At 44.6% G+C, this 72,089-nt stretch overlaps 2 protein-coding genes and 1 pseudogene across 2 annotated transcripts; 1 reads left to right on the top strand and 2 right to left on the bottom strand.

Moving 5' to 3' along the window:
• Positions 1-1,562: 1,562 nt before the first annotated feature.
• Positions 1,563-2,083, bottom strand: LOC122645918 (dynein light chain 1, cytoplasmic-like). The gene is made up of 2 exons (XM_043839329.1): positions 1,891-2,083; positions 1,563-1,792 (listed from the first exon to the last, which is right to left on the bottom strand). Exons 1-2 carry the CDS (start codon positions 1,990-1,992, stop codon positions 1,601-1,603), a joined length of 294 nt encoding a protein of 97 aa, XP_043695264.1. The 5' UTR covers positions 1,993-2,083; the 3' UTR covers positions 1,563-1,600.
• A 21,726-nt stretch (positions 2,084-23,809) lies between these two features.
• LOC122652589 lies at positions 23,810-25,824 on the top strand (annotated as a pseudogene).
• A 3,095-nt stretch (positions 25,825-28,919) lies between these two features.
• On the bottom strand, positions 28,920-30,341 carry LOC122650269. The gene has a single exon (XM_043843641.1). The coding sequence runs from the start codon at positions 30,339-30,341 to the stop codon at positions 28,920-28,922; it is 1,422 nt and encodes a 473-aa protein (XP_043699576.1).
• Positions 30,342-72,089: the final 41,748 nt, after the last annotated feature.

Consider the following 72,089-nt stretch of genomic DNA (forward strand, 5'->3'; position numbering starts at 1 on the left):
GATTTCAGAGGGTGGACAAAATCCTTTGACTTGGACTCATTTGTCGAGGCCTTCTACTAGAAGTATTTTTCCATTAGTTTGAGGAAGAGGAAGGCAATAGAATTCCTCCAATTGACAGGTGTCATGAACCCTAGTTGAATATGAGTGGAAATTTGAGTTGTCTAGGTTTGGTACTCACCTAGTGGACACCGACGAGAAGAAGGCTCGTCAGTTTGAGCAAGGCTTCAGGCCACAGATTAGGGGTCTTGTGTCGGCCTTCCGATTGGGTACCTATGTAGAGGTGCTTGAGAGAGCATATGTTGAAACGCAATCGCATAAGATGGCCAAATATGGGATCGAAGAAAGCAACAAGCAAGACAATCGGAAACACAAATAGATTTATGTGGTTTGGTTTCGCGAGAAACCTATGTCCATGGGAAGAGCAGCGACAAACTTTTCACTAAACAAAACGAAGATACAAGTTATTTCGTCTTACCATAGAATGAGATAAAGTGCCTTATATATATGGCTATAAAAAAAAATTTCTCGGGGGCGTAGTCCTCGAACCCCCCAAAGAGATTTGTTCGCTTGCTACGGGTTAGGCCTATTGGCTCAACCCTCCGCATTATGAACTAAATATCAACTTTTTCTCCCTTTGAGTCTCACCCAAAATATGTCAGGTTAGGTCGGATCCGCATCGTACTCGGGTCCTTGGAATACAAGACATACTCAACAGCATAGATCATTGAGGAGAACAATAGTGTTACCCCTAGAGCAGTAGTAGAGATCTTGGGAAGAGGCCCATGTCCAACTAAGGTTTCAGGCAAGGGGGTCAGCAGAAGCAACAAAAGTCCCAGTAGGAGTAGAGGGCCCCACCTAGGTTCCAGAGATGTGGTAGACCTCACTGGGGGGGGGAGTGCTTGGTGGGTATTGATGCTTGTTACAGATGTGGGAGAGGTGATCACATAGCTAGGGGCTGCCCTAGTTTGACAGCACTAGCTAGACCATAGACCCAGACGTAGCAGGGTGGTCAGACCCTTCAGGGCTCCTGGGGACAGCCAGGTCAGCAACATAAACAACATCCATGTCAGGGTCAGCAACATGGACAACATCAAGGTCAGCAGCAGGAACAACGTCAGGGTCAGGAGCCTCCAAGAGTTGATGATAGTCATTGTTAAAGGAAGAATTTCACTACATTCTTCTCCATCAAAGCGTTGTTTGGAGATTGTTTCCTACCTTTATGAGTTCAGTGTCAGGAGCCTCCAAGAGTTGATGATAGTCATTGTTAAAGGAAGAATTTCACTACATTCTTCTCCATCAAAGCATTGTTTGGAGATTGTTTCCTACCTTTATGAGTTCAGTGTTCAGCTGTTGTGAATTGTTTGAGGTGCTTCGTTTGCGGCACTAAATCTGTATTGAGTTATTCTTTTAAATACCCCTATACTGCGTGAGGATCAATCAATTATTCATATCAGATCAGAGATGCGGAAATGTTTCATTTTGATACCAGTTTTTAGAAGAAAGAAATGGAACTGCCTTACTCGAAATCTATTAAATTTGCTATTTTTCTTCTTTATACTGAGGGTAAACCCAGAAAAATACAGAACAACGAAAAACAATTTCATTCCTTCACCGGCTCCAAAGCTGTGAAAAGTTCCTTCTCAGCCTCGGGACCCGTGGCACACTTGAAAAGCAAAATTGCAAGGCTACCGATGCAGAAGTGAATGAAGCAGCCACAGACATGAATCAAGAATGAACCAAAACCTATTCCCACGATGCATTGCCACCCAAGTCCATGAAGCCTGTCGAACTCCTACATGAAATGCGAAATCCAAATCAACAAAAGAAAGGTGTTTTAAGGTTTTGGGGGAGGACTTTTTTAGATCCCTGAGTGTTTAATTGGTAACTCACCTGCTTAATGAAGCGAGCAATCTGGGTGGAATCTGTGATATCAAAGACATCGAGTGCTTTGGCGGCAAGATAGAGTGCTTCATCTTGCATGGTTTGAAGCATGTTAGTGTCGCTAATGACTGCCTTGCCTTCTAATATGGCGAGGGTGTTGCAAGGGATCGTATAAAATGGTCGGGGAAGAGGGGAAGAACAACCTTGTTAGACGAGGGGACGAACGACCTTGTAGACGCAAAAGCTAGCTAGAGAGAGAAGATCATGAATGCGAGCTTTCTTTACTTAGTGGGAGTGAAGTTCGAGATGTACTTGGGGGATTATATTGAGGTGGAAACGTACTGAGTTAGGGGTGGGTGTTGGTGGGCAGCCACGTAAGCCATAGGTTGTGGTTGTTATCAAATAGTTTTCAGATAGGGACGACCCTTGTGAAACCAGCACGAGTGTAGGGTTGCCCGGTCCAGATAATATTTTGCTTTCTCTGTGGTGTATCATTGGAATTGCACCAAGTGTTTGTTGGTTCGAGTCTGGATCCCATCCTCACATGGGTGGATGGACCCACACCCTCAAGAGGGTGTGAGATCTGTCCGCACCCCTTATCCCCCACGTGGGGATGCGATCCAAACTCTCTTGGTCCTGAGGCACTATCCTTTTGTCTCCTGATCTATTCTCTCTATTCTAAGGAAAATTATGGAAAATTATCTCCAATTTTTTGCCCAGTCCAGTTCCCAATGCCTCTAATAAGGGAGGGTAGACCTCACCTGGGGCAGGGGTAAGGTATTCATTGCACCCCCCTATTAGGGGCACTGGGGAATTGGGCCGGCCAAGGAACTAGAGGGAATAATGATCAAAAAAATTATTTCCTCCTGTTCCCTGCTCGGCCCAGTTCCCCAGCCCCTTTAATAAGGGGGTGGACTTTACCCGGGCAGGGGTAGGGTGGTCATTGCAACCCCACCCCCCCTACAATGGTTAAGATAGGTAGATAGAAAAGGGTAGGTGAATGTTAATTTACCAAAAAAAATTTAAAGGGAGGTGAATGTTAGCTGTTGTTTCAAACAAAAAAAAATGTTAGTTGTTGCTATCTATTTCATCTTTTCTTAAAATTATGGGAGAAGAACGCTAATTGGGTGCGTGAGTTGAGCTGCCCTGCGCTTAGACACAGCGGCAGACAAAATGACCACCACATCCCTATCTAAAGGCAGAATTTCTTGGGGGCACGACAGTCCTTTTGTGCATCCCTATGTATGGGCACTTAGACAACGCACCTATCACCCAGTTAGCATTCTCTTTCCCTTAAATATAGCTGAAAACTTTGGTTTGATTGGTAACTCAGGATTTTGTAAAACCACTTGAATACGCATGCACACAGACCTCATGATCCCTAGTTTACTCTTCAAGCCTTAATAAACTTTTCCTTGTTGTTCTAGAAAGAAAATTATAGATCTTCATAATATATATGATTAATCTGCTTATAGAAGGTATACACGAACGAGATATGGATTGTATACCAATGGAAACACCATTCAATCTCATAAACAAAGGGGGGGGTTCAATCGTTACCTGAAGCTTCACAGATGCAAAGCCTCCATCTGATCTTAGTCTTTTTGCTATGAGTCCTTCTCACACGTATAGCTTTGCATTTCCTTGTAAAAGCACCTCCACACCAGTAGGATTTTCTCAAAGCCCCTATTCTTTTTACTCAATCACTGTGAGAAAGAGAGAAAGCGAGTTGTAGTCCGAGTAGGCGTCCATGAATGTCAACATGTTGTGGCCAGTGGTTGCATCTATCAGCTGGTCGTTCCTTGATAGGGGGTACATGTCCTTCAGGTAGGCTTTGTTGAGGTCGATTAGTCAATGCAAATTCTCCATTTGTCATTCGCCTTTGGGACCATAACAATATTGGCGAACCACTCCGGATAGGAAATCACTCAAATGAACCTTGCTTCGAGTAGCTTGTCACCTCTGGTTTGATCTTCACCTGCCTCTTTGGAGTGAAGTTTCTACTTCTTTGCTAAACAGGCTTTCTTGTCGGGTCGACACTCAACTTGTTTTCAATGATACTTCAGGGTATCCCAAGCATGCCCAAATCCGAATAGGCAAATACATCTGAGTTCACCTGTAAGAAGTTAATCATCTCGTCACGCCGTGTATCTTGTAGGTGAGACCCAATTTGGACCTATCTTCTATCATCCCCATCCTGGATATTGACTAGGGTGAGGTCCTTTATGGATTGACTTTGGGTGGCTCCTGATTTGCCTTTGGCCCAGAGGATGGTCGCATAGCAATTGCAGGATATCTACTGATTCCCTTTGCAATCACCAACAAGGTTCTAAAACTTGGGTTTCGACCAGCCAAAAACTGAGTTTGTCTTGGTTTCGATCATATCTCGGTCGAAACTTGGGATTTTCTGCAGGCCAACTCGAACCTTGGTTTCGAGATCCAAAAGTTGTTTTTTTGCCCTGATTCTTGTTGTGCTGCCTATTTTTTACATTTTAAAACGAATTCATGCATTACTTTCACATAGAGAACACTAAAATATTACTTGTGATTTTTATCCAAGTTTGATACTGTATATTGTTCTTGGACATGGTATCGAATAAGGTTTGATCAGAACATAACTCCATCAATATAAATGAGATTTAAGCAATCTTGGATTTGTTAGAAAGTTTTGTTTTGATAGCTTTCCAGCAGTCCCAGATTGCTTAAATCTAATTTAGATTGAAGAAGTTATGTATCGGTCAAACTTAATTTGGTGTACGCGAATGCTGTCGATCAAAATCGCTCTGAATGAAAATATTTTTTTGGACATCAAAACAAATGAATATTTTACAGCACTTTTGGTTTTTAGCAACGTTTTATCATTTTAAGATTTATGGAATTTTTAGATTTGAGAAAAACCCCAGTATTAGAAAGTTGAAAATTGCACCTACCGTAAAAAATCCAGTTTTGTTCTTGAACTGGGGGGTTGACCTTTTTTCCTTTTGAAATTTGATTTTTTAACTATTTTTATTGGATTCAAATAAGGGGTATTTGCTTATTTATGAATAATATCTTAAGTAAATGAAATACAAATACAAAACCATTTACTTAAATGATATTAGACAGAACTAAGTGTCTATCCTGGTTTCTGGCAGTTTCTGGTATAATATCTGTCTGTCCTAGTTTTGAGTAAAGTTTCCCCTAGTTTCGATGGGCATATGTGTTGAAACCACCGAAATATGGTCGAAACCATTGAAACCCGCGAAACCCAATCGAATCCAGGGATTTTATAAAATCCCCCTTCAACTAGTCTCGAAAACCTGCGAAACTAAGTTAACTCGGTGGTTTCAACAGGTTTCGATCGAGTTTTTCTTCCATGCTCACCGAGTCCTTCGCTTGTCGGGAACTTCATCTTTAAGTGGGGGCATGGACACAACTACTTTCAACGCGTTAAGCCCCACTCAGCTTAGTATAGCATTGTAGACTGAAGGGATATCTACTATTAAGAAGGTGATCACCACGGTTGTCTATTGATCCCCATTCCCACGATTAGAAGCAGCTCGATCGATCCCTTAACTTTGATTATCACCCCAGTGAACCCTTATAGGGGATGATAGTCCACTTTCTACAATCTTTCTCTGCTTAGCTTCATTTTGTAGTAAGCCTCCAATAAGAGGATGTCTACTGAGTTGTTGTTGTCGATGAGGATCCGCTTTACTTCAAAGTTCATGACCCTCATTATTACTACCAGGGTCTCATCATGCGGAGACTGAACCCCATCTAGGTCCTCGTTAAAGAACATGATTGTTTGACCTATTGTTGACTTCAAGGTCGGAATTTTGGTCAAATTGATCCTCCCAGCATATGCTTTTGCTTTCAGCGTTGAGTTCAAACTCTCCTCGATAGCTGGCCCTCCGTATATGGTTGAAATAACCCCGGCAGGGGCGTTGCTCTCTTTGCGGTCAGTCGATCTGGCTCGACCTTGATCATTTATGTATCTCCTGTTATGTTCTCCTTCTTTGCAACCGCTGCATTGATCGTCTCCTCGATTTTCCCAGCCATCACGGTCATTTAGACTGTCCAAGTCTCTTCGGTCGTGCACGTACCAATCGAAATAGCCTCTTTGGATGAGGCTCTCAATTTCTTTCTTGAGGTATTGACACTCGTTGGTGTCATGCCCAGTACCATCATGGAACTGGAAGATTTTATCTCAATTCCATCTTTTGGGATGGTTGCCCAGCTTCGAGGGCCATTTGATGAACTTCTCATTCTGAATCTGCATCAGAATCATAGACCGAGGATAATTGAGAGGAGTGTAACGCTCGAATTGCTTTGGTGGGATTTTACTGTGGCATCGGTCTGACTGTCGACTCTCATCCGGATTGGATTTCTGCTAAGTTGCTGGGAGGCTTTCTGCAGAGGTCCCAATTGAGTTCCTTGTCATTGATTCCAGCAAGGAGCGCGGTGTACTCAACCAATGGGTCTAGGTTGTCGATCTCTAGCTTCACTTGGTTGAAGCACGTCAGATAGTCTCTAAGTGACCCATCGATTCTATGCTTCACGGTAGTCAATCTAATAGGGGTCTTCTTATAGCTTCGAAAACTCATGAAGGTCGTGACAAATGTAGTGTTGAGCTGCCATATTGCCTTGATCGACTTTGGCTCGAGTCAGGTGAACTAGGTTCTTGCTTCCTTCCTCAAAGTGGTAGGAAAGGCACGGCACATGATCGTATTAAAAGCTCCTCAAAATTCCATTAGGGAGTTAAACCCTTCTAATGTTGTACACGGTCTTTGATATCGTCATAGTATTCAAATTTTGGTAGTTTGAACTCCTTCAGGAATGGGACATTCATATTTTCATCAAAGAGTGTCGTTTTTTCGGAGAAGACAATTTCTCGGACCCAGCTTGTCTTTGCATCACTTTCTAGAACTGTTCATGGAGTTCCTTTACCTTCCTGTTGGGGTCTTCCCTTCCTGACTCCTTTTTACAGGGGTCTTCGGGCTTGTGTTTGGAGTGTGCATCATTTTCCTCCTCAACCTGCATCCGACGGCCATCTCCTGTATAGTTGTGTGGGTTACGTCCCGAGTCGGTCGACCCAGGACTGATGTGCTTGCTTTCATTGTTCTGTGGGGCAGGAGGTGTCGGTCGATTCGGGTTCACCTATGATTGGATTCGTGCATTCTACTTGAGAGCATATGTCAGTTCACAGAACTATTGTTGTAAGGTAAGGAACTACGCTTGGGTGACCGAGGCCAGCAGGTTAGGGTGTTGTTCATCCTAGATGACCTGCTCATGTTGTTTGTCTACCCATCCAGATCCATAACTTTGGGACGTACCCGCACGGATGGAGCCGCGAGACGCGGGTGAACAAATTTGTTGGATTCGGTACACTTGGGTATGAGCGTGGAGTGTGTTAGCTTGGCTCAACACGATCTTTGTCCTTGTGTCCTTGATTGACATACATTTGCGGTTGGTGGATTTCTTGTTTTACTCTCTCTCTCTCTCTCTCTCTCTCCCTCCCTCCGGGCCCTATGGTGGATGCCCATTTGTTGCTGCTAAAAAGTCTCCTGGTAACGTGGACATCCTACAAGGCAGAAAAGACACCAAAGAGACCCGGAGTGGACTCGGAGAGGGGACTCTCCAATGCCTAAGTCAGCCTAGCGCATAGATAAAGTCATGTAAAAGGAGGTACAAAGAGAGCAGTAATAATCAATGAGTTGTCAGATCCCCATATTTGGATCCATCTGTTGCTATTTATAACTGGAGCAGTTATCGAGGTGGTTGGAATCTTCAGACATCGTGTCCTCTGGTACGTGGCAGAGTTGAGACGACTTGTTTCCTGGTTTAGGAAACGTGCTCCTTAGTTGGTGGATGGCATATTCCGTACCTAAGCCATGATTTGGCAGTTTACTCTAACCGCCACCTGATCGTGCGTTGAGGTGCTTCCTTGGCCTACAAGGAAATCATGGGTCATCAACTACTTCCATGTGTCACACTTTCCAACTGTTGACTTGTGTAGTGGGGCCACGCCACGTGTTCTATGTCTATTAACAGGTTATTTTTGGGTACATCATATATATATATATATATAAAGGCTGATATGATTAATAGGTTTTTTTTATTATGGTCAACTCGACTCTTTAGTAGGCTACTCCGATTGGGGGGAAAAATTTTGTGCTACTTGAGTTGCAGGAACTTTCATGCTACTACGGTTCACAACCAAAGAAATAGAACAATTCACTTCCCCTTTGATTGCGAGCTCGGGTAGTAGCAAAATTTCATCCCTATTGGGGAGCAAAAAAGCCTCTTAGTTAAGTAGGGAGCCATAAGTGATTATAGTATTAGAAATGAATAGATATTTTGAGTAAGAGCACATCAAATGTTCAATCCGAAAAACACTTTCATAGAATGCTTACTAGAGGGACTATGGCCATTTAGGCCACAAAAGTTTGAGGCAATAACAGGTCTATGATGCCCTTAGATGTTCTAAGCCGCACGCGCACTACACTAATGTATTCAATGAGTCTATAGCCTTGGTCGACAGGCTCGGGTAATCTTTGAAAATTTCATCGTGATGGGGATAGATCATTGCAATTGTTGGTCTTCAACGAGGAATTCCTAGTAAACGCGAGTCATCAGCTTACGTCTCTGTCCTTTGTACACACTGCCCAAAAAAAAAAAATGCTTACTTGAATTGATGCATTAGAATCTCTTGTGGTGGTAGGGGAACAAGGAGTTAAGGACCATGCTTGTGATTTGATATTGGATGTTGGAGGAACTACCACCAATCAAAACCTACTCATATTTAATAATAAAAAAACCTAACTCATATTACATATGATCTTCTTGATATATCAATGTATGAAAAGTCACATCAAGTTTGAGAATACTTCATCTTTGATTCCCTTTTTTTTTTTTTTTTTCTTTATAAATGGGATTGAGGTTCAAGAAGCACTATAGGTCCTCAAGGATTGAATGATTTGCAGCAAAAATTGCAATCTGGGAACCTTACCTGCTTGCCTACTGGGGAACAGAAAAAATATTAAAAAAAAGAAAAGAAAAGAAAATATCCTCCCTTCAAGCAATCCTTTTGCTTTTCTCGGGAATTCATTTGTTCGAGGACTCCTCAATTATCATATAAAGCTATGCTCTCTTTCATGGTTTCATTATGAGTAGAAAAACATGAAATGCTGTTACTGAACCTACTCTCTTCAAAGCTAAGGTTTTATGTATCTGTTCTTCATCAATCTTAGACATCCCTACTTCCCTACTTCAAAGCTAATAAACCTCTCCCTTCCTAACATTAATTCTCTTTTGAGATAATTAAATCGTCTGGATCAGCAGATCAATAATGACAGATGGTCATGAATGATACAACAAATTGGTGGTGTCATCAATAGGACAAAGGGAGTCTTACAGAAAGCTGTATAATCTGACAGCGTGAGAATCAAGAACCGTTAAAAAGGTCCATTTCACTGTGGTAGCCAATAAAGGGACAAACTAAGTAAGTTACTCAAATTGTTCAGAGTTGTTTGGAACTAAATGGATCACTGATGATGGATCCTTTGAGTTCTAAAGAATTCTAGCAAGATGAGGTGCCTCTTATAACACATAAGATTAGCTTATATGCATGTGTTGTAGAGGAAAAATGGTCATAACTAGTGCATAAGGCTCCCACGTTTAGCAGGGCCAGGAGAGAGTCAAATGTACACAATCTTACCCTTGTTGCCAATGCAAAGAGGCTATTTCTAGGACTTGAACCCATGACCAAGTGTTCAGCAAGTGAGCACTCGACCAACGCGCCAAACAGTTGACAATATTCATTAACCCTTGATTATGAACAAATAATTAACAAAGTCACTTCGGATATTTTCTACAGATCATGGTCATTACGAAGATATTACATAAAATAACAGTCAAAGATGTGGGTCGGATGAACAAACCTGCAAACACGAGAATAAACGCTAGAGGGTAATCGAAAGTGATTCCGGTCGGATCCTTTGATACCTAAATTAGTTTTTAGGCAATCAGTCAAAAAGAGAGGAATCAGGGATCAATGACTCCAAGAAGAATGGCAGAGCTTGTTGCGTCAAGAAATCGGCTGGAGCGAGCTCTGCTTGCAAAAGGAAGATTAGCAGAGAGTACCGGGCATCGCCGGTGATCTCACTCCGATGCTTAAGTTAGATCTCAGAGCAACAGTCAATTCAGAGAGAATTCAGATACATCAATTTAGCGTTACCTCCCTTACTTAAGGTGGTTGAGAGATAGAATCGTGCCCAAATAGGTAAGCTAGAATCTCGAAGTGGAGTGAGACCATTTCGGAGTAAATCGTGGGATAATGTTTATCACCACTTCCCACGCACCTGATTAGGCGCGACATGCGCGAGAATCTCAGGCCATGTTGGCCCTAGGTATGCTTGCATCGTTTATGCAAGGTATGGAGGTTGTTCCTCCTGTACTTGGTTGTGGCCAGGCTATGATCGTTTATAAGCGAGCGCATTGAGCCCCTAACGGTGTGAGCTGGGGTGCGACCTGGCGCCCAGCTCTGCATGTTGCTCACATCTTGGTCCTTCCCACGAATCGGGGGGCCCGCTGGCTCGCGCTTGGCCAGACACGACCTCTGCCCTGGATTCGCGACCTCAGCAACCTCACTGACCTCACTGGCTCGTTCTTGTCGTGCCTGGTCCTTTATCCCATCACGAGTCCCCCACTCCCCTGGACGTTGGCGTTCTGGGGAGTTAAATCAATTCAAATTCCTTGGCGCCTATTCTCGCACGCATAGGCCTGACACATTGATGGCTGGGCGTGCCTTGACGTTCCAGAAGCCGTAAAGGTGCCTCGATCCGAACTCTCGCCATTTCGGCTTTATGACGCTTGACGTTCCTTACTCGAATGGCCACGTGTCCATAGGCATTATGAGGCCTGGGCTAAGCCTACCATTGCTCAATCCCTATTGCGCTAAGCTACCCATTATGGTTCGGCCATGTGGCCTATGCCTTTATTACATCTCGGGCAGATCCAACGTTGGCAGATCTTGGCCCTACGATGGACTTGCCTTCTGACCGTTGGATTTGGGGACCCCTCTTCTACCCTTCGCCTATAAATTGGGCCTTCGCTCCCCCTGCAACTCTTTATTGAAACTTGGCGAATTTGAGTTTCTTGCTCTTTGCATTCTCTTGTTGCTGCTTCTTGCCATTGCACTTTGCTCCGGTGACTGACATTTCCTTCGATAACTCTCAAGCTTCTTCACTCAAACTCTATCCTACGAGCTCGTGTTGCGTATTCTGCTCGAGCCGTATTTTTCTTCACACAACTTCTGCTATTTTGCTGTCAATAAGCTTCTTCAATCATGTCTTCTTCATCTCAAGTGGAGCCCAATAAGGTCTCCGACGAGGTTATTGGTATGAGTGGGGGCTCTGATCCCGAGGTGAGTTCTGAGAGGACCCAAGAGGAGCGATTTACACTCTTTGGGTCCAAGAAGTTTGCTGCCTAGGCTGGCCATTTGGCCCAAGCCTCTTTGGCCCAGTTCAGTGGGGGCACACGAACCCTGATCGAAGGCCTAGTGGAGCGCACCGCTGAAGGTGGCGGTGCTCAGGATGAGGAGGAAGAAGTCTTGGTGAGGCCCACAAGTGTGGCCGCTTTTGAGAGCACTATGGCCGAGCACTCATTGGCTGCCCTTAGGGTCCAGTACCGGTTTCCCCCGGAGGTGGAGACATGGGTACCCACTAGAGCAGAGAGAGAGAACACCCCACGGCCTGGCACCGTGTGTCTGTACGAGGTCGCGTTCCAGTGCCACCTCCGCTTCCCTGTCCATCAGTTCGTGTTGGACGTGCTTCGCCACTATACCATTGCCCCAAGTCAACTGGTGGCAAATTCCTGGAAGTAGCTCTTTGGCTTCTACCTATTCTTCGCTCAGCTCGGCCGTAAGGCCTCATGGGCACTTTTTGTTTATTTTTTCCAATTGATGAAGACCACCGATGAGTGGTTCTATGTGGCCCTGCGTGGTACAAAGGAGCCACATAAGTCGATGGAGTTTGTAAGCCACATGCCACAGTCTGTGAACAAGTGGAAGGATCGTTTCTTTTTTACGCGCATTCGTGGCGACCCCTTCAAGGCTAAGTGGGAAGTGGGTGCGGCTGAAGTCGGTAAACAAAGTCCCCATGCTGAGCTCATACGACCAGCGGTCTCTCAATCTGTGCACGCAGGGTGCGGCCTTCAATGTGCATGATCTGACAGATGAGGCTTTGCTGGTCTAGCATGGACTGAGCTCAGTACGGGGTGAGTTCCTTCTCTTGTAATCTTGTTTGTCTTTTTACTATATGACCGCAAACTATTTCTGACTTGCTTCTACTTTCTTTTCAGTGGACTACGAGCCAGACTTGGACGAGTTCCGCGAAGAAGCAGAGGAGGAGAGACAGAGAGTCTTGGAAAGAAGTCTAAGAGGCAAACCCATTCCAATATAGGCATCATCCTTGGGGCTCAGCGGCAGCCACTCAAGAGAAAGCGGCGTCCTCCTCCAAGGGCAAAGAGAAGGTGGATAAGGGCAAGGACAAGGTGGAGAAAACCACCAAGTCCCTGCCACCAAAAATCCCCAAGAAGAGGGCTCGCGATGAGGTGGTGGACCTTAAAGCGCCCTCAAAGAAGGCAGCGCTGGGCAAGAAGGCCCCAGAGGAACTGGCAAGGGCGAGAAGGCCTGCCCCCTCTAAAGGGGAAAAAGCGTCTCAGCTTCCAATGGGACGTCTTCGAGGGCGAGTCATCCTTCGACTTCCCTTAGGTGGCCAAGGAGCTAATGGACCATGGCCCCCCCCAGGACGTGGCTGCCGTTCACGCCCAATCAGACAAAGAGTTGGCAGACTCGTTTGCGCTGGACTTCGCCCGAGTAAGCCTCGAACTTGGCTCCCTTGTTTCTTTTTCCTGATAGGACATTTGTTGACATTGTACTATCTTCTCAGGTCACTTGAGGGGCGACCGAGCTTTGCCGCAGGGTGGAGAGCCTGGCCATGGCCTTCTAGGAGGAAAAGAAGAAAAGGAAGGTCATGGAGGAGCAGGTTCTCAACACCACGACCAGGATCTCCACCCTGGAGATAGGGGCCAAAGACAATGAGGAGATAGTTAAATCTTTTACTGATCGCGTGGGGGAGCTAGAGAAATAGCTGGGGCAGGAGAAGAGGGAGCACGAGCTAGAGAAGAGAAGGACCATGTCTATCCAGCAGGATTTGCTTAATCTCCAAGTGCGTTAGCCCAATCTGATCGAGGAGGTTGTTCAGAAAGCCCTGGAGGCCTTCAAGGTTTTGAAAGAGCTAAGGGATTATGTGAAGGAGCAGGCCCGTAAGGGTTATAGGGGTGGCGTGAATGACACCGTTAAATATGTCCTCAAGGGGACCCCGGGCTACGATTTCTCGGGTTTCAAGTACTACGTCCCCCCTGTGCCTGCGACTCCTGAAGTGTCTGCTTCTCCCGCGCCTAAGAACCAAGCTACCGAGGGCGATCCCCCTGCTCCAGTTGATCCTCCTGCCCCCACCGTGGTTCCAGCCAATGTGACCACTTCCGGAGATCCTCCTCCTCCTCCTGCTGACTCATCTTCGGCTGCGGTGGCCTCTGCCAAAGATCCTCCCCCAGCATAAAATTGAAGAAGTTGTAGCTCTTTTCTTTTTTTCCTCTTGTACTACCACTTTTTTTTTTTTTGGATGTAATGTAAATAGCATCTCTGTCAATGAAAGCAATTTTTTCTCTAAGTGTTGCTGCTCGTTCTTTTTAATCAGCTTTGAGCATGTTCTTTCTTTCGTCTTTATTCAAGCTGCGATCTTGCTACCTTTAGTGTATCATCGTTTGGTGCCATCCCAAAAGGTTGGACTTTCGTGCTAACCTTTAGAGGTCAATCTTTCATGCAGACCTTAGAGGCCAGTCTTTCGTGCTGACCTTAGAGGTCAGTCTTTAGTGCTGACCTTTGAGGTCAGTCTTTGGTGCTAGCACAACGAGCTAGTCTTTAGGAGTGACCATTTCAGGTCAACGCAAAACTGTAAGCCAAACTGTAGACAAAATTGTGACCGCAAACTGATATTTTATTAATTCACGGACAATTTTTACAACGACCTCATTGGTAAAAAATTTTCAAATTCTCTGAGTTCCACGATCTCGGTATCTTGTTGCCCCCCGTGGTTTTCAAGAGATAAATGGCTGGCCTGATCTGTTTGGAGACCGCATATGGTCCTTCCCAGTTGGAGTCCAACTTACCTTGGTGCTGAGGTTGGGAGACGCTCACCTTGGGCAATACCAAGTCTCTAGCTTTGAACATTCTCTACTTGACTTTAGAATTGTAATAACGAGCCGTTCTTTGCTGGTAGGCTACATTCCTCATCAGCGCGTCCTCTCTAACTTCATCAAGAAAGTCTAAGTTGGCCCTTAGCCCATCTTGGTATGTTCTCTCGTTGAAGTTGAGGCTTCTAAGCAAGCCCGCTAATACTTCAATCGGGGACAGGGCCTCTATCCCGTAAGCCATCCAGAATGGGCTTTCCCCTGTGGGCGTTCAAACTATGGTTTTGTACGACCATAAGAAGCTGGGGAGCTCATCCACCCACCTTGCTTTTGCCTCGGTTAACCTTCTTTTTATCTCCACCAATAAGGTGCGGTTAGTGAGCTCTGCTTGACCATTTTCTTGTGGATAAGCTACTGAAGTCGTCCTCAGCTCTATGTCGTACTGGGCACAGAATGCCCTGAACTGTGGGTTATTGAACTGCAACCCATTGTCTGTCACTAGTATCTTTGGTAGCCCGAACCGGTAAATGACCTTGTCTCTGAAGAACTTCTCCATTCGTTGTCGCGTGATCTTTGCTATTGGCTCTGCTTCCACCCACTTGGTGAAGTAATCCACCGCGACAACTAGGTACTTTCTTCCTCCCGAGGCTGGGGTGAAGTTGCCCAGGATGTCCATTCCCCACATAGCGAATGGGATAAGACTAAGTATGGAGGCTAGCTTTGTGGCAGGCTGGCATGGTATGGACGTGAACTTCTGGCACTGATTGCATCTCTTGACATACTGGATTGCTTCCTTCTGCATATTTGGCCAGTAGAACCCTGCCCTTAGCACTTTATAGGCTAGGTGGTGTCCTCCCATGTGACTACCACATATCCCGCGGTGCACCTCGATCAAGGCATTCAAAGCATGGGTAGGGGTTAGGCACTTCAGCAACGGGCCAAAGACTGATCTTTTGTATAGCTCCCCTTCCACTATTGTATATTGAGCTATGCGACCTCGAACCTTATGCGCTTCGATCTTATCTTCGAGCAGGATGTCATCCCTTAGGTAGGCGACGATTGGGTCCATCCAACTGGGCTCTAACTCAATCGGCGCGACCTCTTGGACTAGGTGAGAGGGCTCAGATAGTTGCTTGATGTGTACTGACCCATCCAACTGAGCCAATGCCTCTGTTGACAGTCGTGGGAGTGCGTCTGCCTTCTCGTTCTCATTCCTGGGCACCCTGCTCATCTCGAACGTGTCGAACTAGCTTACTAACTTCTTGGTGACTTCCCGGTAGGCCGCTATGCGATCGTCTTTGGCTTCATAGTGCCCATTGACTTGATTCATGACCAGCTGTGAGTCAGCCCACACTGTCAACCTTTTGACTTGAATGGCTTTAGCTGTTCTCAGGCCTGCTATCAATGCCTCGTATTCTGCTTCATTATTTGATGCTGGAAATTTGCAGCGCAGCGTGAACTGAATTTTGAAGCCTTCTGGGCTCGTCAGTATAAAGCCTACCCCATAAACTTTTGAGTTGCTCGACCCATCTATGAATATGGTCCAGGACGGCTCTGGGGGGTTCTCGGTTTCCATCTGGTCCACTAGGTTGAGAGCGTTCGTGCCTTGAGTACACTCGACCACAAAATCAGCCAAGGCTTGGCCCTTTATCGCCGTCCTTGGCTTGTACTCGATCTAGGTACTCGCTTAACTCTACCGCCCACGTGGTCAGTCTTCTAGACACATCTGGCTTGTGGAGCACTTTCTTCAGTGGTTGATCGGTCATGACCACTATGGGGTAGGCCTGGAAGTACGGTCTCAACTTTCGGGCTGCCTTCACCAGAGCAAACGCGAGCTTCTCGATCTATGGGTAGCGGGTTTTGGCGTCTAGTAGCACGTGGCTAACATAGTACACCGATTTCTACACCCCGTCTTCTTCCCTCACCAGGATCGCGCTCACTACTACAGGTGAGGTGGCTAAGTATAGTAGCAGTTCCTTCTTGGGGATTGGTTGCGTTAGTAGTGGCGGGTTGGCCAAGTATGCCTTCAGATCTTCGAAAGCTTTTTGGCATTCGTTGGTCCACACAAATCCCTTGATATCCTTCAAGTTCTTCAGGGTCTTAAAGAATGGTAGACACTTGTCCCCAGATCGTGACACAAACCGTGCTAGTGCTGCGATCCTTTCGTTCAGCCTCTGGACCTCACGAACTGTCCTAGGTGGGCTCATTTCCTGGATAGCTTTGATTTTGGCTGGGTTGGCCTCGATTCCTGTTTGGGATACCTTGTAGCCCAAGAACTTATCGGAGCTGACTCCAAAGGCGCACTTGGCTGGATTTAGCTTCATTTGATGAGCTCGCAACACCTTAAATGCTTCGTCTAGATCGGCCAGATGGTCTTCAGCATGTATGCTCTTGACTAGCATATCGTCTACATCGACCTCCATGTTTATGCCAATCTGAGCTTTGAATAACTTGTTTACCATCCTCTGGTAGGTCGCTCCCGTATTTTTTAAGCCGAAGGGCATGACCAGATCGCATAAATTTTCTTGGTTCGAGTGGAACGCTATGTATGTCTCATCTCCTTCTCTCATCAGGATTTGATTATACCCTGAATACGCATCCATAAAGCTTAGCCTCTCATGCCCAGCAGTTGCATCTATCAACAGGTCTATCCTGGGGAGAGGGTATTCATCTTTGGGTCACACTTTGTTGAGGTATGTGTAGTCTACGCACATCCTCCACCTCCCATTAGGTTTGGGCACCATCACCACATTAGCGAGCCAGGTGAGAAATTGCTCTTCCCTGATGAAGCCGGATGCTTTTAATTTTTCAATTTCTTCTTTCATCGTGGCCTACCTCTTCGGGGCGAACGTTCTCCTTTTCTGCTGCACTAGCTTTCTAGTTGGGTCCATGTGCAGAGCGTGCTCTACAATGTGGCTTGGCATACCTGGCATATCCGCCGCTGACCAAGCGAACACATCTTTATTCCTCTGGAGGAATGAGGTGAGCTCTCTCGCCTCCTCTTCTTCCAACAGGGACCCAATCTTCACAGTCCTCGTGGGGTCTTGATCATCCAGTGCTACTTCAACGAGTTCCTCGACAGGGTCACCTTGTTGATAGCGTTTATCACCTTCGTGATTATCCATGACCTCCATCGTGTAGCCTGTTCCCCTGCAATTGCCTTTGATCTGCTTTAGGAAAGTGGCATGGCATTCTCGAGCCTTCTTCTACTCTATTTGGCATTCTCCTATGCCATTAGGGGCGGCGAACTTAACCTTCAAATGCTTGGTGGAGACTACTACTCCCAGCTCGTTCAGGCTGGGCCTGCCCAGGATGACGTTGTAGGGAGTCATGACCCGAACCACTATGAAGTTCACCTTTATGGTCTTTTGACAAGGGGCGGTCCCCACTGTCATCAGGAGCTCACTCTCTATGATCTGGTTGGGGATGGCGTCAGCCCGGGCGCGAAGTACGTTCAACTCATCTTGGAGGTCTCGCCTGGGCGACCTCTGCTGGTCGACCTGCTCAGTGCATGCGTCAGAGGCTTTGGAGCAACTTCTCTCAGTCCTGCTATGAATTCTCTAGCTGGTGGACCCCGACTGCTCCCCCCCCCCCCCATGTGGGGGCCTACTTCGAGTAGGCAGGTTTTCGATGCCAACAATCCCTGGTGGGGGTAAACTTCTTCTGGATGGGTGTGAGGACCCAGCCCTACTCCCAGTTGCTGGGACGTCGTCCCTTGCGGGTCTCGGGTTTTCCTGGGCAGCCCCAGGGAGTACCCGTGCTGGAGGCAGAATTGGCGCAGGGGGCAAGGCTACAGAAGCGGTGCCTGCTAGATTGGCTGCTCTCAAAGCCTGCAGCTCCTTGACCACGTCCCTGAGGAACTCGTTCAGTTGGAGAACCTATTGCTACAGGTCTTGGATTTGGCCCACATTGGCCGGTGCATTAGGATCTACTACCTCAGGGGTAAATCCTTGAGGCAATGGCGGTGGAGGTGGCAGTGCCCTGGTACTATGGCTGGACTGGCCCTGATCTCGTGTTGTGTTTTGGCCAGCCACCTTCGTCGCCGAAGGTTGGGACCCTATTGCTTCCCCTACCACCGGTTGCTGGGGTCCGATTGGTGAAGTGTTGTTCGCCGAAGGGTCTGCTTCCCGATTTGCCCTCCGCCACGGGTGTTCTTCATCACCCGGCGTGTCATCGGGTTTTCCACGGCTGGTGGAACTTTAATGTTGGAAGGAACGACATTTTGTTCGCCTGCCATGATCTGTACTGATTGAATGGTAGAGGTTTTAAGGCTTTAAAACTGTCGTTCCCACAGACGGCGCCAAACTGTTGCGTCAAGAAATCGGCTTGAGCAAGCTCTACCTGCAATTTAAAAGGAAGATTAGCAAAGAGTACCAGGCGTCGCCCGTGATCTCACTCCGATGCTTAAGTTAGATCTCAGAATAATAGTCAATTCAGAGAGAATTCAGATACATCAGTTTAGTGTTACCTCCCTTACTTAAGGTGGTTGAGAGACAGAATCGTGCCCAAATAGGTAAGCTGGAATCTCAGAGTGGAGTGAGACCGTTTTGGAGTAAATCATGGGATAATGTTTATCCACCACTTCCCACGCGCCTGATTAGGAGTGACATTGGTGAGAATCTCGGGCCATGTTGGCCCTAGGTAAGCTTGCGTCGTTTATGCAAGGTATGGAGGTCTTTCCTCCTGCACTTGGTTGTGGCTAGGCTATGATCGTTTATAAGCGAGCGCGTTGCGCCCCTAGCGGTGTGAGCTGGGGTGCGACCTGGAGCCCAGCTCTGCATGTTGCTCACATCTTGGTCCTTCCCACGAACCGGGGGGGCCAGCTGGCTCGCGCTTGGCCAGTTGCGACCTCTACCCTGGACTCGCGACCTCACTGGCTCGTTCTCGTCGTGCCTGGTCCTTTATCCCATCAGAGCCAAATTAAGGTTCTTCGACCATAGTCAAATTACATCTAAATCTAGTTCTTGAGTTGTAAATTGAGTTCAATCTGTCTTCACCCGAGGTCTTTATCAGAGTAACTTTCTTAGATTGAGTAGTCGAAATCATGGATCAATTGAGTTCAAGAAGGTTAGAGCTTATGCTCCGTCGGTCAGTAGGCTATGGATACATAGCTCCAAATATTTGCAGGTTTCGACGACCTATCATGGATTGTTTATGACTTATTCACGTGTAGTCCATTTGTGGACTAGATTTTTAGTGTTATATCAGTCCTTACAAAGAGATTACATAAAATAACGATCTACAACAAGAACAATAATGGGTTTCATTTTGAGGAAATTAAATAATCATACTAAACCAAAGACCTTATTATTTGATCTTTCATAATTGTTTTCAATTTCTGTGTTCTATATGTGTTTGTATTTGTTAATTGTCTCTAATGCTTTCCCATAAGGTTTGAGCTAGTTTTTGGCGTGAGTAGCTTTTGGCTTTCATGCATGCCCTGTCTCTGTCCCTAGTCCATACTATTTATAAAGGTTTATAAAAAAGATCTTTTTATTTCTCTTCTGTGAATATTCACTGTCACTTTCCTACCAAAATCGACCAAAAGCCCAAGGTATCAAACAAAGGGAGCTCACATGTGGAAGATGGACCTCTTGTCATCTTGGAGGTAATTACCCTTTTGCTTAAACACATCATTGTCCTTTGTAATAGTGGTCCATAAGAACTTTGCTTTCTGTTATTAGAAACAATTCTTCACTGTTGTTTCCATTCATTGCCCTCTTTCGCCACCTTTGTTTGGTAATAAAGATTTTGTTGATAAGAAGGTATTGAGCACATGGCTTCTGATATATATCTTACAAGTATCAAGAATCTATGGAGTGGATACAGGTCATTTACTCTTAAATCTCAAAGGCCCACCTTTCCTAGCATGGGAATCAAACAATATGTTTCCTTCACTTGAAATAAAAGAAAAACTACATGACTCCAGATAGGATGCCACATGGATAATGTCATGAAGGATAGGGAACCACTAAAAGTGGCGAAGTCGTTCACTCACCAGTAAGGTAATTGATCAACTCCCTATTATCAGATTCCAAAAAAAAAAAATGTGATTGTTGTGTCAAGAAATCGCCTAGTGGTCCCTTCCAGTGCCGTAACCTGCAAAAGGACCTGGGTGACAAGGGAGAACCGATGTGGTTCCGGCCTAGGACTCTCTGATGCCTAAGTTAGATCTTTCTGAGCAAATAGATGAATAGTTAGAATTCAAGATGGGTTAATGGGATAGAGTACGTTGGAATTTATAGTGGAGTGTGGCGGTGTGGAGAGTCCTAGTTGGTAATGAGTAGTCCTTGTAGTAGATAGACGTTCCTAGTCGGTAGGACTCATCTCTTGATTGGTTGCTCTCTCATGGGAGGTAGAGTCCCAATAGGGAGCATGTTCTCAGTAGATAGACATGCATGCGCCCTTGTATATTGGATAAGGTCCTTGGAGCATGAGTCCGTCTGGAATTGTACATTTGGTAGGTGGTACCCTCAACTGATGAGGTGATGCATATCTTGTCGTTGATGGTAGTAGCTTGCGTGCAGTACTTGGTCTTTGTTCATGGACTTCCTTGTTGGTTCTTTGCCTTCCGGGCTAATCAAGTGAGACGTAAGGTGGCCGGGCTTGGGATGGTCTTCCCACTTGGGCCAGGACACATGGCGGCTCACGATTGGCCGGTGTAATTTTGGGTTTATCAGTGATCTAAATTGTCTACAATTTCCTGAAGAAGTCCTTCTCGAATCGCCACCGCTTCACCTATTATTATAGAGGTGAATGTAGCTATAAGTTCTAAAACCGCAATTAGTGGCTTGACATTGTGATCCCGAAACATAAAACCCAGACCACTGGTAGCACTGTCCTCAGTATGATACACATTAGTTTAACATAGCCTTCAGATGGAGGGGACCAATGGACACGCAAGTTTCGATGCTTCACAGGAGCAAATTGAACATTACTTAGAATAGGGGATGTGTTAGATGCAATACTAACCATCGAAAACTTTTTCAAGATTGTTGAATAACCTCCATAGGAGACTAGTAGTGTCTTCTAATAACAAGATCATTGTGAATATGCTAAAAATACCATGATATGAAGCTACACAATGAAAGAGTTTCACAATGAGCTTTCTTACCATGGATAGACTCCCAACCCAAAATTTTCTTCTAATCAATAATTATCAAGTGGACCCCAACATAGTTGCCCATTTGCAAGAAATAAGAAGAAATTCTTAAGAAGTCCGCTAAAAATAAACTAGAATCCATAGTGACAGCTCTAATGATAACAAAAGGTGTAATATTCCTGATGAGTCATAGAATCCCCATCTGACAAAAAGTGACACATGGACGGTTTGAGGCTGAACCGAGGGCCGAGCCGAGCACAAATGGTGCAGTGCCAAACTGAGCCGAACTCGAGGACCGAACCGACCTGGCCGAACTGAGCCAAGGGACTCCAAACTGAACACCACGGGGTAATCACCTCACTAGATACGACCGAGCACCAGGGGCGAGCATTGCAGTGGTCGAGCACTGAGCCATGCGTACCAAGCAAGGTTGAAAGGGCAATCGTCGCTAAGCACGAATGCCTAGTCAAGCCCCAGTCCAGTCCGAGGACCGAGCCGAGCCAAACAGTGCGGCATCAAACCAACCACCAAAGGAGAAGGCCATCAACTTGATCACCAACACGGCCGAGCACTATGGCTGAACACGGCTGAGCCATGAGCCTAGCCCTCTCAGGTCAGCCATAGGCCGAGCTCCCGGCCGACCCGAGTTCGGTCGGGCTCACACATACTCTTGGAGGCAGCTCCCACGCCAATTGTGTCACGCACGAGGCCGAGCACGAAAGACTCGGTCACCCGAGGCCAAGCACCGAAGACTCGGTCTCTCGAGGCCGAGCACCGAGGACACGGTTGCCTGAGGCCGAGCACCAAAGACTCGGTCAAGCACTATGGCCGAACACGGCCGAGCCATGAGCCGAGGCCGCTCAGGTCAGCCATAGGCCGAGCACCCGACCGACCCAAGTTCGGTAGGGCTCACACATAAGCCTGGAGGCAGCTCCCACGCCAATTGTACCGAGCACGAGGCCGAGCACCGAGGACACGGTCGCCCGAGGTCGAGCACCGAAGACTCGGTCACCCGAGGCCAAGCACCGAGGACACGGCTGTCCGAGGCCAAACCCTCCCCAGAAGCAACAATAATGGCCCACCGGGGATCACGGAGCCACATCGGCATGCCCCGACAATCACGGGATAAGAATCGAGCTACGATCCCCACCGCGATACGGAGTTACACTCCAATAAGGACTCTTACCTTAGCAAGAGTCTGACCCCTAAAATAACTCTCCACTCCGCCCCACGCGGAAGAGCCCTACCAACAGAGGACTCTTACCATACAAGGACTCCTCCAACCGCCTCACCTCATTCTATAAATACTCAGGTATGGAGCTCAAACGCTCATCTTACTTTCACTACGCAGTTATACTGTTGCATTGGAGACCTGACTTGAGCGTCGGAGAGTCCTAGGCCGGAGCCACACCGGCTCTCTTGGTCTCACTCGGTTTTTGCAGGCTCATCCGTGGGAGAACCGGGCGACGGAGGTTTTCACATGTAACAATTCCAAATCATGGATCTAGGCAAGGCTAACTTCTTTTTTGGTGAAATAGGTTTTAATTTTGAGTTGCAGGCTCTCTGATATGCATTATCAACTAATTAAGTATCACTCGTTGTGGTCTTCACTTGATAGGGGTGTACCTAGTGCACGAGGATCCACCACTATGGAGTCCAGGTAGGTTCATAATAAATGCAGACATACCTCTACTTTGTGGAGAGGTTGTTCCCTGACTCGAACCTATGACCACTATGTCATAATAGAGCAACTTTACCATTGCACTGAGGCCCTTCTTCTCATGCTCTTCACATGATCATAATCATAACATTACAATGGAAAAGTTAATATTATTATCAAATACAACAACTACTACCCATTGAAGTGAATTGGAGAGGCTCACTTCAATTATTTTAGGTAATCCATGGTTTTTCATAGAAACATACTCAATAAAATATTCAAGTATATTATGCATTAAGTGCAACTCTACATTGTCATATTTATTTTTATTGCTTGTTTTTTGGTAAACCAAAAGACATTTAAAGTATCATATATACACATTTTTTTATTTTTTATTTTTTATTTTTTGGGGGTAAGTCATTATACATAATTAAGTTAATGACCCAAAGGTTGCATATTTAATTTATGGGAAGCAGTTTTCTCTATGGAGTGTGGCCTACGCTAGCACTCCCATGTGTCTATCTCTCTCCTCCTTAAAACAGGGGGGCAGAGGTGTCTTTTCACATTGGGGGGAGAGAGATAGACTCATGGGAGTGCTGGCGTAGGCCACACTCCCGGACAGAAAACTTTTTCCCTTAATTTATTATTTCATTCATTTATATTCATCACAAGGCATAAAACTCCACTACCTCTTGTCCATGACCCATGACCCATGACCCATGACCCATGAATGGACTTCCCCTACTCAACAGACTGAAGTAAACAAATAACCCTTATCTCGTTAATTACTGAAATACCCCCACTTCTCACCACCATTACTGTGTTCCCCTCGAAGGTCAATGTTGTAAACGTGGAGGAAGATAAGTCAATAAGTCCGTTTCACACTTTCATCCCTTCGTCTGCAAAACATAGGATCAGAAGAGCGATAATCACAGAGGACTTCTGTGTCTGCTAATTGTAGTAGAGAAGATTTCTCTGTCTCCATAGTATTGTTTGTTCGATTCCACTCATCTTCCACAACTCCGAGAACGATGTACCGCAATTCTCCTATGAACTTCGCCGGAATCATCCTGACCCAGCTCGCCGGAAAATGAGCTTCCCACCCAATCACTGAGAAAAGAGATGGGAGAAGAGAAGGGAGTCAGCGAAGATCAGAAACGAGTAAATCAGGAAGGATGTACCCGAGAATCCAATCTCAGGAAAGCAATTCTACTTATATGTTCTTTGATATCACTTTCTCATTCAATCAAAGTTTTCCCTGTGAAATGGCAGTTGATCAGAAAGAAGCTCGACGAGCTCAATTCTAGCCTAACTGCAGTCGAGAACTGTGAGTTCAGTGAGACTTCGAAATTATCGTAATTAATTCCAGCTATACAAGTGACCCTTCAACACTGCTATGATCTTGCTCGACGATGTGTCGACCTGTCCTATTGTGGGAAGCTGCTTATGCAGAGCGATCTCGATATGGTGTGTTCGAAATTTGAGCTTCATATCAAGAAGCTAACAGGAATTTACACTGATGGATTTCTTACTAATGCGATTGTAGTGTCCAGACCCAATGCTGGAGCTTGTAGAGATGACATGAAGTTCTACGCAAGTGGATCTGTTGACGCGGCTCAAGATCGGAGATTTCGAGATGAAAAGCCAGGCTTTGGTGGCTTTGAACGAAATCCTCAGCGAGGACGAGAAATACGTGAGAATTGTCATCGATATGGGCGAAATAATCAGTCTTTTGGCGACTTTTCTGGAATTTCCTGAGATTGGGATTCAAGAAGAGTCAGCAAAGGCAGTTTCGGTGATTGCAGGATTTGATTCTTATAGAAGTCTTCTTATTGAGGCTGGGATCATTGCACCACTGATTCATGTTCTGGAAAGCGGAACTGATTTAGGAAAAGAAAGAGCTGCGAGGGCTCTGCAGAAGCTGACAAGGAATTCCGAGAATGCTTGGTCGGTTTCTGCTCATGGTAGAATTACAGCTCTGTTAAAGTTGTGCGCTGCTGATGACGAGAAAGGAGGAGACTTGATAGTTCCAGTTTGCGGGGTCGTAAGGAATCTAGCAGGAGTGGACGAGATTAAACGATTCATGGTTGAAGAAGATGCCGTATCTTCCTTCATCAAGCTCGTGAGATCGAAAGACGAAGCCTCACAAGTAAATGCAATTGAATTCCTCCAAATCGTAGCCTCTGGAGATGAATCCATTCGGCAGATGTTCATCAGAGGAGAAGGAATACAGACACTTGTCCATGTCTTGGATCCCAATTTTTCTTTCTCCTCCAAGGCTCGAGAAACTGCACTTAGAGCAATCGAAAACCTTTGTTTCTATTCCTCGAGTTCTCTGAACATCCTCATGAATTGCGAATTTCTTAATCAACTCCTGTATTTCCTTAGCAATGGTGAGCTTTCAGTTCAGGAGTTGGCAGTGAAGGTGGCACTTGGTCTCTGCAGGACAACAAATGAGATCAAGAAGGCAATGGGTGATGTAGGTTTTATGCCAGAGCTCGTGAGATTGCTCGATACGAAATCTTTTGAGGTTCGAGAAACGGCAGCCGAAGTGCTCTGCAACATGGTTTGGGTTCCAAGAGACCGAAAGAAACTTGTGCAGGAAGATACCAATATCAACCGAATTCTGCAATTGCTTGATCTGGAGGAAGTGAAATCAGGTAACAAGTTCTTGCTCTCTATATTAATGTCATTAACCAGTTGTAACAATGGGAGAAGAAAGATTATGAATTCTGGTTATGTGAAGAACTTGGAAAAACTTGCGGAATCTGCAAATGTAGATGCCAATATAATTTTAAGGAAGCTCTGCACAAACAGATTCCGAAGTCTATTGAGTGAAATCTGGAGCTCTTGAAATTTGAATTGCATATAGGTTTACAAGTTTCTTAATTTGATTTCACCTTTAAATTCAGTTTTCCTTCTTACAGATTCATGTCTTTCATCTTCTTGTTCTATCCCTGTTTCTCCGTGAAACCAACTTTTCTCGCAATTTCTAGTTGTTAAAGATCCCCCACTCAACCTATTATCATTAAGTTCTTCATGCTGGAATAGCCAGTTAGTTGAGTTAGTTGGAGCTAAAAACGTAAAAGAATTTTGTTTGGTCTTGAAAAGGTAGAGCACATGATGGGAGAGCACTTGAGCCCAAGACAGAGATGTCTAAAGAGGACCACCAAGTTTTTGTCTCTCAACAATTGTTAATTGGGGGGGGAGGGAGAGAGAGAGAGAGAGAGAGAGAGAGGAAATGATGACTAGGATGCCTAATGAATTTACTCATCTTTTAGGGGACTTGATTATATAAACGAATGCTGCTAGCTTTTATGATCCTGTTTAGAAGGGGGCAGGATAAGGAGAAGAAAGATTATGAATTCTGGTTACCTAAAGAAGTGTGCCTTTGAAACACCCCCCCCCCCTCAGGAAAAAAAAGAGGGGGGGGGGTAATGACTCCATGATCTGTCCAGATTAAGATAACCCAATTCCCAATAAACCTATCTCTAAATCTATCCTTCACCATACTAACTAGGAGTGTATAAGGGCCAGGATTGAAAACACTTCTTGATGTCGAAATTCCAAAAACCCATTACCATCGAAAATAGCCTAAGTGTAACTCTGCATGAGATTTCCTTCAGAAAAAAAAAAACTCTGCATGAGAATTCTTTTTCCATTTCTGATATCTAAAATAGTTGTACAACACAGCTAGGTTTCAGCTTCATGCCTTATCCAGTAGGACCAATGGAGTCCGGATCACCTCCACATATGTGGAGGATATTAACTCTCCACACAAGTGAGAAGCTGACACGTGTTATGGCCCAAACAGAGAAGACTACCATTCGTTAACGTTGTTCTTTGGGTTTTTTTTTTTTTTTTAATCTTTTTCACCATACAATTAAGTGGGACCTACTATTGCTTAAGAATGAATATTTTATTTAGCTTTTTTGTTTGTTTCAACTTTTATTCACCTGTTCATCGTCTTCGTCTTCTCCTTTGGAAAGTCCGACGACACTCACCCTCGCCCCACAGCCCTTTCCTCCCTCCCTTGTCCCTGCTCTTCCCTCCCCTGCAACCCCACCCCCGCTCAGCGCGATGTTCCTTCCGCAACCCTCCCCTATATATCCATCCCACCTTACACATTAGAGCTCCCTCCGTCGGCATCCTTTCCAATCGACTATGATTCCTGTGAACTAAGACATCAGTCTCCGTCTTCCATCCTTGAAACCCACTTGGGTTGTTACAATGAATCCCTATAGAAGCACTGGATTTTACCATATTTGAAGAGCACAGAGAAGCTAATTTTGTTGATGATGTTAATGACAATGAAGAACAAGGGAAGAAGACGAGGTCATTGTCCATGGTAGGCTGAGAAAGCATAACAGAGAGAATTTTACTACCCTAAATCTTGCCTATTACCATCTCCAGCTCCTCAAGCTTTTGGAAGATCCATGCATGTCCCGATTGAAGCTCCAAATGACACTGAAACTCTTATGCTTTCTGAGTATCCAAATCACCAATTCCCAATCTTTTACACTCTTACAATCCCATTTCTCACCCCATTTGAAGGCCAAGGAAGCCAATTCTAGTTTATGTCTCAAAGCCCAAATTACAGAATAAACAAACCTTATGTTGGGTTGTTGAGGTAAACTTTGTAGTGTGCTTGAGTATTTCAAGAAACCCATCAAGACTTGGCTCGTTGGGTTGCAGGGTTCGTCTTCATGTAACTCGAAATCACTTGAACCGTAATGAGAAGAGGGATCGAGTGATGAAAATAAGTTGTCTATGGAGATGGGTCTAAGAATGGGCGAACTGAGATGGAGTATCAAAGGAGTAACAAGTGTAGATAACCTTTGAAGAATAAGAGAAAGGGTGGATGAAAAGTAAGGCATAAAACAAGGGCAAGGAGGATTTACAAGTAGGTTTTTCTAATCCTTGCAGCGAGATTGATGAGCGCCATGCATTAGTGTTTTTAGGAGCCTACAGAGAAAATGGAGCTTAGAAGGAAGATTTGGAATTGGGTTCTTCTGATCCTTGTCGGAATGAGACGAAATGTGTCTGAGTGTATGAAGCTTAGAATGGTGTAGAGAAACTTGAGTCTGAGACGACTGACCCTGAGAGAGACGAAGTACAGGTTTTTTGACAATAGTGTTATCGCCAAATAGTCTCTAGTTTTACCGTCGGGTCTATAACACGTGTCGGCTTTTCATTTGTGTAACTTTTGAATTACGTTTTTTAAAAAGAAATAAAAAAAAAATAAATTCTGAAAACAAAAATTAACGGACGGTAATCTTCTTTGGTTGAGCGTAACACGTGTCAACTTCTCATTTGTGTTGAGAATAACTATCCTCCCCATATGTGGAGCTGATCTGGACTCGGACCAATGGTAATACTGTTACTGTTGTCAATTTAATTCTTGACTCGGTGTATTTAGTAAATGTAGGAGTTTCAACCATGAAGATCTCATCCAGCAATGTTTGGTCTGTGAGATTGGGACTTGGAAACTCACTTGTCTCCAATTCCTTGAAAAGCATTTTTTAATCTTGGGTATCAGACATCCTGCAATGCCTCTTATTATCTTCAACTGAAATTTCATATAGTCTTGGGGTGTAGATTACACAGCAAAAGAAGCACCAGTGCACCAATCATGAACCTGACATATAACCCTCTATAATGGTGGGTCCTATTTGTGAGCCAAGCAATCTCATTCCTGTGGACAGTGGGAAACAAAAGCCTAAAGTGATCGACTTTGGAGTCACTGCACATTCATATCATCAAACTATATTTTCTCTTAAAAAGGAATCAATCACTGTACAAGGAGGGGGGAGGAATGAAAGGGACTGGATTTATCAGTAAAGGCCAAAGTAACCAAACATCAGACTTGTATTAGGAAGTAAGAAGGATAGAAACGGGTAAAAAAATTGGAACTTACAATCCAGTTGAGGAAGCAAAAAGCAAGCTTACCTCATCACAAGCGCCATGGCTCACATTACTGAAACTGACAGTAGAAACAAATCTGAAAATTAATGGGTTTAAAATGAGATTAGAGAAGGAACTTTATTTCTCATTTTGTTCTTCCTCCTCTTCATCAAAATTTAAGGTTTGGAAAACTGATGTCTCCACCTCTGTTTCCTCGGCACTGAAATATGATTTTCCCCCAATTAAATCGGACACCCGCTTGGCAGGTCCAGAATCTCGTCCACTTTCGTCTATGCCCCGTAAGGTCCGAGTCCGCGGAAGCAAATCAGCCATTTTCAGAACAGAAAATTGTGATCCATTCACCAAACTCTTCGGCCGATCCGTTGCAGCGTCACTCGGAGTTTCCCACCGCTTCTTTAACTGGTTTTCATTTGCCTGATTCCGCCCCTGTTCAGCCTGAGATCCCTGTGATTTTCCAACTGAGACCCGCTTCTTATCACACCTTTTTGTGTCGTACTCGTCATTTTCAGGCAATAATCTGTTCCTCAGTTCAGGTTTTGTGGGATTTCCAGAAGCCTGTGCCGAAGTCTGATTGTAACGGCTTGCTACAATCCTCCCAGGTTTAAGCAGTTTCTTGGAGGCGACAGATTTTTCCCCCTCTTTGAATAGTTTTTTGGGTTGAATGGAGGACATGAGTGAATCATCTCGCTTCACAGATTTCTTTGAGCCTACAGTCGTAAGTGCTTGTTTGGAAGCTTGGATCTTGGAAACAGACAAGCATGATTTTGGGCTTGAACTCAAGCTCCGTCTCCTCTGCCTTATCTCAACTTCTTTGATATCTTCAAGCTTCCAAAAGAATGATTTCCGGCGGTTCTGTATGGACTGAATAGGGGTGATTTCGAGTTTGCTCATCTGCCTAGATCTTATGCCGGCGGTGATTTCTGATGGACCCAGACTGATGCCCCTCCGCTGGAATTTTGTACCTGTGATCGTTGCTGGAGGTTCTTCCATGTTTGTTGCCATGACTGAATTCTTTGTGCTCTGTTTCTCCTCCATGAACTTTACAGGAACTATTCGTCCGCCCCTTTCAGTGGTTTTTAAATTCTTCTCACCCTTTTCAAACCGAAGGGCTTCTAATTTGGATGTCAAACGGCTGATCTCCAATTCAATCTGTTCGATCTCAGTATCGATCTTACTGTCATCACTGATGGTTTCATTTTCGGTCTTGGAGGGAGTTGGGGAAAGAAGAAGCATACCCTCTTTGAAGAGAAGTTTTAATGGCATCCCTTGTGATCTTCCGTTGGCGTCGTTTTGTCGCAGGGGCTTGAGGGGTGTTGGAGATTTTAAAGAAACATTCGATTTGCTGAAAGCAGGACTCAGATTTTCTTTGCTGGAATAAGATGCCGTTGATTCTGAAAGATTGATGGAGATAGATTGCAAGGAACCCCAAGAAGCCTTGATGGCGGCCGATTCGTCTGAATCTCCATTGTCAAATGCAGCGTTGTTCCATACCTGAAGATCTGGGGCACTAATAGTGTCTGTGTATTGAAGAATGCTCATTTTTCTCTTCTATTAGAGAACAAGAAGAGAGATGGAAGATCAGGTGAATGAGAGCAGATGGATGAATTCTTGCTTGTTCTTTGTGTTAGAAAGGTTTCTTGAAGATGGAACGATGGGACGAATGGCGAGGGAGTTTTTCAGTATGGGAAGTTTTTCGACCGTTGAGGAAAAAAAACAAAACTATACGTTGGTGGTCGCTGTATCTTAGTCGTTGGATGTTGAACAGCTCCTCTATACGCTCCGATGTGATTATTTTATGAAGACGATTTGGTTCATAAATGTAATTTTTGAAAACCAAATATAGTTTTAATTATATGTTTAATTCGAATAGGGGTTTTTTCGCCAAGAGCAATCAAGGGAAAAAAAAATAAGGATAAAGTACACGTACCCTCTATAATGCACCCAATATTTCTCGTACCCCCTAAGGTTTTGAAAAGTCCACGTACCACCCCTGCAAATTTCACGTATCACCCCTACTTTACCCCCTAATTTCAGATAAGTCCAAACCGTTAAGTGTTAAAAACTTGACCATTTTACCCTTTCTTCTATATTTATAAATTTGAAAAGACCTAATTGCCCTGACCTATTTGTTCATAATATGAAAAAACCTTTTTACCTAAACCTAATTTGATAAGACCCTTTTACCCCCACTATTTGTTCTTAAGAACCTAACCCAACCTAATTACTAAAATGCCTTTGTTAGGGCATAATTACCAAAATACCCTCATCTTCCCCAAAATCCATCTTCCATTTCTGAAACTTCTCTCAAAATCCAACACAGACTGGTTTTTGTTCTCTGATTCCCTCTTTCTCTTCTTTATTCACTCTTTTTTTTTTTTTGGCTACTGGCGAAACATGAGGGCGAGGGTGGGGGTCGAAGAAATTGCAGAGAAAAAAAAAACAGGAAAAAGGAGGTGGGTTTGAGGTTGCTGAAGCATTTGCAGGGGATGAGCTCCAGATGCTTCTGATAGAACAGCAAAATTGGGATTACCTGGTAACACATGCAGAAACTTATCTCTCTGGTTCATCCAACCATCTCTCACAAAATCCATGGGAACTGGTGTTTCTGAAACCCCACAGTCTCTATGATGAAAAGTGTAAGGGTATTTATGTAATATCCCTTTATATGTTCTCATATAATCCTACTTGTATTAATGCCCAGGCTGTGAGGGACAATCTAGTAATTAGCCCATCTGACCTAAACCCTAGTTTTCCTATATATACTAGCTGGAGGCAGCAGTCTGGGTATTCCAAACTAGATACTCAGGGTGTAATGCTTTAAGCAACTTTGTGCTTAAACCCTAAACCCTAACAATCTTAAAGCATTAGAATTTTTGTTTCTCTGCGATCAAGATTGGCTTTGAATTTTCGAATTCACAATTTATTTTTGAGAGATGGCTCTTGTTTGATCGTGGGTTTTGCGAATTTTCTCCTCAATTGAGAGATCGGCTTTGTTGATCGTGGGTTTTGTAGAATCTGAGATCGGCTCACCGATGTCTTCATTCACTTGCAGGATTTCTTAGATCGTCACGATCTTGGGCCCATATGTGTAATCGACTTTGGCCTTGATTGCATTATTTTTTATTTATCATTCAAAAGAATAGTAGTTTGATTTGATTGATTGAAGGTGAATGAGACAAAAGGAGTTGAAAGTTTGTTTTTGATTAAAAAAAAAAAAAAAAAAAAAAAAAAGAAAAACAAACAGTGAAGCTTTCTGTAGTCTTCGTTTCTGTTTTGTCAGAAACTTTTTTGACAAAAGCTAAAGAAGCTTTATGGTGTTGGTGCCTTATTAAAAAAAAAAAAATCAGCATTGATTTGATCGTTGGCACTTGGCAGCAAGCTCTTTACTCAAAGTCGTTTTCAAGGCATTGAATTGACTGTCCTTCATTAAAAAAAAAAGGGACACTTTTGATTTAATTTATCAAATCTTTTGGGTTCGGCCATTATCTGCGAGCAGCCAACATCCGCGCTTAGCGACCGCATTAGCGTGTACATTACAAGTGTCGATACATGGCCGCACCGTCGCGATCTTTTCCTCCTTCATCTAAATCCAGGGTTCTCCATCTCGGTGTGACTGTTCCTTGAGCATTTATTTTTTATTTGATCTTTTGTTTGGGCATATAAACAAATCACTTAATATGGAGAAACACTTTGTTCCAATTGAGATGATCAAATTGGAAAGCTTTAGTGGCTCGAGTTCGATTCTTGGAAAAGGAGGAGACTCGGTTTGGACTGAAATACCTCAATATTTTCTACACTGTAGTAAATAAATTTTCGATTGTACGGACCTAATCAAGCCCAATGGATAAGTGACGAAGACTTTTGCAAAGACTACCTATTGAATCGCCTGTCGATAGGTGGCAGAGACCTATAGTAAATATGAGATCTGAAAGAGATTTGGGAAAACCTAGAAGCCCAATTCAAAAGGAGGAGGACCTATCAAAAACTCATTTGGTTGACAAGTTTATGGACTTCAAGTTTCAAGAAGATAAGGAGATACTTCCACAAGTAATGGACTTTGAGAACTTGAGAACTAAATTGAACCAAGAAAACATCCCCGTTGTTGATGCATTCTTAGTGGGTGCAATTATCTTTAAGTTACCTCTACCTACAGCATTCCTTTAAAAGCTGAGATGCACTGAGAAAGAAAACACAAGTGGGGCTGGATGATCTCAACGGTTCATTAGAATCGAAGATGAGAACAGAGCGGGAATAACTTGGAGAGGTTCTCTCATCGATGTAAAATATTAACTTTGAAAAATGTTAAAATCTTTCCGGTTTTGAAAAGAATTTAATTTCCATTGGAATTTTGCTTGATTGGCATGTCTATTACTTTTAGTAGTGGTAGAGTAACATTGTCTGCGTTAACTCCTTTTATTTTGGATGTGCTTATAATTTGAATGGTATGTTTAGGTTGAGTTTAGCTAATGAGACAATAAATCAGGTTAACCATAATTTACTTGATCCCAAAATACTACATTGTAGGTTAGGACATGTGAACTATAGGAAAATGCTCAAACTAGCTAAAACTCATAATTTACCATTAGACACTTCAATTAGATTTAATGGATGTGAAGTGTGTGCTCAAACTAAAATAACTAGAAAACCGTTCAGACCGATTTCTAGGAGCACTCAACTTCTTGAACTTATACATTTCGACATTTGTGACTTTAAAAGCTACACAACTAGAGGAGGTCGGAAGTATTTGATAACATTTATAGACAATTTTTCTAGATATTGTCATTTATACCTGTTAAAACCTAAAGATGAAGCTTTTGAAAAATTTAAAATTTTTAAGAATAGGGTAGAAAATCAGTTGAACTTGAAAATTAAAAGATTTAGAAGTGATAGGGGAGGAGAATACAAATTGACAGAGTTCAAGGAATTTCGTGCCTCTCGCAGCATAATCCTTGAAACTATCGCTCCTTACTCACCTCAATCAAATGGCATAGCTGAAAGAAAGAACAGGACGTTAACAGAGATGTTAAACTCCATGTTATTGAATATTGGTATGCCCTTTGCTATTGGGGAGAAGCAATGTTGATCGCAAATCACATTCTAAATAGACTACCACATTCAAAACGACTTCTACACCTTATGAACTATGGCATAATCATCCCCGTAGATATGACACTCTTAAGGTTTGGGGCGTGTAGCTTATGTTAGGATACAAGACCCTAGGAGACCTAAGGTGGGAACTAGAACAAACACTTGTGTATATCTTGGTTGTGCAAGACAGATGTCTTGCAGATCGGTTTTTGGATCTATCAACCAATGTGGTGATAGAATCTAGGGATGCTACATTCTTTGAGGATAAATTTCTTAGAGATAAAGGCCTGACCTTGCCTGGTTTGATCAAGTGGTTAGAATCACCTTTAGAATCAACCAATTGTTTCGACACTAGTCCCACAATGCTCCTTGAATCGAATCTAGAAGAGTATCTACTAGAGATCGAGTACCCAAGAATTTTGGTGAGGATTTTGTGACCTACCATTTAGAGGCTGATCCATCCACCTATAAGGAAGCGATGAGATCTAGGGACTCCCTGTTATGGAAAGAAGCCATTGATGAGAAAATGAGCTCTTTAATGCAGAATGAGACCTGGCACCTTGTTGATCTGCCTAGAGGGGCCAAGACAATAGGGTGTAAGTGGGTACTGAAGAAGAAACTTAATCCGGATGGGTCTATAGCCAGGTATAAAGCACGATTAGTAGCTAAGGGCTATAAACAGTGAGAGGGATAGATTATTTTGCCATCTACTCTCCGGTCCGCCATTTGGCAACAATAAGGATTCTTCTTGCCATAGCATCTATTGAGCACTATGTTGTGCATCAAATGGATGTAAAAATGGCTTTCCTTAATGGAGACCTAACAGAAGAAATCTACATGAACCAACCTGAAGGGTTTGTCATGGAAGGTTCTGAAAAAAGAGTTTGTAAATTAAACAAATCTCTCTATGGTCTTAAACAAGCACCTAAATTGTGGCATGAGAAGTTTGACAAGAGAGTAAAGAGGTTTGGTTTTCAAACCAGCAACTCGGATAAGTGCCTTTATTTTTTGTCTGAGTCAAACAAGGTCGCGATTATTTGCTTATATGTAGACGACATGTTGATTCTAGGTTCTGATCTCTCTGTAGTGAGTGACATTAAAGAAACCTTGTCCAAAGAATTCAACATGAAAGATCTTGGTGTGGTAGACACCATTCTTGGAATGAGAGTAAGCTTCAGTGAGCAAGGGATCACCCTTAATCAGACTCATTACATTGAGAAGCTACTTTCTAGTTGGAGATACAGTGATTGTAAACCGATTGAGACACCCTATGACTACAACAAACGGTTGAAACCTAACACAGGTGACACCGTGAATCAGTTAGATTATTCTAAACTGATTGGTAGTCTCATGTATGCAATGAGTTACATTAGGCCAGACATAGCCTTTACGGTAGGCATGCTGAGTCATTTCACTAGTAATCCTGGAAAAGAGCATTGGGATGCCCTATCGAGGCTGATGAGATACCTTAAGGGTACTCAAGGTTATGCTTTATGTTATAATGGACATCCTCCAACTTTGGAAGGATATTCTGATGCATCTTGGTGCTCAGATTTGGGAGACAGCAGATCCACCAGTGGTTATGTATTTACACTAGGAGGAGCAGCTGTAGCATGGAAATCCAAAAGACAGACTAGTATTGCTCTGTCATCTATGGAATCGGAACTTTATGCTCTAGCTTCTGCGGGAGATGAAGCAGAGTGGATAAAGGATCTGATTATGGATATTCCATTGAGGAGTTTTAAGTTAAACTCTATATCTATATTCTGTGATAATCAAGCAACAAAGACGATTGTGAATAACTCACTCTTTAATGGTAAGAGGAGACACATCAGGCTGAAACAGGCCATGCTGAATTATAGAACAGAACAAGGGATTATCACTTTGATTGATGTGAGATCGAAGGATAATACGGCAGATGCCCTTACAAAGGGATTGAACAAAGATCGAACATTCAAAACTACAGGGGAGATGGGGTTAAAGACCATTTAGTCAGGTCTTAACCTAACCCGATATTATTTTGAATTATTCGAATCTCATCTAGCCTTGGTAAGCATTCGGGACAGTTTACATGTTTCAGATAACTTAGTTAGGTTACTAAGTATGGGGGTTTGTGAAACCATTCCAAACTTGATGGGGTAGCAAATTTTCATGTGAAGTCTCCTTACTTTGTTATTCCACAAAGGAATATGGAAAATGTCTGATATGTTTCAATGATATTGTGCTAGTCTTTATGTCATTCCAAATTTGATGACATGTCTTTCATAGTATGGTGTACCATTCCAAATTTGATGATACAACATAAATCTATGACTGATATGACGAATACAGTATTCCAAATGGAAACATGGTATGGTCCTTATGATAGAGACTATATAGGATCGAGTTCTTGTAAAGAAACTTGATGATGATGCTTATTGTTTTTTGATTTACCTTCAGCCATATATGAAATGTACTAAGTTCTTATTGTTGAACTAGATACTATTGTGCAAATGATTGAATTCATAATATCTTATGAAATTCATATTTGACAAATTACAGAGAATGGCGAAGATGGAGGAGAACGGTTGAATCTGGATCTCGATGAGGATGACTTACTTGATGAGTAAAGTCACATGGATTGCAAGGACTTTTCCTTTTGATTATTTCTTTTGGTTTAGCCACTTGCATGTGGAACTTCGGATTTATTGTTGGGTTTAGTTTTGATCTAAAACCCTAGTTTTATTTCTTGAAGTCTACTTATTTCTTATTTGATTTATTGGATTATTGATATTCAATTTATATTGATTCAATTACTGATTGAACAATGGTTCCTATACATGTGTAATGGATATATGTAGAACATAGGAGGAGATTGTAAGGGTATTTATGTAATATCCCTTTATATGTTCTCATATAATCCTACTTGTATTAATGCCCAGGCTGTGAGGGGCAATCTAGTAATTAGCCCATCTGACCTAAACCCTAGTTTTCCTATATATACTAGCTGGAGGCAGCAGTCTGGGTATTCCAAACTAGATACTCAGGGTGTAATGCTTTAAGCAACTTTGTGCTTAAACCCTAAACCCTAACAAAAAGTTCCTTTGGCACTAACCATGGCGGCGGATTCACGTCCTGTGAGAAGAAATTTAGTGTCTCGCTCTGCCACGGTCGACATGAGCTGGAGACCGAGATGCCCCTTAAGGGAGGATTCATAATAACCCCAATTACGGATGTTCAATCCGCTATCGTCATCCATTAGATCTATAAAGGAAGAATAATCACTGATAAAATGTGATCTTTGTTTTCTTCCCGTTCAACCCATCTACCACATTGCCTGCTAGCAAAGCCTGCAAAACCCAAAAACGATTCAAAACCAGAAGAAACAGAAATAAATTCCAACAAGATTACAAAAAGGAAAAGAACAAAGAACAAAGAAATCAAAATCGGAACATCAGAGAATAACCAAAGCATCTGAAGAAATTGGTAGCTTGAACAAGGATCCAACAATCAAACATCAATAAACAAAAAAAAAAAAAAAAAAACAGATCTAATCCTTAATAAACCCAGAGGGCGAGGGTGGGGGTCGAAGAAATTGTAGAGAAAAAAAAAAAGGGAAAAAGGAGGTAAGAAATAGAGAACAAAAACCAGTTTGTGTTGGATTTTGAGAGAAGTTTCAGAAATGGAAGATGGATTTTGGAGAAGATGAGGGTATTTTGGTAATTATGCCCTAGCAAGGGCATTTTAGTAATTAGGTTGGGTTAGGTTCTTAAGAACAAATAGTGGGGGGTAAAAGGATTTTATCAAATTAGGTTTGGGTAAAAAGGTCTTTTCATATTATGAACAAATAGGTCAGGGCAATTAGGTCTTTTCAAATTTATAAACATAGAAGAAAGGGTAAAATGGTCAAGTTTTTAGCACTTAACGGCTAAACTTAACGGTTTGGACTTTTCAGAACCTTAGGGGGGTACGAGGAATATTGGGTGCATTATAGGGGGGTACGTGTACTTTACCCAAAACATAATAATAACAGTGTCATAAGGAGCGTCTTGGCTTTCCTTTTTTGTTGGGCCTTGGGAGTTGGGGCCAGTGGTTAAGAAAGTCATCGCTCAGAAGCCACTATCCCACAGGATGAGTAGATGGGCCTGGGCCTAGGCCTGAACCCGAAGCTGGATGTTTCCCAGTACAGATTTGCCAATATTAAGGGCGCGTTTGGTAACGTTCAGAATGCCGTTCAGAACAGTTCTTTTGTTCTAAAAGAACAAAAAAACATCAAAATGCGTTTAGTTGTGCGGTTCGTTTTTTCGTTCTTTTAGAACAAACCGGAGGTTATGAGCACCAAAAGAACGTTCTTTACAGGACGGTCTACAAAGAACAAGAACAAGTCACGACAGACAAAATCCGTGATTTTTTGAGACAAATCACGAAACTCATCTTGGTGTTATCGTTGGAAGTTTGGAGACGACGAAGGAAGGAAACTCCTCGCTCTGCAACCCTAGGTGAGATCTCTCTCTCTCTCTCGCTCTCTCTCGCTCTCTCTCCCTCTCTATCTCTCGCATGCTCTGCCTCTCTCTCGCGCTGTTTCCCTCTCTCTGTTTCTCTCTCTCCCTCTCTATCTCTCGCACTCTCTGCAGCTCTCTCTTGCTCTTTCCCACTCTCTGTCTCTCTCTCTCCCTCTCCCTCTCACTGTCTCTATGTCGATATTTCTTTGACGATTGATCCAATTTGTTTTCCATTTTGTCTCAGGAATTGGATCAGCACCCCTTTAATCAGCACCTTTCAACCGAAAAGGTATGGATCAGCACCCCTTTGTTTCCCATTTTGTCTCAGGTTAATATTATATCTTAGATCTAAAACTCAAAATGGCACCAGATCTTCTGTATGTAGTTTGGTTCCATAAATTGCTTGAATGTGTTTCCTATTTTTTTTTCAATGAACTCATGGCAGAGAATGGAGACTGTTTCAGTAGATTTTGGAGGAAAATTTTTGGTTGGGAAAAAATGGGACTTACATTTTTGGCTGCAGTGCTGAAAGCTTCACGGTGTGGTATCTCAGGGTTAGCCACTTTGATGTGTTGTATCTCCTCCCTTTCAAGAGAAACCAATACATAAAATTGTGATTATGAAACAAAAGTAGTAAAAAAAAATCATTATCGATCAGAACATGGACATGATATATAGTAGAAGTATCTTTTTGATCTCCTTACTTCATGAATTGGTTATAAGCAGATGGAAGTCTGTGTTTCTTCTCAGGAGCTACCTTTTTGATCTTTTTGCCCCTTTCTTTGATGGGTGGAAAATCCCTGCATATTTCCTAGTTCAGATGCAATCAGTAGCTACTATAAAGGGGCCAATCTATATAAAGGGGCCATCAGTCGTAACTGTATATTTTCTTCCTACTGGGGATTGGACCAAGTCTCCTGCTGGTAGTTCAATTTTTGTGGATCCCAGAGAAATCTAAATCTTCTTCTGCTTCTAACCATTATTACCACCAGTAACCCTTATCATTAAGCGAAACAGGAGAGAAGTTTTATTCCATCTTTGTGAATCCCATAGAAATCTAATCTTTTTGCTAACTTTATTACCCTTGGCATATTCTTGGCCTATTTTCTATGGCCTGAAGTCATGACTTACACTGTAGAGGACAGCCACAAGTTTCATGTCCCATTGAAGAGACCAGACAGCCACTATAGACCATGAACTAACCCATAAGTATAAAGCATCAAACAGTGACCGAAAAACTCATGTATAGTATAATTATGCATGGAAGTTAGCCTTCTGAAGAGGTATGAGAAACAAATTAAGTGGAACAATAAAATACTATAACAGAGGAATTACCAAAGTAGGAAAGCCATTACGAAGGTCAAGGCAGGAAGCATATTGGACATGGCTGTGGTGAATGTGGCAGAGGTATATTGCATTCCAGCATAGTATAAGTTCTGGTCCATGACAATTTCTTTCTTCACTACCACAGAAAAAGAGGAATAGGTGAAAAAATGGATAGAAAATGGGTATTACAGAAAGAGAATGAAATCTATTATTCCAATTCCAAACCTGTGGTTTTATTTTTCTTCTAAGATTAATTTTCTAAATAATGTTTAAATGGGTTTAAAAGGGTTCATGTGTTTGTGTTGATGGAGTGGTGGTTGCATTCTTTCTAGTTGCTTTTATGAGGTGATGCTTACCTTCTCTAAATGGATTGATCTGTTTAGCCTTTTTCAGCCTTGGGGTGGGTTTGCATTTTGAGTGAAAGTGAGTGAAAGAGTGAGAGAGTCAAAGAGAGTTTTTTTCTTATATTTGTTGAATATTTGGGACTGAAAATGGGTGGTCTGGTTTGAAGAAATGGGAGAGATGTCTTTGGCAATAGATAGACACTATAGAGGGAGAGAACCCACGTAAGTGAGAAGTGTTGTTTTATGAACCTCATTTCTTGCTTAATTCTTGGGAAAATGACCTGAATTTTGTCTATTCCTTTCTTTAGATATAAATCTTTGATAGTTAGGAATCTGAAATGATTGGACTCCCAAGTTGTAAGAAATATCCTTGATTGATGATAACTTTAGCTAGTTTACTTCTTAGATTGGACAGCAACCCTTTTCCTCTGTTGTGTAACTCATTGAGTAGATTTTATTATGCCAAAATGGGCAAAACTGATTTACAGTCTAAATTAGGGACTTCTTTTGATAAATTTATATATATTCTATATGCTATTATCTGTTTGGTAAATGATGTACATGGTTGCTGCATAATGAATGTATATGCCTCTCATGAATTTTTGCAAATGAACACCAAAAAGAGTGGTTTAGTGCTCATGTAATCAATTTGTGGGAGATTTGAAAACACAGAAAATCATTTCTACCCAAAAAAAAAAAAACACAAAAACACCGTAGCCTTCAAAAGGACTATTTCTTCTTTCTGTCCTTGGATGAATATGGTAAATAAGTATGTTGATGAAGCGATTTCAATGTTTAAGGCTCGCCCACTTTCCTCCACCAACCATTCATCATCACATCAGCCTTCCACCCAGAGCCATGATAGCATCCTTGGAGTTCATCATATCTTTATTGATGCATGATTCTCTCAGACCTGTGCTATGGGTCTGGGTTCCTTTATTGCGGATGAGTGTGAAAATGGCTATTAGATTGGGATTGGAGAGAGCGGATGATCTTGGACTGAATCTTGTTGCACTCCATTATAATTGTCATGTATTAATTCATTGCCTTCAGGATAGTTCGGTGACCGCACCAATTGAGGTGTCAACCATCATCTAGGATGTTAAAGCGCCTTATGCTTAGCTATGATTATTACTCTTTTTCTCATATTTGTAGAATTAAAAATGTTTGTGCACACTACATTTTTAATCTGTTGTGTTAATTCATTGACAACTTGATGGGTCTTTAGCTCAAATTGGTAGAGCACTTGGAACATGAGCATGTTCCAAGAGGATGGTGGTTCGAGTCCACCAAGGCCCTCTTTATTCAACTGTTCATAGCATAGTTAGTTATGCCACTAATCCACATAAGAACCCAATTTTAATGACATCTTTGAAATTTGACATCTTTTTATACTTACTTTGGTTAGTTAATGAGATATTTTAATTTTATGCTAAGGTTGGTATGAGAAAAGGATTTTACAGGTCTTTTTTTGGTATAATTGACAAAGAAATAGCACTATTGTAATTAATATCAAATAGGGAAGAACAGGTTTTACCAAACACCATTTTCATTCTGAACGGCATTCTTGAGACCGTTACCAAACGGTCGTTTTAGGTCTCAGAACACCGTTCCAGACCAGAAACGTAAAAGAACGTTTCTAGTCAAGAACAGGCGTTCTTTGTTCAGACCGTTACCAAACGTAGCCTAAATCTCAGCATAAGGATGGCAATAGGCTCTCACTACTAAGCAGAAGAAAATTTTCTTATTGACTGTTTTTGATTAGTGATTTTCTCATTCTCTCTTATTGTTTTGCTCTCGTACATGCATTTTTGGGTTTACAACTTGGAATAATGCATATGGGGTTCAACGACTGACTATGGGGTTGAGTGATTCCATGCTGTGAGTATGTGTATGAATGTGGTGCAGGAAGCGGTTATCATCTTATCTCAGAGTATTTAGCATGATATGCCCCACCTCCCTGGGAGTAGAGGCACAACATAGAGTATCTTCATCGTTTGATTTCACTTTGAACACGATGCATGATGCGGTTAGTACAGTCATGATACAATAATGGGGTTAGTTAAACATGTTATCATACAAATAATGCTTAAAGGAGAACACTCTTGCATTTAATAGAAGCATCTAGTGTTGAAAGCTTGACATAAAAGCTCCCCATGGAGTCGCCACTAGGGGTATTGTGACCTTGGAGTAGAGTTGGTTGTCTATCTGCCTTGTGGGCGGTGGTCAGAGTTTTGGGGTCCCTTGGCGACAACGTGTTTGGGGTCATAATAAACATATTTTGAGTCGCTTTTTAGGATTTGGATCTAGGACCCAAAGAGTGTAGTCATATCCATTGGTGAGTAGAAATGACTACACTTGATTCCATCTAGTCTGGTCAAAGTCTAGGTAAGAGGTCGGGTTATGAGAGTGAAAAGGTATTAGCACCCCATCTAGCTCGTTTAATCTTGTCTTTCTACTAGATGTTTAATTTCGAACATTCTCCCCTAATGACATATCATATACCAACATGCAAGGCTAACATGTGATTGATTATTATGCATCAAATACATTAAAAGAAACAACATATTATTTCTACAAATTCACATTGCTATTTACACTTAAAACAAGCTACTTTTGTCACGCCCCTATCCCGATGTAAGATATTTTGCCACATAGAGGTATGACTGGGACAATTACACATCATCCCAACACCTACCAGGATCGCAGATACAGTGTCCCGAGCCACAGTCCACCCTGTCATCACATATTGATAACAGGTAGGAATGCACAAAAGGAAATAAACCGTTCCAGATACAGAGTTAGCAAAAGTAAAATTAATTAAATCATGTGAAATTATAGAGCATCGGTTTTCTAATGATAATACATATTACAATGCTAGCATAAGTAACCACTCATTACTCTCCCTACAAATAAACACACAGTTTATACATGATTGTGGAATGAAGACAAAAAATAATAAAATAACAAATAACTGCCACAAGGGCACCAATCTTGGGTGTACATCTACATCCAAGTCACAGCCTTAGGTCCCACTTGATTCGCATCCAATGGTGCTCATCTAAGTAGTACCTCCTGCATAACAACTAAAAAGGGGTTGCGCAACGGGGTTAGCTACACTAGCTAGTGAGGGAGCAAAGGGGAATGCACATACACCATACAATCAATATCAATCAGAATGATGCATGCTAATGTTAGATTCATTTTCCACCTAGCACACAATTCTATCGGTCAAGTATATGCTACTATGATAACTCAGTAGACACTGAGGGTCACTTATCCTATCGCTCCAGTGAAACCACAACTATCACGAAGGGACCTGCGTCGGTAGAAGCCATCATGACCACCCAGTGGCAAACCCCGATAGCCATCACTACCCCTGCCCTGGCCTCTCCCACCTCCACAGACCGCAGGTGCTCAGACTATCCAACACATAAATCCCTGTTGGCAAGGGTCGTAGCATAAGGGAACAAGCATCCTAGCCGCAGATATACTATATGCAGGTCCTATCATCCCGAGAGGTATTCCGGGTGCATCAACGTCCCATTCCATCTAGTACCTGGGTACCAGCACGGCACGACACATATAGTTCAGGATGACATATAACAGTTTTCATAATTAAATAAATTGGGGTTCTGGTACCGGCACACCCGACACCGTAGCCCGATACAGTGGTGAGCATGCTATCACATTCAGAACAATTCACATTTGAATAATAATGCAATGCGCACAATGCTTAAAAATATATCATAGCATGCTTATTATTAACAAATATATAATAATCAAACCCAATAAAGTCACCCAGAACCCACTCACCTAACACGGGCACTGCCGCGTGTGATTGACATGAATCTCACCTGGGCTCCCTGCTATCCATCGAATTGGGTAGCCTAGGAATACCAAAACAATCATTAAAGCATGCCTAGATGGGTCCCATGCTAAGCCCATAAGGTTAAAATCAAATTTCAACCAAGACAGCCCCAGCGGACTCATGGCCGGTCTCAGCAGAGGTGAATCCGCCCCTGACTCCGTTCAGGCCAAAAGGTAAAAACAGAGCGAGCGGACCCACGGACAGAACATCATACTTGGATCCGATCGTGCCTTCGTTCGACACTAGAGAAGTACTTAAAAGGGAGCGGATCCACGGGCGGATGTGTTTTTTGGGTGCGCCCCTGCATCCGTTCAATTTCCTGAGATAGACCCAAGAGCAATACGTCCCGGGCAGAGGCAAACAGAATGAATCCGTGTCTTCGTCCCCTCAGGCTATTACACAGGGTTTATACTGGGCGGACTGATGGGCGGTACCACGATAGATGGATCCGATCGTTCGTCCACCGACAGTCTCTTTTGAGATTTCAGAGGGCTTCAGCTCCAGCTTGAAGCTTGGAGTGCCCTAAGCTCTCAGGGACAAGGGGGAGGTATCTAAAACTTCCTAGAGTTAATAGGTCCTAGGCTCACCTTAAGGATCCAAGATCCTACAAGGGTTGGGTCTCACATTGGTCCAAGGGTTGGGTTTCAAGGTTCAAACCAGGGATTCATTGGCCATGGCTACGATTGCAGCACTTAGAGGCCTAGGTCAGTATCATTAGAGCTCCCAACTAGGGCCGAGCTTTACCTTGAGTCCCAAATGGAACCCTAGGTTAGCCCTAGCTCAAGATATCAACAAAATCAAGGAGAAATGGGGAAGAGCTAGGTTTGGGGAGCTTACCTTGGTGAGCTTCCTTCTTCCAGCCACTCTCTCCATCTCTTCTCCTCCTCTTTCTCTTCTCCCTTGGGTCCAGCCATCTTGGGAGGAGGTGTGGGGATGCCAGCTATCTTACCATGGCTCCCATCCTCTTCCCTTCCCCTCCTATTCCTCTTCTACTTCTCCTTCTTCTTCCTTCCTCCTCCTCCTCTTTTCTCTTGTCTCTTCTCCTCCACGGTTTATGGGGGAGGGGGAGAGATAAGTGAAAGAGACGGGTTTAGGTTATCCTTTAAGGGGTTAGATGGGCCTTAGGGTGTGTTTGGTTTAGGTACCCCCAATCACTTAGTGGCCCTTAGGTCTTTAAATGGGTTTTAGTTAGGTCTTAGGGCTTGTTTGGTCATGGTCATAACCATTAGGTCTATTAGGTCATGTTTGGGGTGCACCCTAAGTCCATAGGACTTAATTGTCCACTAAGGTCTGTTTGGCTTAGGCTAGGGTGTATAAAACCCATTTTTTTCACCTAAGTTAAGCCTTGTGGGCCCAATTTCATGGCCCACTCAACCAATCCATGGCTAGGGTAGGGGTCCATATGATCCAAAGGTTCAATTAGGGTGTCTGGGACACGGGGGTGTGGGTCCCACAGGAAAATAATCCAAAAAGGCTGATGACAGCATGGGCGGATCCTCGACCAGATTCAGCAAGAGTGAGTCCGTTCGTGACTCTGGTGTTGCTGTCATGGCCCAATCTTCAAGGAAAGTGGCAGGGCTTTGGCCCACACTTCTAGGTCTTCGAGGGGGTTCTTATTATAATATTCCAGGTCTAAGGTTACAGGTGTTGACTAGTGCCATTGTGGCATTGCCCCTCAGGCAAAGGTCTAAATTGCCCCGGGTATAGGGGTATATCTGGGGTGTGGGTGTAACATCTTTAATGGTCTACATTGTGATATAATGAAAGGACAATGAAAAATATTATCAAAAATTGAACCCAACAAGGCAAAAAGTGAGAAAAAGCATTCCCAATGTGAATGCAAAGTGTGGGGTATCTCCTGGATTAGGTGGAGATGGACAAACGGCTTGCCTCTCTTTCGTTGAACAAAGTAATGACTATGTAAACTGGGTTTCACTTGGAATGGAGATAGAGTACCGACTAAGTAAAGTGGTTTTATGTCATCCTACTACAGATAGAGTAATGGCGTCATGAGGGGTTTGATGGGATACCAAAAAAAGGTTGATGGAAAAACTTCAGAAAAATGGGATTTCGAAGAGTAAAAAGGTAGATTTGGGTCTCTTGGAGTTTGGACAAAGTAACACAAACATGAATATCGAGGCAGGGTTAAGAAGGTAGACAATGTTTAATTTCCCAAAGAGAATAGTTGGAATATTGATGAGACTATAGTTAGCTTTAGTAGAATGATCCAACTGATGGACAGAACAAAATATTTCTAGCTCTAGATGTAGAAGGTAATGATAAATCTATAATCATGACCACAAAGGTTATTGTACTTGTATTTGCCTTGGGTACGGAGCTACATGCTTTCCCGCCATTGCGGGACCTCCTGGGGCGTCACAGAGATGCATCTGTGGCCCCCGTGGAAGCCTCCATGTGCCATCCTTAAAAAAGTGATTTTTGGGATTTCTAGGCTCTTTGGGGGGGGTTTTGGGACTCTTTTGGCCACTTTTTTTTTTTGTTTTGGGGCAAATCCAACCATGAGTGAGGTGCCGGTGTTCGTCTGTGTCTTGAAGTTGTTATCGTCAAGGGAGGGTCAAATTTTCAGCGTCTATAGGCAGGTTAAACAATCTCGTCGTCTATTATCACAGTTGGTGGAGCTTGTCCGTCTGCCATGCTCTACGGGTGCACCAAGGTTAGCTCCCAAAGAAGGCGGAACGTGTTGAGGGTGAATGACTTGCTTAGGGATCTGGTTGACTGCCCCGAATAGTACTTTGAAGTAGGTCAGCCAATCCGTGTATCTGCATTTGGATCATGTTAAGTTGTGCGACGGTCATAGGGGCCTAGAAGTCTGTAACCCTAGTGAGAGAAAGAAAGTCTACACGTAGTGTGTCATGTCGCCTACTACCTTCTAGGACTGCTCCTCCACAGGGGCTTGTCGTAGCGATCCCGTACTGAATTGGGGTTCGAGAGGCTGATCTCATATTTTCGGGGAGGGGGGGGGGAATCTCCCGTGCCTAAGTCAGTTTCCAAGGCAACAATAAGGATTTACAGACTAATGGCATAATAAGGGTGAAAAGTGTTCAATCCTTTTTTTTTTAAACCCGAATATTACCTGGGACCCGGGCTGGCCCCTAGAATTTTATTCAGACCAATAACTCAGAAAATAAGTACAAGGGGGGACATAGCCCGCCTTACCCCAAACCCATTACAAGAATCACTCGATGCAACACTCCTTAAAACCATCCCAAACTCTCCTTTAAAAAAAAAAAATAGGTAAACCAACCTTGTCTTCCCTCACTATAATACTGAGCTATCTGGGAAGGGTAGAGAAAGATCAAAAAGAGGTATTACCATTAATTGAGCAAGCTAAATTTGCCAACCAATCAGCCGCTTGATTGCTTTCCCTAAACGTAAAAGAAACTCGGGCATACAGGGACGCACAAAGATTTGACACTTCCTGGAACCTATCCCAACAACTCCACAAACTGCAAAAATTATTGTTAATTTGATTCACAATCAACATACAATCAGAGTTAACCACAAAATCGGAGAAGCCCAACTCATCGCACAGGCGGAGCCCGTCCCTGAGCGCACGCATCTCAGCCACTGAATTAGTGCAAATTCCATAAAAATTGGAGAAGGCTACAATAAAATTTCCATCTGAGTCTCTAATAATTCATCCTCCACCACTTATTCTAGGGTTTCCTTTACTTGCTCCATCAACATTAAGTTTAATCACTAAGGAAGGGGAAGTCCAATCACTGAGGAAGGGGAAGTCCAATAAATAGGATGGGGCAATTTTAAGAGGGGGGGGTTAAAGAATATTTACCTTTAAAACCTGCAAAGTCAAGTCTTCCTTAAAGCTGGGCCGTTTGCAAACTTTTGGTGAATACTGCAAATCGCGGATCCATCTAAAAATGTGTTTAATGATGTTAGCTGCCGTACGTGGTTCCTCCCCATGCCTTCTCAAATTTCTCTCCCGCCATAACTCCAAAAAATAAAGGAAGGTAGCAGACCTTTGATAAATCCGCACACCCCCTTTTGGTTTGCATTTTCAATCCAGAATAAAAATCTGCTTCTAATGTCCTGAGAATTAATGATAGTCACATCCATTAACCGACTAAAAAATGCCCATTCCTTAGAAGTCGTTCCCCTGCCAGCAAGCAGTGATAAGTAGTTTCCTTCCAGGGATATTGGAGATCATGCAAATCACATTTCTCACATGTGATAATACAGCTACATAGATTGATTGCCTAGATTGATTGGACTGGGTAAGGCTCATGGAGGTCTATACATATTGGATGATGCAAAATCCCCACCCCTTGCCGCTTTTACCACTTCCCCAACCCCTAGCCTCTGGCACTACCGCCTTGGGCACCCCTCCAATAATGTTTTTTTACCTTTAAATAAAATTGAACCTACTATTTTTATATCCAATAAACATAATCGTCCCATTTGCCCTTTAGCTAAACAAACACGTTTACCTTTTCCATCTAGTGTGATCTCAACGACTCATTGTTTTGACTTAATACATTGTGACATTTGGGGACCCTACTTTGTCCCCGCCCATTGTGGTGCGCGTTTTTTTCTCACTATTGTTGATGATTTCTCTAGGTGTACTTGGGTTTATTTACTAAATCACAAGTCCGATGCTTGGTCCCAATTGCAGAATTTTTTTTCTATGATACAGACCCAATTTGGATGCCAGATCAAATAGATCCGTTCCGACAATGGTCATGAATTTTTTAATCAAGCCTTGTGCCTTTCAATAGACCCATCACTTTTATGTTTAATCTTGTAGACCCAACGACACCCAACAGGATGCTTTCCATTAGGAAGAGGGACTATATCCCATGTGTGATTTTTATCCAGAGCTTTGAGCTCCTCATCCATGGCTTTAACCCATACACGCAAGGTTTTGGCCTTAGAGAAATTATTTGGCTCCTTGTGGGCATTGATCTCAGCCAAAAAAGCCCTAAATTTGGGTGCTATTTTATCATAGCACAGATATGTCTGTATCGAGTGAGCAGTAGTATAATAGGTGGAAAATCACGTAACCTGACAGACGGCTGTGGAACCCGAGTAGACCTACAAATAGGTGCTTGAATAGGCTCTTCCTGAGTAGGTTCTTCTACAACGGCCTTGGGCTGAATAACGTTGTCTTCCTGGGCATTGTCCCAGGTATCATTCTCATCAACAGAGGAAACATTATTATTACCCGAATCTGACACAACTGGCATGGGGTGAACAAATTCCATACTGAACTGAGTATAATCATAGTCACCACCATCACTGTTCTCCCCCTGAATTTGATTCCTGCCAGTAAAGAACATGTGAGCTTCATCAAATTGAACATCACGAGAAATAATCACCTTTCGGGTTGAACAATCATAGCATTTATAGCCTTTTTTCACTGAAGAATAACCCAAGAACATGCATCGATGAGCACGAGGGTCAAGTTTTATGCCAGTTTGAGAGTGGACCCAAAGATGAGAAATATTAATCGGGCACCCAAGAAGCACCTCCATAGGGGTTTTAAAATTAAGCACCTTACTAGAAAGGCAATTAATAAGATAACAACTAGTGAGCATAGCATCGGACCAAAAAGTTTTAGGTGCTTTGGCATGAAATAATAAAGCCCGAGTCACTTCAAGTAAGTGACAATTTTTCCTTTCAGCCACGCCATTCTGTTGTGGCGTCCCAACACAGGAAGTTTGATGAAGAATACCATGTGTTTTAAGAAAGGCCGTAAAAGGACCATTGGTGTATTCGGTCCCATTATCAGTACGCATGACTTTAATATGAGCATTGTACTGATTTTGAACCATGTGACAGAAATTCTGAAATTCAGTCAACACTTCACTTTTAGATTTCAGCAGATATAGCCATGTGGTATGAGATTTATCATCAACAAATGTAACAAAGTACTTAAAACCATCACGAGAGTCAATCGGAGCTCTCCCCCAAACATCAGAATGCACTAAATCAAACAAATTTGTAGAAACAGTAGTATGATGAGGAAAAGGTCATCGATGTTGTTTTGAATAATGACAAATTTCACAACTACTGGAATTAATAGAAAAAGATGAGTCCAAAGAGTACAACACTCGATCCGATGGAAGTCCTAAGCGCCAGTGCCATAGCCGAGCCACAGTATCTTTATTTTGCTATGCTACAAGAATAGTACCTAAAAAATCAAGGAAATATAGGCCATTCTAAAAATAGCCTTCACCAATCTTCCTCTTTGAAGTGTGATCCTAAAAGATTACCTTATCGGATGAAAAAATAATACCTTAGTCAATTCGCTAACAGACAACAGATTACAAGACAAGGAAGGCACAAATAATCCATCAACAAACTTAGAGAATAAGCTAATCTTGTCAAGTCCTTGAACTAGCACATGAGTACCATTGGCCATGGTTATTGGAGAGCAACCAGAATTAGTGTTCAGATGAGATACAAGATGAGAAGAACTGCACATATGATGGGTAGCTCCAGAGTCTATGACAAACAGATCTTTAGACACAGTATTAAGGGCAAAGCATTACCAGATGTATGAGCTATGGGACCCGAATCAGAGGATCCAGAACCACCATTCACCGAGGTTGAACCACCATTATTTTTCAAGAAGGCTTGCAATTGATGAGCCAGAGTTCCAATAGACGCGTGTAAATCAGAATTGTAAGAAGCAGTATTGGCATCATTACCAATTTTTGTATCCACCCCTTTATCTTTTCTTGGTCGAAGATCTGGATAAAGGACCCAGCAACGATCCTTCGTGTGACCATCACGAGCACAGTGATCATAGTGATAGAGACCACGATTCTTACCACCATGTCCACGAGACGAAGATGATGAAGATCGATTTCCTTGTGAAGGAGTACCTGTATTGGCAGCAAGGGTGGAATTCTTAGTCACCACATCGCCCACGAGTTTGGGGGCGGAAGTCATAAAACGACGTCGTGTTTCTTCACGATGAACTGTAGCACAAACAGATGTAAAAGATGGCAAGGTAGAACTCATTAATATTTGTCTTCTTAAATCTTCATATTCAGGGTGCAGACCTGCCAATAATTGAAAGATACGATCCTGCTCCTCTCGTTGAGCATAAGTTTCAACAGAGCCAGCAGGAGGACGGTAAAGTTTCAGTTCATCCCACTTCTGTTTCATATTACCTAGATGTTCTGTGAAAGATTGGTCTGTAGCCTGTTCCATGTGTGAAAGTTCTTGTTGTAATTCAAACACACGGGAAGCGTTTTCAGCTTGCCTATACATATCTTTTAATGAATCCCATAAGGCTTTGGATGTATCCGAATATGCAAAAATTTCATACACCTGGGGATCCATTGAATTGAATAGCCAGGACATAACCAAATTATCGTTGGCCTGCCATTCACCAAACTTTGGATTGGTACAGTCAGGGGCTGTGGTTGTACCATTAACATGCCTAAGCTTTTAGCACCCACCAAGAGCAATAGACATAGTTCTAGCCCAAGGCAAGTTATTAAAGCCGTTAAGGGTAAGAGAGGTGAGACGATTATGAGTCTCAGAGGGAATGGATTTATTTATCTCAGATGAGGAAGAAGATGAATCGGATGATTTAGTCATGGCAACAAAACAAACAAGGAAGGAGGGAACTTATCTAAAGAGGAGGAGCAAAGGTACTCAGATCATAAGGTAGCAGCAAGCATGATTGATCCCAAAAGTTGCAGCCAAAACGGTCCAGAATCGTCAACGCTCTGATACCATGTTCACGTTTAACCCACACACACATGAAGAGAGTAGGCACTCAATATTTAATGTGGTTTGGTCTTCCGGAACTTGGAAGCCTACATCCACAATGGAAATCCCTCTCTCACTCATGAATATGAGGAGGGTGTTCTTCTTCCTTAAATAATGGTTGATACAAGTGGGAAGATAAGAACAAACAGCCTGTAGGATCACGATTACATCTTTTAGGATCATGACTATCCTTATCAACAATATTCACCAATTTCCTACTATATCTGGAACTCTAATTTTGCTAACACCTTCGTTCACCTCTCGATGAGAAGCATTCACATAGTTCAAGGCTTCCAGCACTAGCACCTTATCCATGCTCTTATTGTTACCGAGTTTGGAGAAATGGAAAGTCGAGAGGGAGAAGAAGGAAGAGAGTGAGTAGAGGAGCCATCAAAGGGTAAATAGCATGTTACGTTCTCTCACATAAAGAACCGATCAACATGCATAGTAGTTACGTGATATGGGTGGTTATGTAAGTAGTTCTATGAATAGGTTGTTTGGGGTTATGGATGGCAATTGTTTAAGTAAGTTATTAATTAAATATTGTAGTGGGTATCTATTGTGGGTTATGGGTAGTTACCATGATGGAGGTGTTGAACGGTTCTAATAACTGCTGTTGTCATTATTATATTTATCTAATGGAAAATAGTAAGAGGATATGAGTTTTAACCCAATCAACTTCTGTTGAACCGAGGTGGTCGCCTCAATATGACTAATTTGCCAAATCACTTGTTTCTTACTTTCATCAAGATAGGTCCGTCCAAACAAAGGAGAAATAATAACTCTCCTTCATATGTACCAGCTTGGTATTAGAGCGTGGAAATGGATAAGAGGGTGGATAAGTTGGAAGGAAACGTGAGCACCTTGAACGAAAAAGTGAGTACCTTGAATGGGTAGCAACAAATCTTGAAGAAGATCAATGATTTGCTCGAAAGGTTGGGTTCTTCAGCTTGACACATTGATACAAAAATAGGAGAAAATTCAAGGGCATCTCCTATTGTGACAGATTCTGATCTGAGCTGTGATCCACCTAGTCGGGTCGACTTGCACAGATAGACAGCAGAAGACAAGGAAGTGCCGGCCTGGACTGGTTAGTACACTCCGATGCCTAAGTTAGACCTCTGCAACAGATAATATCCCAAAGTTAGGAACTTAAGGAAAATGAATAGTTTTTGGACCCCCCCCTTTTACCTGGATTAGGTGCGTCTATTTATAGATCTTAGTTACTAGATCGGTATATATGCTTGCCTGATCAAAGATGGTAACATCGACTTTAAATAATCCTAGGTGGAGTGATCTATGCCTGATACATGTCGGGACGATAGTCATGCCAAAGGTGTGACTTTGACCTGATCGGACCCCCTGCCCTTGGTTAGGTTAGTTAACCCTACCATTTTCTGGCAGTGTCAGGCCGACCTGATGTGATTATCCCGACCCAAGTCTCGGGCGAGTATGTTAGTTGTCCGGTTCTCCATGTTTTTCTTGGGGGACTGGTTAGGGCGAATTATGGCCCATCATAGGCCCCCACTCTTATTGAACATGTTTGTTCGATGAAAGTAGGTCAGTTCGTTCTTTCTTGGTTCGGGTCATGTTTCTCAATGCTCTTATGGGATCGGGTTTTTCCTTTTACGGGCCCAACTGACGTGACATCCGTATTTATTGCGATCTATACCGTGCCTTGGGAAGACAAGCACTGACGCGATGCATCCATTTGTGATCTGATGTGTGTCGTCAGTCATGATTACGTCTCGGGTATAGAGATCGTTGCGCGCTCTCAACTGTTGATTCTTTCAATCTGGTTGGATCTTCGCTGTCTTCCCGCCCTTTAGCCCTATAAATAGGTGTTTCATTTCTTCCATCTTTGCTCTTTTTGTGCTGATTGGTGATCGGTGCTATCTGCTCTGTTGCTTTCTGGTGTTCAGCTCTCTCCGTTGTCCAGTTCAGCTCATTCCGTCGTCCAGTTCAGCTCATTCCCTTTTTACCCTTCCTCTTATAAGTAAGTATCTTTGTAATCTCACTCTTCATGTCTTGTGATAGCGACTACAGACCCGTCCCTGGCAAGAGTGATGTAAAAGGTTTTAGCTAGGATAGTGATCCTGAGAGCAAAGGCTCTAGATCCTCCTATTATTCCAGTGACAGTGAGAGTGGTGAGGTAGTTTCTAGGATGGGGAAAGATGTAGATATAAGGCAATCTATTGTCTGACCTGATTAGGAGGCTGCCGTGTCCTCTGGTCGTGCACTTGATCAAGAGGCTGCCATGCCTTCTGGTTGGGCAGATCATGCAGAGGGATAAGGATCCATAGGTTAGGATGACGGTGATGAGGATTCCCCCGAATCGGAGGAGCAGGAGGAGGAAGAGGAAGAAGTAGGATTCATTGAGGCTCGAAATTGGGCCCCGGTGAGGGTCGAGGATTATGAGTGCACCCTTAAGGACTCAGCCCTCAAAACCATTAGGAAGAAATATTTCATCCCCCCCGACATAGTGATGCGCCGACCTAATTGGCACCAGAGGGCTTGCTCAACCCGTGCTCTCAAAGTCTGTCTGCACCTTGACACTTTCATGGAAGGTCTTCATTTTCTAGTTCACTGGTTTGTGATTGATGTACTCAACCACTGGGGTTAGCCCCAGGTCAGGTCATGCCGAATTCCTAGAAAGCAATTTTCAGTTTTTACATTTATTTGTTCGTCCATGGTCCGGAGCCGACCCTCCCTCTTTTGCTTATTTTTATTCTTTGAAAAAATACAACGAGGGTTGGTACTATGTCTATCGCCGGGACCTGGGTGAGACATGGGCCCAGTTCAAGTTTTACGATGAAGTGTCGTCCTCCAATAAGTACTGGAAAGGAAAGTTTTTCTTCGCGGTCTTCCTGGGGAATCCACTAAGGTCGGGGTGGCCCAAGATCAATCTTCGGGTCAGAAATCTTGTGATTGGTCTGACCCAAGGCGAACAAGAGTCGATTAAAGCCACTTTTGTTGGTCCCCGGTTCGATGTTCGAAACTTGAAATCGGAGGTCAGTCCGGGTCAGTCCAACCTTCCTTATTTTCTTAATTAACATTCTCTATTACTTTGTCCTTCTCCAGACCGATGATGTTATTTCTTTCTCTCTTTGCAGTGAAGTTGGACCCAGCTCGCCTGAGCGCTATGGCCATTAAGTAGAAGACGGCTAAACAGGAGAAGAAGGTAGCCAATGGAGCTGCAAGTTCCAGAACCGAGTAGGCAACTGCCTCGGGAGTTTTGAAAAAATATAAAGATAAGGAGAGAGAGAAGGGGGCATGCTCGACCCTCATGGGTAGGGTACTGCTCATCCTGGGGGTCGAACTCCACCCCCCAAGCCCAACAATAAGAGGAAGCAGGAAGAGCAGCATCTTCCCGGCAAGCATGAGAAGATGAGAAGGCAATCTGAGGGGAGTCCCTCACTGGGGGTAAGCGAGGACCAACTCCCCTTCACCGTCCACTCATCCCGGATTGCCACCCACCGTCCATCCCCTTTTAACCCTGGTTGGATGGTGAACGCCAGTGATTCAGTTTATGATGACTTCTCTATCGCCCGTGAAGTCCCGACCAAGGGACGTCTCCCAAGGGACGCGGCTCGGCTCAAGTCCCTTTCTCACGACCATTTTACGGACCTTACTTACAAGGAGGTCACCAAGGTAACCCCTTCTATCTTTAATAACTTTTTTCTTCTTCTTCTCTTTTTTATCAGCTTCTGAGGTCAGGTCGGATTTGTGCTTACTTGTTTTTTCTTCTTGGGTCTCCTTACTTTTGTCGAGGCCATCCTGCGGGTCGTGCAACTCATGGAGTCAAATCGCAAGTTGACCCAAGACCTGAAGGAATCCAAGGGGTTCATTGAAACCCTTACCAAGAGCAAGGAGGAGGTCAAGACTGACTTGGGGAACATGAGGACTCAACTCCCTGAGATCATGACCCTGAATGGAAAGCTGCTGGACGAGCAGACCCTTCTTAATGACAACATCAGGGTCATGTCCGACGAGCTCACCCAGGTCAGGTCGGAGAAGGAGGAGTTGAAGAAAGATTTTGCTGATGAGATGCAGACTGCTCGGGAGGAGGCCGTTGAAGCCTTCCAGTCGTCTAAGGAGTTCGAGGATCTCATCTACGAGTATAATGCAGAGGCCTTCTCCCTCGGTGCCAACACAACTTGCCACCACATCCATAAGACTTACCCAGGGTACGATTTCTCCAATTATCATCAATATGACCCTGTGGTTGAGAAGGAGGTGGCCGAGGCCGAGGAAAAATTTCAGAGAGAGGCAGCTGAGGATGTCATTCCCATTCTCTCGGAGGCCACCACCCTTGTGGACGATGTGAAGACCCAGGATGCCGATGCTTCCTCCCAAACTCCCCCTGCCGATGATTCCAAGCTCCCTCTTGCCAACTTAGGTCAGGACAACAACGATGTTGTTGTTGACTGACGTTTTGAAATCCTTGTATTCTCTTTATATATGTATTTTTTTTTTTACATGTAAAACTTTTGATAGTGGTTTGGGTCGGTCATTTTAGTGCCGATCCATTTTGTAATGTCAGAAAGTATATACTTAATGAAGTCTTCTTTCATCTTTCTTTTTCTCTCATCTATGTGTTTGTTTCTATTGATTCCTTTTTGACAAGGACCTTTATGATTCTTTATTCCGTTGATGTGCCTTGTGGGTAAGGGCTTTTGATCCCCATGGATGGGTATCCTCCTGACCATGAGGTCAGGCAGGGTGCCTCATGGTTGTGGTCTTTTACTCCTTATTAGTAAGGACTTCCCTGACCCTGAGGTCAGGTAGGGTGCCTCACGGGTGAGGTCTTTGGTTCCTCACGGATGAGGACCTTCCTGACCCTGAGGTCAGGTAGTGTGCCTCATGGATGAGGTCTTTGGTGCCTCACGGGTGAGGTCTTTCAGTTCCTCATGGATGAGGACCTTCCTGACCCTAAGGTCAGGTAGGATGCCTCACGGATGAGGTCTTTGGTGCCTCACGGGTGAGGACTTTTTTGACCTTGAGGTCAGGTAGGATGCCTCATGGATGAGGTCTTTGGTGCCTCACGGATGAGGACTTTTCTAGAAAAAGATTTAGACTAATAGACTGACTGAGGAGTATTAATATTCCTTTTGTATATTCCTTTTGCTATGTGGTTGATACATGGTAACAAAGATGCATAAGATAAGTGGAGTGATTTCCATAGGTAGTGGTCGGGTCAGGGTTTTATTGATAAAACCTTCTTAAATTCTTTGAATTCCATGGTCTTGGGATGTCTTCACCCCCTGTAGTGTGCAGGCGATATGTCCCTGGTCGGATCATTCTGGAAACTATGTAAGGCCCTTCCCAATTTGGAGATAGCTTGGTCATGTGTCGTGGGTCTAATGCACTGGCTTTTTGGAGCACTAAGTCTCCTGCTCTGAAAGTCCTTGGTCGTACTTGGGAGTTGGATTACCTAGCCGTCCTCTGTTGGTAAGCTGCTTTCCTGATCAAGGCGTTCTCCCACGTCTCATCCAAGAAGTTTAAGTTCGCCCGAAGATTGTCCTCATTCAGTTTCTCGTCGAAAGTCGTGACCTGATGTGATGTGGCAAGGACTTCCACGGGTGCCAAGGCTTCTATGCTGTACACCAATCTGAAAGGCATCTCCCCGATCAGTGTTCGGACTGTTGTTCTATATGCCCACAAAACACTTGGTAGTTCATCGACCCATCTTCCCTTGGCCTCGAGCAGTCTTTTCTTAATCCCGTCTAGTAGAGTTTGGTTTGTGACTTCTACCTGCCCATTACACTAAGGATGCGCTACAGACGTCTTCCTGAACTCAATGTGGTAGTGCTCGCAGAAGGCCCTAAAAGCTGGATTGTCAAATTGCTTACCATTGTCAGTAAGCAAGACTTTTGGGAGGCCGAACCGATAGATGACCTTATCGTGAAATTATTTCTCCATGTTCTTCTTCGTGATGGTTGTTAGTGGTTCAGCTTTGACCCACTTAGTGAAGTAGTCGATGGCGACCACGAGAAATTTTTTATTTCCTCAGGCTGGGGTAAAATTCTCGAGCAGATCCATTCCCCACATAGCGAACAGTATGGGGCTGAGCACCGAGGTCAATGGGGTTGCTGGTTGATGTGGTACCGGGGCAAACAGTTGATACTATTCACATGTTTTCACATAATTCACTACCTCCTCCTACATTTTGGGCCAGTAGAAACCCTGCCATAGGATCTTGTAGGCCAATGCCCAACCTCCCAGGTGATTACCACAGATCCCCTCGTGTACTTCGGCCAAAGCATATCGGTCCCCTGCTGGCCCGAGGTACCTCAAAAGGGGTGCACTGACCGATCTCTTGTACAGCACTCCGTCTATCAGAGTACATTGGCTGCTCTTCTTACAACTTTTTACGCTTCGGCTCGATCAATTGGCAAGATATCCTCCTTCAGATACGTAATAATCGGGTCCATCCAGCTCGGCCCTTCCTCAATTACGTTTACTCGGGGCTCCTCCTTATGCGAGGGCTACTTCAGGACCTCGACATGCACTATCCGATCAAGATTTGACCATCCTGCAGTGGCCAGCCTAGATAGTGCATCTGCCGACCCGTTCTCATACCTAGGAATATTATTTATCTCGAAGTAATTAAGTACCGAGATCAGCTCCCGAGCTTTCTCAAGATACTTCACCATCCTCTCCTCCTTCACTTTATAGCTTCCCGCACTGGTTGCCTACTAGTTGTGAGTCATTGTGGGCGATCAGCATTTGACCTCGAATTGATCAAGCCACCCCGAGTCCGACTAGTAATTCTTCATATTTGGCCTCGTTGTTCGAGGTTGGGAATTCGAACCTAAGAATGGTCAACACCAGATCTGAGATCTGAGTTTTTGAGCTGCAATTGTCGAGCAAAAGCCATTTTCTCGACTTGGGGGTACCTTATTTCTGCGCCTAGTAGTACATGGCTGACATAATAGATCGGTTGTTGGATCCGACTATTCCTATCTGTCCTGATCAGAGCCACGCTTATTGCTACATTCGATACTGCGAAATGTAACTGTAGTTCTTCTCCATGCTAGGGTCGGGACAGTAATGGAGCTTATTTCATGTATAGTTTCAACTGTTCGAAGGCCACCTGGCACTCCAACATCCACTGGAAGTCCTTGAGAGTTTTGAGGTACTTCAAGGTGGTAAAGAAGGGTAGACATTTGTCCCCGGCTCAGGCAACAAACCGATTGAGAGCGGTAACTCTCCCTGTCAACCTCTGTACCTCCCTAACAGTTCGGGGCGGCTCCATCTACTATATTGCTTTTATCTTCTCTAGATTCGCCTCTATTTCCCTTTTTGACTCTATGAATCCGAGGAACTTCCTCGAGGCTACTCCGAACATGTACTTCACTGGATTCAACATCATTCTGTTCATTCTTAAACACTGAAACATCTCCTCCAGGTCGATCAGGTAGTGGTCGGCTCGGACACTTTTGACAAGCATATCATCCTTGTAGACCTCCATGTTTCTATCGATTTGAGGCTTGAATAGGTGGTTGACCGTCTTTTGGTAGGTTGCTCTAGTGTTTTTTAATTCGAAGGGAATTACCCTGTAGAAGAAATTTCCTTGCTCGATTCGGAAGGCCGTGCTCTCTTGATCCTCCTCGCTCATCACGATCTGGTTATAGCCCGAGTAAGCGTCCATGAAGCTGAGCATTTCATGTCTTGTAGGTTCATCAATGAGTTGATCAATATGGGGCAAGGGGTAACAATCTTTTGGGCATGCCTTGTTTAGGTCCGTGAAGTCAACACACATTCTCCATTTCCCATTGGACTTTGGAACCATGACCACATTAGGGAGCTAGGTCAGGAATTCGATTTCTTGAATAAATCTGGAATCCTTTAGCTTCTGCACCTCGACCTCTATGGCCAGCACCCTCTCGGAGGTGAAGTTTCACCTCTTCTACTACACTGGTTTACTTTTTGGATTGATGTTGAGCCGATGTTCCACGATACCTGGCATGTCTACCGCTGACTAGGCAAAAACGTCCGCGTTAGCCCTTAAGAATGCCACCATTTTGCTCTTTTATCCTTCTTTCAACTGGCTCCCAATCTGAATAGTTCGGTCCAGGTGCCCCTCACAGATCGGCACTGTAATAATTTCTTCAATCGGCTCCCCTCTCAAGGCGATGAGCTCATCTCTGTGATCGGGTACTTCAATAGGCACGACCATGCCTCCGCAGTTGATCTTGTTCTTATGAAGCTGGCGTAGCATTCTCTCGATTTCTTCTGGTCAGTTTGGCATTCCCCCACTCCATTGGGGTAGGGAATTTTATCTTCAAGTGCTTGGTAGACACGACGGCCCCTAGAGTATTGAAGACTGGCTGGCCTAGGATCGCATTGAAGGTCGAGACCGTCTTTACCACCATGAAGTTTACTTAAATGATGACTTTATTAGGGTACTCTCCCACGGTCACTGACATCCTTATGCTCCCTTCAATTCTGGCCGTCGCCCCCAAGAAACCATACAAGCTTGTCCCATATGGAGTCATGCTTTTGTCCCCTAAATCAAACTATTTAAAGGCTTGGTACGAAAGCAGGTCTATTGATGCCCACGTATCGATCAGAATTTGATGGACGGGTCGGTCACAAACTATCAACTACAGCACAATGGCATCATCATGCGGCCAACTAATACCCTCCATGTCTTCTCCTGTGAAGGTAATGGTCGGGTCAGATCTTGCCGCCTTTTTGGTTGTCTCGGCCACTCCAATGAATCTTACGTGTGCCTTTGCCTTTCGGATCGATTCCTATTCGAGACCTCCTAGGATTGTCAAGATGGGAGTTGCCAGCGGTCTGCTTGGCTATCTTGTCTCTCTGTTGGGCTTGGGGCATTTCTCTACGACCCTCTCTTTTTCTCGTTCAGGTCTTCTCTCCTCCTTCTAGTGATCTTTCCTCTCTTCTCTTTGCCCTTCCCGGCCTCCTTCTTTGTGGTCGGATCGGTATTCCCTCCTTTTGTCCACGTATCGGCCCAGGTGGCCCTCTTTAATCAGATTCTCGATCTCTCTTTTCAATTGCCTGCAATCTTTGGTGTCATGCCCCGTGTCCTTATGGAACCGGCAATACTTGTGGGTATTTCTGTCTTCAGCTTTTGAGAACATGGGACCGGTCCAGTTCAACAGTCCTCTATTCTCGATCGATAATAATATCTTGAATCCTCGAGTATTGAGAGGGGTGAACTCGGGACTGGGAGCTCTCTGGGTTCTGGGTTTCTTGTCGTCCTTCTTCTCGACCTTCTTGTCTTCCTTGTCCATGGCCCTTTTCTTCTCCTTTACCCCATTTGCCTTATTGTGTGCTGCGATGATTTCTGCCATGTTGGCGAACTGGTGGCATCGGCTGATCAGTTCAGTCATGTTATTGGCCTTATTCAAGATTAAGGACTTTATCAGCTCAATATCTGTTATGCCGCTTTGTAGGGTATTGTACGCCACCGAGTCATCAAGGTCGGGAATGTCTAAGGAATCCTTATTGAACCGTGAAACAAAGTCTCAAATCGTTTCGTCCCGTTGCTACTTGATGGCCAACAGTTTTGCCACAGTCTTCTTCTGTCGGATGCTACTCTAAAATCTTGTGACGAATGCCCTTGTGAGTTTAGTAAATCCACCGATTGACTCGGCCTCAGGTGTGAAAACCAGTACGTAGTTGCCCCTTTCAGAGATGCCGCAAAGAACCTGCACCAAGCGGTGTCTGATCCGCCATAGACCATCATGACGGAGTTAAAATAGTTGACATGGTCGATTGGGTCGGTTGATCCGTTATATAGTACGAAGGTCGGGACCTTGGAGCCCGTTGGCAGGTCTGCTCCCATAATTCCTTCCACGAATGGGTGCTGGTTCGACATCATCAGCATTTCTTCCGCCGTATTCCTCCCAAAGCTTCGTATCCTATCATCAAGGTCTTTCAGTCGTCGCCCGATCTTGATGTCTTCGGGTCTGGTTTGAACGGTGTCCTCAACTCTCGATGGTTCCCGAAAAGATCTGCATTTACTTCTCGTCGACAGGGGACTTTTTTGCTCGCGCTCCCGAACTCCCTGAGATGGCCTTGAAGCTGACCGCTCACGTTCCCTCCTTGATCTTTGACCAGATCGGGTTGATGATCTAGCTTGTGACCCTTGCCTGACCCCTTCTCGCACCTATCATCGTCCTACGGTAGGGTCTGCCTCCTCGTATGGGCATTGCTGGCCCTGCTCTCGATTCGGTGGATGGACTTGCCCACTCGTTCCAGAGTTGACAGGTGCAGGGGTTGTTGCTGATGTGGTCGATTCATTTCTACACGTAGGAGACATGACCTCATCATCACGTTTTTCTCCGCAAGTTGGAGACGTAGGTCATGAACCTGAGCATTGGTTGCGGGAGCGTTCGGGTCGAGGTAATGTAACCCCGAGATTGCCGGCATGGGTCTCGGTCCTCCTCCCTAGAGGCCTTGGATCGACAACGATGATGGCGAAGGAAGGTCTTCCTCGATCAAGGGCCCCAAAGACCGATGCACCTGGGTTGCCATATCCGGCGACGGTCACATTGCCCAAGTCGCCTGTCAAGTTACTGGACCTCCGGCAACTTGACTTCCTCTATGGCGTGGGCTCCCTGTTGCTCTACTATCCTCTAGTTGGGACTCGTTTGCCCTGTCGTTCACCATGCTCTATGTCTTTTTCGTAGCGTTTCCCATAGATGGCGCCAATCTGTTGTGATAGATTTTGATCCGAGCTGTGATCCACCTGGTCGGATCGACCTATACAGGTAGACAGTAGAAGACAAGGAAGTGCAGGCCTGGACCGGTTAGTACACTCCGATGCCTAAGTCAGACCTTTGCAACAGATAATATCCCAATGTTAGGAACCTAAGGAAAATGAATAGTTTTGGGACCCCCCCTTTTACCTGGATTAGGTGCGTCTATTTATAGATCTTAGTTACTAGATTGGTATATATGCTTGCTTGATCATAGATGGTAACGTCGGCTTTAAATAATCCTAGGTGGAGCGATCTATGCCTGACACGTGTTGGGATGATCGTTATGCCAAAGGTGTGACTTTGACCTGATCAGACCCCCTCCCCCTGGTTAGGTTAGTTAACCCTACCATTTTCTGGCAGTGTCAAGCCGACCTGATGTGATTATCCTGACCTGAGTCTCGGGTGAGTATGTTAATTGTCCGGTTCTCCATGTTTTGCTTGGGGGACTGGTCGGGGCGAATTATGGCTCATCATCTCCCATTGACCTGAGGGGGCACCCCTTCATTGACTTCCCTCATGGCCTACCCCTTCCCAACAATCTTTCGCACCTAAACTAGTCAAGCTTGATTTCACTCATTTCAATAGAAACGAGGACACCACCGGTTGGGTGGGTATGCAGGTGGGAACAATTCTTTCAATTTCACCAAACTCCAGATGAAGAAAAGGTCGACCTTGCATCATTCCACCTTGAAGGAGACGCACAACTATGGTTCCAACCCTTCAAACAAAGTGGAGGTGATATTAGTTGGATTGCATTCTACGTAGGGGTACATACGAGATTTGGACTGAATCAATTTCAAGATTTTTTTGGTGAGCTAACCAAGTTGCAGCAAACCAGAAACTTGGTTAGCTCATCGAAAAAATCTTGGAAGGCTAATGTATTGGTTGGCCGACCCTCCACTCTCACTGCTGCGATTGAATTGGCGCGACTTTATAAGGCTCGAAATCTAAGAAGGACAAGCTTCCCATCTGACAACAAAAGAAGTCCATTTGTTCCAAGCAAGGAGCCACCCGCTCGAAGTACACCACTTTATGTTCGTCATCTCACTTCAAACGAAATTCAAGAATGGCGTTCAAAGAAGTTGTGCTACAACTACAATGAAAGGTTTGAGTCGGGTCGCTGCAAGAAACTCTTCTTAATTGAAGGAGTTTATGAAGAATATGAGGAGCTTGACCCAACCGAGCACTTGGAAGATGCACCAGTCGATGGCCACAAAGTAGTTGAAATTACTCTGCATACAATTTGTGGTTTCCAATCCCTTGAAGCCATGGGGGCTTTTGGGCAGGGGTATGGCGGACATTGCACGCAACACCATGTCTGGGCAGCACGGTCTTGCTGAACAGCTCGACAGTAGAGGATCCAAATTGTGAAGCCATGCGTGTGAATGGTAACATTGGCCAAATGTTTACTACTTTGATAGATATGGGAAGCACTCATAATTTTCTGAGGGAACAACTAGGAACGAAGATGGGTCTCAATTCAACAACCAGAAGCTGATTCAAAGTGACTATGGCATTTGGGGAGAAGATTCCAAGTCCTGGTAAATGCTCCAATGTTAAGGTAAATCTCTAAGGAATTCCCGTGTTGGTTGGTTTTTATCTCTTACCATTACAAGGATATGAAGTCGTTCTTGGTGCCCAATGGCTTAAAACTCAGGGGCCGATTCTATGGGATTTTTCTAGTCTATCTATGACCTTCAATTTAGATGGCAAAGAGATAACTCTTAGGGGAGTTACCAACTCAGATAGAAAGCTAATAGATGGGAAACAACTTACTCGAGAGTTGAAGAAGAACCAACATGGAATGCTCCTCCAACTAACTATATTCAATGGAGGTCCCACTTCCACTAGACTCGGATGAGGCTTTACCCAAGGATATGTGATAAACCCAAAATCACACCGGCCAATCATGAGCCGCCATGTGTCCCGGCCTAAGTAGGAAGACCATCCGGAGGCCGGCCACCTTACACCTCACTTGATTAGCCCGGATGGGAAAGGACCAACATGGAAGTCCAGGTACTACGGGCTACTACCATCAACAACCAAGTCCAGGTCCTTCATGCAGGCTACCACCGCCAACAACAAGATATACATCATCTCATGGGTACAGGGTACCACCAACCAACAACATAGTCCCAGATGGATTCATGGATCAAGGATCTTATCCAACACACTAAGACGTTTAAATGTCTATCTACCAGGAACATCTACCTACTGGGACTCTATCTCCTGTAGGGGAACAACCAACCACGAGATGAATCCTACTACCTAGGAACGTTTATCCACTACGAGGGTTACTCATCATCAACCGGGACTCTCCACACCACCACACTCTACTATAAATGCGAAGGTACTCTACCCCATCAACCATCTTGAATTCTAACTATTCATCTATTTGCTCAGAGAGATCTAACTTAGGCATCGGAGAGTCCTAGGCCGGAACCACACTGGTTCTCCCTTATCACCCAGGTCCTTTTGCAAGTTACGGCACTCAAAGGGACCACCAAGCAATTTCTTGACTCAACAGGTTGGCGCCATCTGTGGGAACGACGCTAGCCAATGTATCTACTAGTTCAATCCCTCAATTACTCAATGGCACCATTGGGTAAGAAGACAGCTCCCTCCACCAACAATACTGCGAGGGAGAGGAATGGGTCACCTCCCCCAGAGAGCTCTCACCGCAGAGCTAACGACCATGTCTCTCCGGAGTGGGAGATCCCAGAGAACGACCAGGTTAAGGTAGTCTACCTCAACCCCGAAGCAGCGTGGAGCCCATACCTGACCCTAACGCACCAGCAACTGTGGGTCAGGTCAATGACTTGCAATGGCAGACACTCAATGACCAGTGACTCTTTCAAGACTATTTGAGGCAATCGGTGATGTCCCACCGCCATAGGGTGTTGCCACCACCAAGGACAGAGCCCATCCCTCGACAAGAATAAAACCCTAGGAGGTCACCTCCTCGGGGTGAGAGGTCAGAGAGACTCACAACGCGTGCAAGTCCCACTCGCCAGCAGGGAGATCCTTTGTAGAATCCCAGGAGAACGGCAGACCTGCCAATATGTTCAAGACATGGGGGGATACCGACACACAGGTCCGTGGTACCCAGTCCAGAAGGTTTGATCAGGAGGTCGGTGTTTCAAGGTCGACTAGGAGGAAGTCACACACCAAGGCAGAGCCGGACCTACCGAGAAGAAAGTCCCTCACATTCGCACCAAGGTTCATCTCATCTTGATCACTCACCATCTCATCAAAACTCACGGTGGGAGGGAACTTCAAGGAGAGATCGAGAGCTAGGTCACAGCGAACGTCCTACCAGGCGTGATGGGCAGCCGCGAGAAGAGGAGTTAGATAAAAAACTTTGAGATTTAGACGAGAAGCTGGAAGGGCTAAAGAAGCAGACCACGGGTGAGACGCACTCAGTACCCGGGCAACACCCATTCTCGGCAAAGATCATAGCAATCGCACTCCCCTCCCTGTTGAGGTTACCCACCTTTGAACTCTACAGTGGTACCATAGACCCTAATGACCATATCAACTACTTCAATGGGATGATGATCCTCTATGGGGGATCTGACGTGGTCTCCTTCCGAGCATTCCCTGCATCCCTCAAGGGTGCAGCCACTTCATGGTTCTCCCGGCTACGACCTAGATCGATAAGTTCATTCGTAGAACTATGCGAGCAATTCGTCACCCGCTTCCAGAGCAGCACCAAGCAGAAGAAGACCATGGTCAATCTACTGAACGTGGTATAGAACCCTAGGAGTCCCTTAGGGAGTACGTCACCAGATTCACCAAGGAGTCCTTAGGCATCTAAGACTTAGACGACCACACCCAGCTTGCAGCCTTGGCTGGGGGCATCAGAGACCTGGACTTGATCAAGGACCTGACACGACATGAGACCAGGACCATGAAGGAACTTCTGGAGCGGTGTAATCTGTTCGCCAATATGGTCGAGGTACTATAGGATAGGAAGAAAGTGATCGAGGCCAAGCTACAGGATAACAAGAGGTCGACGTCAGATGACCGTAAGGAGAGCAAGAGATTGAGGACTAAGCGTTGACAGAAAAAGGCCGACCGCCAGTCCAGAAGGATCGACCGTCGCCCAAAGACAAGTGACCGAGCAAGCAGCCCTGAGTTCACACCCCTGAATACCGCCAAGTCTCAGATCCTCATGTAGATCCAAGATCTTGGCCTACTACATTGGCCACGACCCATGCTAGCAGGACCTGAGAAGCGCAACCTCAACAAGTACTGTTTCTTCCACAAAGACATTGGGTATGACACAGAGGATTGCATTCAACTGAAAAGGGAGAGAGAACAACTTGTAAAGGTAGGGAGCTTGAACAAGTACGTGAAAGGAGGACGTCGCAGCCATTCAAGCCAAGGAGGGAAGAAAGAAGAACAGATCGAGATAGGGAGAGAGACCGCCCAGAAGAAAGGAGAGATGGAGCAGAGCCAAGCGGCACCAAGGGAGCCCCCATCCTCACCATACTGGGAGGACCTGGGCAGGAGTCTACCAGGAAGGCCAAAGCCCATGCCAGGTTTGTGGGAGTAACTGAGAAGCCAAGCAAGATAGCCAAGACTGAGACGATAATCTCCTTCTCGGATGCAGACCTAGAAGGACTGAGCTTTCCACATGAGGATGCCTTGGTAGTACAGGTGGAGGTAGCCAACCGACCAGTACACAGAATGTTGATAGACACTGGGGCATCCGAGGACGTGCTCTCACTAGAAGTCTATAGGCAGTTTGGGTTTGGCAACGACCAACTCAATCCAAAGCTCACCTACCTCCACGGGTTCTCGGGCGCTACCGCCTCCATCAGAGGAACAATAGAGTTGCCCATCACCTTTGGAGAGCACCCTTGATAGATGACAATCATGGTGAACTTCATAGTCATCAAGTCCGTGGTATCCTTCAATAGCCTCCTAGGGTAACCACCTCTAATGGCCCTTAGAGGAGTTGTATTACCCATCCACCTGAAGATGAAGTTCCCCATAGAGAATGGGGTGGGCGAGGTCCGAGGAGACCAAAAGAAAGCCAGGGAGTGCTATGTGGCCTTCGTCAAGAAGAACAACCGCAATACCCGTGGAATGGCGCTGTGCATGGAGAACCTTGTTGGTGACCAAAGAGACGAACTGACAGAGAGAAGAGGAAGGCCAGTGGAGGACATCGTCCCATGTCCCCTTAGCAAGGACGATCCCTCCAAGGTAGTGTAGGTTAGCTCACTGTTGAGCAAGGAACAAAAAGATAAGCTTTGGCGTCTCCTCCAAGAGAACATGGATGTCTTTGCATTGTCGAACTCTGACATGCTAGGCATACCCCGATGCATAGCCGAGCATAGGCTACACATAGACCCATCTAGGAAGCCCGTCCAACAGAAGGTACAAAATTTCACCCTTGATCGACAGGCAGCCATCAAGGAAGAGGTCGAGAAGTTGAGCCAGTTAGGGTTCATCAGAAAAGAGAAGTTCCCAACCTGGCTCGCGAACGTGGTCATGGTACCAAAACCCAACAGAAAGTAGAGGATGTGCGTCGACCACACAGATCTGAACAAGGCATGCCCGAAGGATGAGTACCCGCTACCCAGGACCGACCTGTTGATCGACGCTACTACCGGCCATGAGATGTTGAGCTTCATGGATGCCTACTTTGGGTACAACTCAATCCTCGTGAATGAGGATGAAGAGTCCTACATTGCATTTCGGACAGACAAGGAGAACTACTGCTATCGCGTCATGCCGTTCGGGCTAAAGAACGCAGAGCCACCTACCAGAGGATGGTCAACAAGATGTTTGAGGAACAGATCGGATGCAATATAGAGGAGTATGTGGACGACATGCTCATGAAAAGCGTCCAAGCCCATCAACACCTGACCGACCTGGAGGAAGCATTCAGAGTACTGAGAAAGGACCAGATGAGGCTAAACCCCGCAAAGTGCGCCTTTAGCGTAACATCAGGGAAGTTCTTGGGCTTCATGGTCTCGGTACGTGGAATAGATGCCAACCTGTCAAAGATCAAGGCCATCCAGGAGATTGCACCACCCCGGACGGTCAGGGAGGTATAGAGAGTAAATGGAAGGGTTGCAGCCCTTTCAAGGTTTGTGTCACAGGTGGGAGACAAGTGCCTGCTGTTCTTCAAGACATTGAAGAACCTTCGAAGTCCTAAAGACTTTGCATTGACAAAGGAGTGCCAAAGGGCGTTCGAGGAGCTGAAGGAGTACCTAGAGAGTCCACCACTACTTGGGTGACCTGAGCCAAACGAAGACTGCAACTCTACTTAGCCGCCACCCGGGTCGCGGTAAGCGCAGTACTACTGAAGGAGGAGGGTAAAGTACAGAGACCCATCTACTATGTCAGCCACATTCTGATGGATGCAGAGACCAAGTATACAAGAATTGAGAAGGTAGCCTATGCACTGGTGATCGCGGCAAGGAAGCTACTACCATACTTCCAAGCCCACACGATCGTGGTACTCACCAACCTACCACTGAAGAAGGTACTGCACAAACCAGACATCTCTGAACGGTTGATCGCCTCGACAATAGAGTTGAGTGAGCATGACATCAGATTCCAACCTCAGACAGCCATCAAGGGTCAGGCCTTGGCGGACTTTGTCACCGAATGCACCCTAGCAGAGAACGAGCCAGAAGCAGAGGAACTAGAAGAGCATGATCGTGGGTCGTGGGAAATGTTCATGGATGATTCGAGTAACGTGACAGGCAGCGGGGCTGGCTTCATACTCACCAGCCCCGAGGGTTTTTTAATCCAGTATGTTCTTCGATTCACCTTCCAAGCATCCAATAAAATGAAGTAGAGTACGAGGCACTACTAGCTGGACTCCGGGTGGCCAAGGCCATCCAAGTCACCCACCTAGCCATACAGAGTGACTCCCAGCTCGTAGTGAATCAGGTGAATGGGGAATATGAGGCAAAGCATGATCGAATGGCATAATACTTAGCACATGTGTGAGAGATGATCGGGGAGTTCAAGAAGTTCCAGATGGTTCAAGTACCAAGGGTCGAGAACGCCATATCCAACGCCCTATCCAGGCTAGCAAACGACGAGTTCTGGAACTTGGCCAGTGCCATGTATGTTGAAATACTGCATGAGCCAACGTACTAGGAGAAGTAGGTCAATGAGATTGAGGAGGGGCCAAGCTGGATGGATCCTATACTCAACTACCTACAGAACGACATCCTACCAGGAGACAAGGTCGAGGTAAGGAAGATAAGGATGAGAGCTACAAAGTACACGGTCGTTGACGGGGTACTATACAAGAGGGGGGTCACTACACCACTACTTAGGTACCTAGGACCCAAGGGAGCTAAGTACACCCTTATAGAGGTCCACGAGGGGATATGCGGAAGCCACATGGGAGGGCGATCGCTAGCCTACAAAGTCCTCTGCTAGGGGTTCTATTGGCCACGGATGCAGGAAGAAGCCATACAGTATGTCAAAACTTGTGAGTAATGTCAATTATTTACCCCAGTACCCCATCTACCCGCCACTAAATTAACATCCATCTTCAACCCCATACCATTCGCCATGTGGGGGATGGACATCCTGAGTGACTTCACGGCAGCGTCCGGGAACCGAAAGTACCTGGTAGTCGCCATCGATTATTTCACTAAATGGGTAGAGGCTAAACCACTGGCGAAGATAACAAAGAATGAAATGGAGAAGTTTGTCCGTGATGACGTAATCTACAGGTTCGGGGTACCCAGGATCCTAGTCTTGGACAATGGGAAGCAATTCAACAACCCAAAGTTCAAGGCTTTTTGCAAACTCTACAAAATTGACCATCAGCTTGTCTCAGTAGCCTACCTATAGGCCAATGGTCAGGTGGAGGTGACCAACAGAACATTGCTAGAGGGAATCAAGAAGAGGCTAGAGGGAGCCAAAGAAAAATAGGTTGAGGAACTTTCAAGTGTCTTATGGGCGTACCAAACCACAGTAAGGATACCCACAGGAGAGGGCCCATTCCGACTGGCATATGGCACAAAGGCCCTGACACTAGTAGAAGTCCTTGCAATGTCCTATAGAGGCCTGCACTTCAACGAACACACCTACGATGACGGGCTCAGGGCGAATTTGGACTTCCTAGACGAGGTTCGAGAGAAGGCACTCCTAAGGAACGTGGCATACCAGCAATGAACAGCCAAGTACTATAATGCCAGAGTCAGAGAAAGGCTCGTCCACCAGGGAGACCTAGTTCTAAGGAGGGCTAGAGCATCACAGCCAAGGAAGGAGGGCAAGCTGTTGGCCAACTGGGAAGGACCCTATATAATTTCTAAGCAGATACGCCCAGGGACCTACCCGCTTGAAAACTCCGTGGGACAAGAAGGTAGACGTGCCTGGAACTCAGAGCATTTGAAGAAATACTACCAGTAGAGTAGTAGTAGTCGGCATTCAACCACAGTAGACAGTAAGTAGTTCACAGTAGGTTGCATTACAGTATTCCATTTTTCAAGGATTTTGAAATTTTTTGAAGTTTGAAGCAAATATTTGGTTTTGGGCTACATCCGTCTACTTCTCGGCCACTAAGGTTCATGGACCACCAAGGCGTAAGGCCACCAAGGCCCACAGACCACCGAGGCATAAGGCCAACGAGATCAAATGACCACCAAGGCATAATGCCACCAAGGTCCACGGACCACCAAGGCCTAAGGCCACCAAGGTCCACGGACCATCGAGGCATAAGGTTAAGGCATAATGCCACCAAGGTCCACGGACCACCAAGGCATAAGCCCACCAAGGTCCCTGGACCACCGAGGCGTAAGGCCACCGAGGTCAAATGACCACCAAGGTGTAAGGTCACCAAGGTCCACGGACCACCGAGGTCAAATTACCACCAAGGCATAATGCCACCAAGGTCCACGGACCACCAAGGCGTAAGGCCACCAAGATCCCTGGACCACCGAGGTCAAATGACCACCAAGGCGTAAGGCCACCAAGGTCCACGGACCACTAAGGCATAATGCCACCAAGGTTTAAGGGCCACCCCGGCGTAAGGCCACCAAGGTCCAAGGACCACCAAGGCTCAAGGCCACCAAGGTTCAACGACTACTAAGGCCTATCGACCATATATGAGTGACGAGCAACAACACACATAAGAGGCGACAACTCAATCACAAATATCAAAAGTAGGAAGCAACAATAATTACAAGCCAAATTTGAAAGTTTCAAGTTCCACGTTCGCGAGAAAAAATATAAAGTCAAAGAGCATCCACACTCTCCCCTGGGGGTGTCACATCCGCCTTTGGAGGAGAAGCCATATCAACCTCTGGTGGGCGAGTCACACCCTCCTCGGGCAGAGCAGTACACTCCTCAGGCGGAACAACACCCTTAGGAACATTTGCTACCCTCACAGCCACTGTGATGGGCGGTATGTAGCCCAAAAACCAAGAGAGGTCATAATCAGGAGTCTCCCTGAGGACGTAGGCCGCCATGTCATGGACCCCCAAATCGTACACCTCCTAGTTGTACTCATAGAATAGATCAATGATGGCTCAAGATTTTCAAAACTCTACCATAGGTCGCTCACCAGCCTCGATCAGCTCAGCCTCATGACCCCGCCTCAAGGTCCGAAGCTCCTCCTCCAAGGCACGGACCCTGGCACTCAAAGCCGAGCACTGGGCCTCCAAAGTAGCACTCCTAGAGGATAAGGTGCTGAC

This window comes from Telopea speciosissima, chromosome 1 (assembly GCF_018873765.1).
Source record: "Telopea speciosissima isolate NSW1024214 ecotype Mountain lineage chromosome 1, Tspe_v1, whole genome shotgun sequence".
NCBI lineage: Eukaryota > Viridiplantae > Streptophyta > Magnoliopsida > Proteales > Proteaceae > Telopea > Telopea speciosissima.

Bases quoted from the DNA above. Each gene is read 5' to 3' on its own strand.
- LOC122650269 (XM_043843641.1), bottom strand. From the start codon at position 30,341: ATGAGCATTCTTCAATACACAGACACTATTAGTGCCCCAGATCTTCAG.
- LOC122645918 (XM_043839329.1), bottom strand. From the start codon at position 1,992: ATGCTTCAAACCATGCAAGATGAAGCACTCTATCTTGCCGCCAAAGCA. The intron at 1,793-1,890 runs GTGAGTTACCAA...CATTTCATGTAG, and splicing joins TTGCTCGCTTCATTAAGCAG to GAGTTCGACAGGCTTCATGG.